This window comes from Prinia subflava, chromosome Z (assembly GCF_021018805.1).
Source record: "Prinia subflava isolate CZ2003 ecotype Zambia chromosome Z, Cam_Psub_1.2, whole genome shotgun sequence".
Taxonomy (NCBI): domain Eukaryota; kingdom Metazoa; phylum Chordata; class Aves; order Passeriformes; family Cisticolidae; genus Prinia; species Prinia subflava.
In genome coordinates, this window is record NC_086283.1 from 64948716 (window position 1) to 65009663 (window position 60948).

The 60948-nt window shown below is 41.0% G+C and overlaps 1 protein-coding gene across 1 annotated transcript; it reads right to left on the bottom strand.

The window, feature by feature from the left end:
* Positions 1-17233: 17233 nt before the first annotated feature.
* On the bottom strand, positions 17234-52672 carry UGCG (UDP-glucose ceramide glucosyltransferase). The gene is made up of 9 exons (XM_063423011.1): positions 52356-52672; positions 28757-28898; positions 25124-25226; positions 24085-24186; positions 23579-23691; positions 21577-21755; positions 21037-21123; positions 20427-20616; positions 17234-19684 (listed from the first exon to the last, which is right to left on the bottom strand). The coding sequence occupies exons 1-9, from the start codon at positions 52451-52453 to the stop codon at positions 19514-19516; spliced, it is 1185 nt and encodes a 394-aa protein (XP_063279081.1). The 5' UTR covers positions 52454-52672; the 3' UTR covers positions 17234-19513.
* Positions 52673-60948: the final 8276 nt, after the last annotated feature.

A 60948-nucleotide genomic window follows, 5' to 3' on the forward strand; every position in this document is an offset into this window, starting at 1 on the left:
AGGAGTAAATTTAGTGTGCACTTCAGTAAAGGAGTTGCTGTAATGATAGGCAGCCTTGCTGCTCTGGGCAGCCTTGTTCTGCAAGACAGGTGACACTTAAAAAGGGAATAAGTGGTTTCAATAAGGTGACTTGAAACTCATCCCTTGAAGTATAAAATTGGTTACAGCTGCTGAGGTGTGTCCCGTGTCAGGTGTGCTATGATAGCCCTCACAAGAGGCTTACACCTGCAGCCAGGCTGTTAGCTGTGTCAATGCAGCTGCAACAGCTAATTGCAAAAAAAGTATCCCATTTCACCTGCACATTCCACAGGTGCTCCGCTAAAGTGAGAGCCTGCATGAGCAGGGTGTGCAGGATGGGGAAAAGACCTGGGTTTGCCTCAGGCACTGTCTTGCTCTGGGTTTGCTCTGTGCCAGCCACTTGGAAGGCCTGATCCATGAATAGGGTTCCTCACTGTGAGTGAGATAATACAACAAACCAAAAATCAAATTACTCCTTTCACATATTAAGCTACACCCTCCAGCCAAAAAAATTCTGTATTTCAGGCGTGTTTCAGTACATCAGACAGCCAAAGAAACATGCACCTAAATATTTTCTTCAGTCTTATTCCCATTGCTAGTGAAGAATGACCAAGGTATGGATCCTGTCCCAGCTGTGGAAAGCTGCCCTCCATAGTTTTCTGCTCAGGATGAGGACAAGCAAAGGGATATTTTGTTTTGCATTTTGATGATCAGTGCTGGTGCTTGGATCTGGCAGCATTCATTTCTTTGGAATTAAAGGAGAGACATTACAGTAGTGGTTTTGCTTTCATTTCCAGAGCTTCCAGGTTTTCTGATAGAGGCAGAGACCTATGTCTGGCAAGTGAAGCCCTTGAGCAATAGGTTTCTTCCACTGATTTATTTTCTGCTGGCCTGGTAGGTAGAAAACCACCAGTGCAGTGCAGAATGACACAGAAACCACAATCTGACATTTACTGGCAAACAGAATTGTAAAAGTGCACTGAAAATGAAATGTAACATTTAAGTGAGTTCAACAGAGAGGCAGATTGAAACGAAAATTAGAAACTCACGCAGCTGCATCCCCCTCACTGAATTGAAGGGAGAAAAACCACAGAATCACTAGGTTGGAAGAGACCTTTAAGATCAGCCCTAACACTTCAACTAAACCATGGCAGCGAGTGTCACATCCAATCCCAGCTGTGCTTTCACCTTTGGTTCATGCTTGTGATGGTTTCCCATGCAGGTTTCCTTACCTTTTCTTCCTGGGCTTCCTGTATAAGAGACACTGATGTACTGGAGTAAGTCCAGAAAGAAGACAAAGGGCCTGAAGCATTTAATCTGTAAGGTAAGGCTGAGAGAGCAGAGACTGCATTATGGAGAAGAGCAGGCTCAGGAGGGATCTTAGCAATGTGTACAAATACCTACAGAGGGGTGCAAAGAGGAAGGAGCCTGGTTTATTCCATCAGTGTCCAATGACAGGACTGGAGCCAATGAGCACAGAGTGAAACACAGGAGATTCAGCCTGAACATCAAAAAAGACTTTTCACTGTGAGAGTGATTGAATGCCAGTGCAGGTTGCTCAGATAGGTGGTGGAGTCTCCATCCTTGGAGATATCCAAAAGCCATCTGGATATGGTCCTTGGTATCAAGTCCAAATCCTGGCCCTGCACTGGACTATCCTCAAGAATTACACTGTGTGCCTGAAAGCATCGTACAAATGCTTCTTGGGCAATGAAAAATAAAAATCCCACAAAATATACAAAAAACCAAAGTCTCCTGTCTCTTCTGGTGTCATGCAGTGCTTTATGAGGAATAAACCACCTCTGAACTGTTCCCATACCTGTGGTAGAGGAATGACATCTGTGGAGATCAAGGAAAATAGAAAGAGGAGGAAGAGAGGGAAGGTAAAAGAGGGGAAATCAGTGTTCAGTGATGTATTCAAAGAAAGGTCCAGGAACTGTGCAAGCTACCCTAAGGAAACAAGAGTCAGCTTTCAATTTGTCTCCTCTCTTCTGCTGTTTTTTACAGGCAGCACTACAGCCTGAGCTGCAGTAGGACAGCTGAGATTTTCCTGCAGAGCCCCAGTAGAGAACTGGAGAATTATCTCCTCTTAAGTAGGTGCCAGAATAACTGTTAAGCAGTGTCCTGCACGCTGCCTTTGAGCAGTCTCCCAGGGCGGCTTATAATGGTGGGATAATGGGGACTGGTGTGGCAGGGGGACTGCACAACTGCCCCCAGGGCACCAATACCCCAACTACCCCTGCTCCTCAGATCACTGCAAGAAGAGGAACCCATCAAGGCTTTCCACTTTCCTCTGCTGAGTGTGTGGGAGCACCAGTGAACAGCACCACTAGTACTTTGTATGAGGGAGATGTGGGGAGGGAGGGTACCCCAGCACACCTGGCTCAGAATCCTGTACCAGGTATTTCCATCTGCAGTCGTCCAGGTCCTGCACGCACACGCACTTTGGCATGAACAAATACACACCTTCCCACTGTCCACTGTCATAAATACCACTCACAGCTACTAAATATCTGCTTGAGCTTTATGCCAACATTTTGGCAGGAAAAAGTTTACTACAGACTAATGATAGAGACCTCTTTGTCACATAATTTGGATTACTAAGAAGAGATTAAGCTCTTTTTAAAGACCTATTTTGCATGAATGGTGCTTCATCTGTGCTTAAAATACCCCAAATTTAATACATATATACAGATATACATAAGTATTTGGCTGTATATAGAGTTGAAAATGTATATTGCCTCCAGAATCCTAAGATGTTAAACAGTTAGAAGATCTGAAATAGTCTTAGAATTCAGAACAAGCATTATAACACAGACAGAAGAAACAGAAAGACAATCTAAAAGACAGAGAATAGTGTTAAATACAGCACAATGATAGGCAGGTCCTGGCAGAAACAAGAACTTGTCTCTCAGACTGTTGCACCAGGGTTGAGTTTTCAGTAACAGATGGCTGTAGTGAGTGTTCTGAAGTCCTGCTGCACTTCCAAGAATTTCAGTCACCTCTCTGCAGGAGAATCAGTAACTTGGAGAGCATGCTGGACATATGCAAGGACCACCCTCTGAAGGCCAAGCCCAGGGACAACTAGCTTATGCCATTTGCAGTTACCAAACACCATATAATCTGTACTTTGTCCAAGCTCTGGTATTTTTATTCAGTTAGAACTGTGAAACCAGATAAACTCCCAGTAGATCCAAAATATTAAGGAGTTCAGGACGATAAATATTCTAGTTACCTTCCTCTAGCACATGCCACAAGATGACATGTGACAATATGTAGTGTCACACACTCTGGACCTCTGTATGAGACTGGCAATGAGCCAAAGCTGCCAAAGCTGCCAGTCCTTACTCTCTCTCTATGTAGGAAGTCAGTACCGTCTGTGCATGGTGCCCCTAATGCCTTGAGACATAGTCTGGACCCTTGCCCCACTGGGCAGTGACTTCCAGCCATCCTGGCAACCCAGCCCCACAGCACAGAGGCCTCTGAACAGCCTCAGAAAACCTCATAGAGAAAAAAAAAATCTTGTTTTTCAGCGCTCACCAGAAGAGCAGTGACTCCTAGGCAGAAGCTGATAGTCAAAATGATCAATGGTGTTTGCAACCTGGGTTTAAGGGCTGTAGCCACTTCTTCCTCTTCTTGGGAAAGCATGGTGCCAGATGCTCTGTGGGAAGTGCTTCCCACGCCAGTGCTTTCTCCCACTACCCATTCTGCAAAGTCCACCCTCTGCATATTACTCCTACTCCTCACATCAGTCAGCCTTTGCTGCTGGCCAGCAGATGTCCAAGGTATTTTCAGAACTGCAACTTTCTGCACTTTAAGTCAAAATTCTATCTAGTCCTTTCCAGATACACTTTTATAACTCCTCAGGGCCAGAAAGTGTTCCTTTGGTGCTTTGTTTTTACTTGGACTTTCAGGGGGAGGTGAAGAAAATAGGATATTTCAGGACTTCTAGAAAATTGCAGCTTTACCAACTCCTCTCCACAGTAGACAGGCCTTTGTTTCTCTTTTAAAGTGAAAACATGTGTTAAATTACTTACTGCAATGATTTTTATGCATGCTCATTACTTCACAGGAAGAAATCTTCGGAAGAAAAACTGCAAGAAGGCTTAAGTATTTCCTCTCTTACAAACCGGCAAAAACACAACTGTGATTTGACAGACAGATAAAAATACTAATATTCCATTTCTACACTCAGGCCTCTCAGGTCACCAGTGTTATGATGGTTGCACCATTAGAAAACTGGACCACCTACAATTTTTTCTGTAGTCTTTCCCCTCAGTGATGTGAACATACGAGACCAGCTTGCAAAGGTGTGCTGCCTGCCTGTCCCCATACAAGCTCGTTCGGTGCCACAGAGGCCTTTCTGCAAACAAAAACTAGGCTGTTTGATGGAGCCTAGAAGTGGTCTGGTCCAGGGTGGGGCATCAAGAGAAAACAACCCCACCCTCACCATTTGCAGCACACAATAAAGGGCCAGTTTTCGCAGGGTGACAGCTAAAACTGTCAACAATGTGACTATTTACAGTGTGGAAGAGATAGGACCACGAATTCTCAAGATCTGTTTGCAATGTGCCCAGGTTTTTTGGATAGCAAAAGCTGAACAAAATCCACAGTACAGCCACAGCCAGAGGTATTTTGGCTTTGCTTACGATGTATCTCAGGAAGTTTTTTAATGGAAAGCTCGTCTACCACGCAGAGTTGTTAAGCCTTGTTCCACAGGCCTGTCCCAGGTCATTGCTATGCACCAGTATGTAAGAGTTTCCTTCTGGGCTGCAATCCAAAGTTTTTTGACTGATTTCGTGCAGATGTGATTTCATGCAGATCTGATTTAATGCAGAAATTCCAAGGATTTAGAAGCTTTTTTTTTTTTTCCCTTTCGTTTCTGCCTTTTTTTTTTTTTCAGTGCATTAGTAGAAACATTTACTTGAAACAATTTCCTTATAAAATTATCTCAGCTTGAGCAATCATGCTGCAGGTAGCTTCCATGCCTGCATATTATACACTACTTTTATTCCTTGCACAATGTTTTAATTTATGACTCACCACACTGCAAAGCTGTGGTAGAAAGAGGACAAGGAGAGTTTTAAGACAAATAGCACTAAAGATATGCCTGTGCAGGCTGCTTCCTCTCTCAGAAGGACTACGTTGGTGCTTTTCTCTGTTCTTTTCCATTCTGCTCTATTCAGCAAGGTGAAATCATTCAGTGCTGCTGGTGAAATAAAAATCCAACAGGCAACAGTGATGGCCAACCACAGACTTGCACCAATTTAGATCAGTCAGGCTCACTGCTTAGAGAGTTATTTTACTTTATACTGGAGCCTCAGATCTGACCTCCCACTACTTTATCAGGCCCTTACAATGGAGGGGACCTAAGCTTAGCCATTTTGCCTTGCTGTGCAGCTAAAACAGTCTATTGTAGCAGTAAAAAGCTCCAGTATTGAGCCTGTTTGTACTGGCTGACTTTTGTGGGGGTGTGAAACTTACTGCTAGAACCTTTGACAAGTGCTCAGAAGGTAAATCAGGGATGGGCCAGCAACACATTTGCCCACTGACAGAAAGTCTATCTCACACCATTGTTATCTGTAAGTGCAGATGGTTCATGTGCATGTGAGTTTACTGGTCTTTAACCCTCTTCTGATAATCAGCAGTTTCCTGGGATGTGAGGTGCCAGTCCCATTGATATATTGGGAAAACATAGATGGGAAATATTTGCTTCACAAAGCTACACCTGACATCCAGTCTGTGGTTAAACACTGTCTCTCCTGGTGCTGATAATTTGGTATTTCTTCTGGCATTTGCAGTTTTCATGCTCCAAAACACAAGTCTAAAATGTCTGAGAAAACCTGTAAGCTGATCAGCGGCTCCAGAGAGTCATTAACCTTCTCTCCAGCATCAGGGATTACAAGTTCTTATCACTTCTCTGGAGACAAACTGAGCTTTAGAGGAGCTGGACTTGCACAAAACAGATGTGTTATCTGGGAGTGGGTTGGATTAAGCTGTTAAGTGTTGCTATTTCCTCTCCAGACAGCAAAGGGATGAGTAATGTGTACACAACAAGAGCAGCTGGGCAGAGGATGTTGTTCATGTGCTTCTCCTAAGTGGCAGCACTGACAAATCTTGCATTACTGCTAGAAGCAGTAATTCTCTTCAGTATGTTTCAGAAAGCTCCACATTCTGGAAACTGCATTACTTTCGTCCTTTGTGGAAATTAAAAAAAAAAAAAAAAAGGACAGGAAACTGTGGTGTTCACAATGTGCCTACTGAATAACCAACACTGCTGCAAAATGCCACAGCAGCGTTTGCTGTGAGGAGAGGATACTGGTTTTCCCTATCTGACTCACAGCAGAGACTTCCAAGAGCATGAAAAAGTGAAGAGAACTTTTGTGAGTGTCATTAACAGGTTTACTCGGTAGGAGAGGCCCATTCATAGAGGTCTCTGGAGAGTGAGTACCTGTTTTTGGGAGCATGATATGCCACAAATGGGGCCCTGGGCAGCACAGTACCACAGGTAGCTATGAAGGTAGCAGATGTCCCTGTTTCATGGCCCCAGACGATCAGAGCTAGCCATAGGGTAGCTGTGCACACAGAATAAAGAACAGGGTATTCTCCGATGAAAGGATATTAGTTGCTCTCAACCTTCACCCCCAGGGTCCTGCCCTCTGTGTGGATACAAGACAGTTGGCTCTGTCTGAACTCCAGATTCAGCAAAATTTTTAGGCAACAGCTCATCTCACACCTCCTGCAGGCTGCCCCAAATATCCTGAAGGTGATGCCTGGACCCTGCTGGGACAGCAGGACCCAGAGGGCTGATGCTGTGCAGGCTGTGCGGATCTGGTACTTAATTGGCTCCCCTTGGGTAGCAAAGAGACTTCAGCAGTGTCAGCTCCTTGGAGAAATGGAAATCTAACTATACAACCTTGACACTGGTTCCCAAGGTCCCAACAGGGCTGGCAGCACCTCCTGCACCAGCAGCACCACCTGCACATGGTGATTGTGCCAACTCTGCCACTTCTGCCTCTTCATACACCCTCCTCCAGCATGAGATTGCAGCAGCAAAATCCACTCCCTGGACCACAGCAGAGGTTTGACCTGTGCAATGCCACAAGGGAAAATGGATTATGCTGACTATTTGTTTTCAGTGGCATCGCTGATGGAGAGGGATGCTGCAGTGAGTTTCTCTGTGCAGTGATAACTCCAGCTGGTTAAATGAGGACTCATAAGAATATCCTTCCAAATTACCTCCTCCCAGCCTCAGGAAGGGGAAGAGTAACACAAGTTTCAGGAGTTAGAAAAAGGCCTTCACATCTCCATCCACCCTCCTTTTCTTTCTCTGAATTTGTCTTAAAACTTGTTCCCTCAGCTTCTGCCCACAGAAGCCTCCTGGCTGCCACAGTAGGAGCTAACTGTGTGTATAATGTTCCATCCATCCTGGCTCAGTAAGAAGTGGTCCAGATAGCTGCACTCCCTCTAAGTGAAAGTTGTTTACCCAGCAGTGGCCCGATCCTGGTGTCAAGTCAAGTCTGTCTCTTGGCAGCAGTAGGAGCCACACTCTGGGATAGCCATCTCCTAGGAAGGAAGTTGGGAAGCATGAATAGCTTATAACCAGCAGCAGGCATCCTCAGACCTGCCTCTGGCTCAGTATAATTTGCAATGATTACAGGTTTGCACAACCTGTAGCCATGATTTCTCATTTTTAGATTGCTCAGGATTTACATGTAGTTAGTTAGTGTGGAAACAGGACACCTGAGGAATGGCTATTTGCCCTAGGCTGCCCAAAATACGCAGTCACCCACTCAGCAACTCCCATGTCCCCAGAATCAAAAGAGACCACAGGACCACATGCCCCACAGACTCCACTTCCCAAAAGTAGAGCAAAAGCACACATGCAGCACCAGGGCTGTGTGACCAGCTGAACAGGGAAAGAGCTGCTAATGAGAAAAACAACAGCATATAGTGATACTAGAGCAGGCTTTCCAAAAATCTTACATCATAGAGCTGTTCAGCCACCAGAGAAACAATGCAAGAAATGCACAAGAGAGCAGTGCTATCTAAAAAGTACATCTAAGTTCAAAAGCTAATTCAAAATCCTTTTGTGGGGATCATGAGTAAATATTCAGAATAAAAATAATACTAAATACAGTCTAGAAGAAAAACAGCTTAGTATACAGCATGGGTTAAAAGCCCTCACCTCCAGCCTGCATTGGCTCAGACTATGATTCTGAGACTGGAGATTAGCAGGAAATTACATCTCATGGGTTGTGATGATGCACAGCAGGGACTCTGGGTCTTCACAGCATTTACTTACACATCCATGAAGCCTCAAGGTCCTGAGCCTGATCCCTGCTCTTGAAGGGTGCAGCCACCTCCATGGGCACATAGCAAATACCCCAGCAAGGTTTTCTCACAGCCCCTTGTCCCAGGCATGAATGCAGTGACATAGTAGGTGTGTAGGATTTTGCCACATGTGTTTCCAAGAAAAAAATGTTCATCTCCTCCTGTGGCAATGTCCAGAGGCTTTGTCTGATGTTGGCATATGTTACTTTCTATGCATTACTTTGCTAGTACAGACACAAAACTTTGTGTTTTTTCCTGAGCTGGGAACATAGCCTGAGATAGCAAGTCTAAGGTACACACACAGAGCGATGTAAATCTAGAGGAGACATTGGCAAAAAAAGAGACCCTAGAAAGGTTAGTTTCTGTAAGATATCTGCTGGAAAATGCAGTAATAGCCAAAAAGCCCTAATTCCAAATAACACTGCTGCAAGCAGCACTACAGCCATTCAAACAAGACATTTGCATTCACAAAGAGGACATTCACATGCCTTATACACCACTATGTTAGTCAAACCAGAATTAAGAGGGTGGAAGGTACTAGATTTCAAAATTGCAGCATTTTGTACTCTTTCCCTCTCTTTCACACTGGAACAAATGGGGAACAATGAGGAATCCAACCCTATAGCTAGATAAATAATAAAGCTTCTCAGGAATAGGGTGTACCACCTGGTAGAAAATTTCTAAGCTAAAAACTGGTGTGTTTATATTTCTGTAATATCTGGTAACCTGCTGAAAAAACACCGTGTTTGAACAAAAGGTCCTTTTAGCAAGTAGGAACACAAATGCACCCAGACAGCACACAGGTAAGCATGGAAATCTACAATTTTTTCTCATTTACTAAAATATAAATGCCATTTCTTTAATATAAAATAAAAGAGTGGAAATTAGGACCACGTTTTCTTTTTTTTTCTATTTACTAGCAAAAACTAAGATGAAGCAATCACATCTGATGTTTATTTAAATTTATTTAAAATATATCCTGCTAAAGCATACAAATTAATTATTAATGTGAAAGTGAATATATTTCATTTGAAAGCGTATATATTGCATATAGACAAAATATGCACAGAGTAAGGTTGCTTAACTAGCTTAAAGCTAAAACTAATCCAATATGCAACTCAAATTCCCACAGCTTAATACATTTTGTGAGTAAGCTGCTGATTTAAGGGCCAGTCATAAAATCTAAATCACATAACCCAACATGCAAAACCCAGCATGCGCACTGAAATCTGTGCTAAGCCATTAAAGGCATTGCTGTCTGAGGGTGTGAACCTACTGCAGCTTATAATGGTGTTGGTCACTGCAGTTGCTTCCCTGTGCCAGCCACCCAGACCCTTCATTGAGATCTTCCAACTTTAAAGCAACAAATACACAGACAAAAAAATCAACCTCAGAACTACCCCAGACCCAAACCTGACTCCTTGCCTTTCTTTGTGACTGGATTTAGTTTGCTGAAACAGACTTGCAAAGGGTTTATCAATCCCTGCAGCCAGCACTATGGAGGGGCATTCAGTATCTGTCAGACTTCCACAGCCTGTGCCCAAATGCACCCATGCCTGGACAGTGGCAGATGCTCAGATTTCTGCTGTGAAGGATGTACTTCAAGGCTTACAATGTGCAGTGCCTTGTCTAGCTCAGGAGCCCATGGCTGCTGGAGGATCAGCACTCTTGTTTGTCTAAGCCAAGAGAGATGCACTTCTCAGGGACATAGGTACTAGACACACTGCATCTCCTTGCACCATCTTTCTGGGTGCCAGGATAGCCAGAGAATACACAACACAGAGGACAATAATTTGTTTTATCCTCCAGCTTGGCTTCATCAATGCTTCAAAGCATCTCTGGAGCATCTAGGACCCCACTCCAGCAGTCCCTGACCATACATAGTAGGTTTTAAGCAATGGCCTCAATAGGTACAGAGGCTGGAGGCACACTAAGCTCAGCTGAAAGCCATGCTACACCCACCACATGTGCTGCACGTTCCCAGCATTTACCATCCCCCCTGGCATGGAAGCAGTGAGACAGACTGATGGTCAGCAGGATGGTGACCATCAAGGCACCATGACTGCCTCTGCATTTGTCCTGCAGGGAGGAACAGGTTCATTCCACATGCAAGTCCTCCAGGAGGGTGCATCCCAACAGCACACCCATGGTTGGCTTCTCTGTGAACTGGTACCTCCTAGAAATGGAGGAGAGTGAAGGTGGAGAGAGCCATGTCAGTCCCTGTACCAGGCACAGAGATGAGGAAATGAATCACTCCCATGGATGTGTGGTTGGGCAGGGAGCAGCAGCCTGTATCTGTACTTGGCTGGGAGGGAAGAGATGGGAAGGAAGAGCAGAGAGAGCACCTCCAGGTGAGAAAATAACAATAGGAAATCTAGAGGTAAGATACTGGCCCCGGAAAGATTGGGCAGGTGAAGGGGAAACCTAGCAGAGAGACTGGAGGCACGGGGCAAAGAGGAATGATTATTGTGAAGGACAAGTTGATTCCCTCACCTAGACAAGATGACTCATATCCAATACGCAATGAAGGTACTCAGAGTCTGTGCCAGATATATCAAGGATTAATAAAACTCATTTATTCTATTTTTTAACCCAGTTATTTCAGGAATTAGTAATGCAGCCAGTAGTCACAGCCAATTATTACCATCAGTAATCCATTTGCATTGTTTCCATTTCAGACCAAGAAGGATATATTTGGCAATTGGTTTAGACTAATAGAATTTTATTCATATGTATACTGAAGTAAAAGAACTTCAGATTCATGCTCCCTTTTTACACCATACTGATGTACACATGACAGTCACGAGGTCATGCTGTCATCCAGAGGGACCTGGTCGGGCTGGAGAAATGGCCCAACAGGAACATCATGAAGTTCACAAGGAGGAGTTTAAAATCCTGAACCCAGAAGGGAACAGCTGGAGCCTGGGGGCTGACAATCTGGAAAAGTGCTGGAAAGGCTGCTCCCTGACACCATCCACCAACCCAGGATGATAGCTGTCCTGAGGACAAGCTTCTTCCCACTAAAGACTGAGGCAAGGAAGGCATTAAGCACTTCCGCCTTCTCCTCAAACTCAAATGGGTAATGATGCACCTTGCTGCAAAACTATAGGTTTCAGCTAAGTACAGAGAAGAGCCCAGAAACTGGAAACATTGTTTAGGAAATGTATAGCAATGACTGTTTTTTAACAGGAATACTACAGCAAGACTTTTCAAACAATATCTTTTTCTCTAAATAAAAGCTAAGCAAATACCTTTCCCCCCCACTTTAATTATCACCTTGCAGGAATCAGTCCCCAGAAAGTGACTGCCAAGCATTAGTGTATCAGACTTACACCATCTGCACACTGTGGTACATGGAGATAAGGTTCTCCAGCCTGGAACTGAGTATATGCCCTTTATTGCTCTTTGATTTTCACACGTTGCTAACAGCAGGGAGGAGATGGTAAATTTCCCTTGACAAGAGGAAACACATTTATCCACTGATTGCAGTTTTGCAATGGGAGCAAATTGCTCTCACAGGTGCAGCAGACATCAGAAGTGGTGGCAGTGCAAACCAGGTGAAGGCAGCAGAGCACTGAAATGGTAGAGCTTCAGTCCCTTCAAACACTTGCCATCTCCCACCTAAAAAATGGAAGAAAACTGCGTCCAGCTTACTTATGACAACATCCGCTTCCTGGGGACTGAGAAGCTCAAAACATTTCACAGGTTACAAGGGGAAAAATACACCACGATGTTGGGAGTTATAAATCAGACAAAGCCCATGATGCTTTTTAGGAAGTAAATCTACTGGATTTTGGAGGAGGAAACAAACTTTAGTTAAAAGGACTCATTTATTCTCCAAGATACTTTCCTTTAGGATACAATCTGTGTTTAGGCATGAAACAACAGTAGGAAATACTATCTACTCATGCAATGCAAAATAGCATAATTTGTGGCCAGAAAACTGGCTTCTGTGATTCTGCAAAACAGCTATCACCACCCATGCCAGACATCTGAAGGACTTGAAGGGCAATTTCCTCTGGATATCTGTGGCATTTTGACATTGAAAACCCAATGGGTACATAGGCTCTTGGTATAAGTCTATTGCTGGCCATAGGCTACTTAGCTGCGACGCCACAAAAACCAGCCTTAAAACAGACTGTATGGACAAATGCCGTCCTTTCTGCCATATAGACTTGGTTTATGACTTTGTATGTTCATAAAGAATGAGTACACTGTTCAACAGCAACAGACTGCTTGAGGCAAAAATGCACCCGCTTCTCTGTTAATCACTGGACAGAGAGCTGGAAATGCCAAATTTTACTTCTGATGTTCATTTCAGCTATGTTTTTAAACTGAATGAAATAATCTCTTTAGTCATCACCTGTTGCATACAAAAACAATCTGTTTGACAGGCAAAGCAGAAAAATATTATGCAGTTATATTCTGGATGCAGAAAGATTGTTTTTATGTACACACATAAAGATATGAATGTCAAATATGACTGTTGACTCCTAGCAGAGGTAGTGCATTGCTGACGCACTGTGATGAGATCATTGTTTGTGTCAGTCTGCATACAGACAAAATATGCTTCACATTCATGTGCACTTATCACTGCAGGAGGATGCCTGAAACACACCAACCTCATTTTAAGCCTGAGATTTTAAGCTCCTGTAAGAGGGTTCCTAGTTCATAGCACCAGTGCAGTACTCACAGAGCAACACTCCTTCTAACATCTGCCTTCTCCCTGCCAGGCACGCTGTCTGCTTTTAGACACCCTCACCTACAGCAGAACCCCTTCATGGTACAGTTGTCACCATACCATACCATCTAAGAGTTAACATTCTCACCTCAAATAAAGCCCATGGCTGCAGACACTCCCAAACGGGGAAATTCCAAATCTGCCTGCTCCAGCTGGAGCTCCCTCCCCTCTCAGCCAATGGCCCAAAAGTGACAAGTTGTCCCTATCCTACAAATCATCTGCAGGAGGGCAAGCTGAATGTCTCAAGATGTGGGAAGCCAAAATAAGGCAGCCTTTGAGAGGTCTGTAATCCAGAGTCAACAGGTGGAAGTTGCCATGTCTTCTAGAGTCGGCTGCAATCCCTGCTGAAATGCCTTCCCCCTTTTCCAGCCATACAATATAACCCTGAAACAGAGCGTGCTTAAAGCCCCATAAAATTCATGGTAACAAGCTTATTCTAGATATCTAGACTTCAGGAATATCTCAGAGGTCTCCAGCCTCTCTCTGACCAAGGACTCTTTAAAGAATCTCTCTCAAGTTTCACCTTTTTTATTCTTCCTTATTCTTCAATCCAATCTGTTGCAAAAGTGGCCACTAGTCACAAGCAAATTTAACACTGCATACACTAGTTCTACCTCTCATTGCTGTTATTTCTCTTTCCCATGTTTCTCTCCTTGGGAAGACTCTATGAAGACCCTCAGGAACAAAATACTTACTCCAAAAGGGAGGAGCAGAAGCCAATGAAACTGAACAGAAAAGAGGCAAGTGACAAAAGTATGCGCCTTCTTTGCTCAGATTTGGGGGGCTGACAGCTAAGAAAGCAGAGTGTCTGAATTCTTAGTGGAAGATACAAAAGCCTAGATGGATAAAACATTGTTCAAGCTAGTAAGTAAAAAGTCCAGGAAGAAAATGACAGGTTTTGAGTTTCCTCTGTCTGTTTACTGAGACGTGAAATGGAACTGGATACTAGACCCAGTGACTAATGATTTGTTTAACTTTGTGTTGCTGGCCTTTTATACTAGCAAATCATGAATTTTTGCATGGTCCACTTACAGAAGGGTTTGTCAAATTCAAGGCTTCTTACAAGGTTTTTTTGGCCTTAGTACATATATGTCTATACACAGAAGTTCATACATAAAAATATATGCACATATACCTTTATCTATGTAGTGTGTGTACATGCAATAGAAAACCAAAAATTATATGTACAGATTCCCCTAAAGGCTTCACAGTTTCTTTTTATTTTCTCATTTCTGTAAGGTTAGGGAATCACTTTTGAATGTTACCACATTTACGTGTGTACTCTACAGGCCTGCTGTTGTCTTAGCAACGCTCCCAGCGTTTTGGTATTGGAGAAAAGGCAAAGTTATAGCTACCAAAAATGTTACTGTTCAACATGTAAAAACACACTCTTCTAGGCACCAGTCAAGCCTTAGAAGAAGAAAAGCTATTCATCATACAGTAAAGGCATGGGGAAGGGCTAGCAGAGCTTTAAATTGGCTTGAGCTCACTTCCACCCTGTGAGTAGATCTAAGTTTAACACAGGCCCAGAGCATGGAAAGACAAAGTCAAGAATAGTAATTCACTTCATGTCAAAGCCAAGTGAAAAGATTTCTTTTGACAGCTCCTGCTTTGTGCTCCCAGTGAATTTACTGGCTTCCTGCACAGCCTGACCTCTCCCATTCACCCACAAATTGGCTACATATAAAATGGCCGTTAATTCCAGCTGGCACGTGGGTTTTTAGCTGAGGCCCTTCCTTCCTGTCTGAAACTGGGAAAAAACTGTTGGGGGAACGTGTGGAAGTATGAGACAGAAAAAAGCAGCAATCCATAACCTTCCAGTGCAGGGCTCCCTGGTCTGCATTCCTTAATTGAGCATCTGCAGTAACATCAACAATTAGGCAAAAATCATTTTATCTCATTCAGATCAAGAAGAACAGAAGAAGCATATTCTCCCCAGAAGCACAAATCACAGTTTGAGCAGCAGTCTAATCTTGATCTGATGAGAATTCAAGAAATAAAGCATTCCAAAAGCTGTGTTGGAAAGCATTGGAAATACCTTATTTTTTACAGTCTCTTAGGTTACAGGATTGAGCTGGCTAGTTATGTTAACCTCAGCTAAATGTGAAGATGGGCAGTCCAAACACCTTCCACTTTAAAGGACTGACAGACACTTGTCCCATCAGATACACTCTGCAGGCCTTCAGCATAGTTAGAACATTTGCAGGACACTAACCTAGAACTTGCCTTTGAAAAGGAGACCCACTGGTCACAACCTTGCAAGAGCACAGCTAAACATCAGCAAAGCCTTAGGATCCATAAGACTGGCTGGTACGTTTACAGTTAATGTTGGATTTGTAGGGAGAACCGGACACTGATTCCAGGTAGGACTTAAAATTGAAAACACAGCCACCTGTCCTTAGAAACTGATACAATGAAGCATTTAGGGGCCTGCTAAATAAAAAAAACCCACCCCCTGGTGAATTTAAGCCTAAGAATTATCACTTATTCTCAATTGTGGGATAGCTGGCAACTGAAATTGGTTTGTTCAGTGCAGAACATGTAAAAATATTTCAATCAGTCCAACTCTAAAGGCTCAGAATCAAAAGGATGCACAAAGTCAGCAGGGTTTGGCTCTGTGGTTGCTGGTTTCTTTGGTTGTGGTGGTTTTTTGTATAGTTTTGTTTGGTGGGGTTTCTTACTCATTTGTTGTGTTTTGGGTTGGTTTGTTTTTATGGTTTTTTTTTGTTGTTGTTAAAAGCACATCCAGGAGCCTCATTTCAATTACAGTGCAGTTTTACAACACTAACATAACAATCTTGCATATGCTCCAAAGCCAACATAAAAGCAGAGATGACTTTGTGGAGGAAAATTCTCATCTGCCCAGATAACTGCATTATAACAGATTTTAGTTTAGGAGGCAAGAAAAAACCTTATGTAAACCTGTGCATTCACTCTGAATATTCAAGTAATAAACCATTCAGTATAATCTGGTCATTAGTTCAAAACTAACACATTCTCAAACTCAAAAAATGGATTAAATTTGAAATTACTGCCATCCTACACAGTGCCATTCTTTCTTCTAAGTGTTACTTATACAAGCATAAACACTATAGAGGCTGGAATCTTTTTGTATAACTATTAAAACACTATTAAAAGTGTGTCTACTGCCATATTAAATTTTAGTCTTCCTTAGCCTCAATAGTCATCATCAGTATCAGAGCTGTTGTGGAAGCAGTTCAATCCAAGAACAGCTGGAGCTCAAACCCACCCTAAAATTAGATGATCAGAAATAAGGTGTGAGGCTTAAAAACTTAAAAGATGAACGGAACAGCTTCCAGAAGTCATTTGTGAAAACAGGTGGTTAGAGACGGGCTTTTTCAGCCGTCAAAACAGACTTGAGAGGAAATGCAGGTAGCCAGCACTCAGCAGGGAACAGGAGAGCAGCAAAAGGAATTCAAGGAAGAAAGACTTCAACTTGAAAGTACAGAATAAAGTGAAATTATTTAACAGTAGGTAGGAAGTAATAAAGGGACCAAAGAAAGAGGATTTAAGTATTGTGCTGTGTGGCTGCAAATCTACTGAACACAAAAATACACCCAGGAATATTTAAGTTTCTATAAATAGTTTTCAAGTGATTCCAGTGGTGTTTGTTTATGCCACACATGCAGGATGACAAGTCTTTCATAAACGCAGCCTCTTACTAAGTTTCACATGATCTTCATAAATGATAGGGAAGAGACAAAAAAAGCCAAGTTAGATGGTAGAATAAGTTCAGAGCGCTTTTGAGTTAGTGTACCTGAAAGCAAAAGATCAACATTACTTTTCAATGCCAACTTGTTTTTTGGAAAAGTATCATCTCTCAAATCTGAATCTAGGCTAGTTACAATATATACGGAACTACGCTGTTCTCCTGTAGAATTTTTGTACACTGATGTTATTCTAAAAAATTAAGGATAACTCAAAATTAGTTTAGTATGTCAGTTAATTTCAGTCAAATATAAAATCCAAAAGAGATGGTGTTGTAAAAAAACTTGAAAGGCACATCCCTTTACTGGTGTGAAGAGTAATTAGAAATACAATATAGCAAAACTGCCATAAACACTTAAAGCTGTCACGTTACAGCATCATTGAAGAAAGGAAAAAAGTACTCCAAGCAGATTGTATTCAAAATTTATTTTTAAATAAAGGAAAATAACAAGACAATTATTTTAAATAAACATGGTATATTATTCTACACAGCTGTAGATGAACATTACATAAGCTGTTCATAACTTTTAAAAGTTCTGTTGCAGCATTGTCTACAACATTTGACACTGTTGGTTTCCGTTTTATCATCAACCAAACAATACCCAAATGAAACCATTTGCTTAAGTGAAGCTTTACTTTTCATAGCCAAAGATGGCTCTACTAATACCAAAGCACCTGTTAAACAATTATCCCCACCTATTTTAAACAGAAGTCTGTTCAGCTCTTTTTTCTTTTTTTTTTTTTTTTCCTTTTGGTTCTGTTCCATTGCCTGCATAGAAATCAGCATACAGCTAAGTAGCAAGCTAAGCTTCACTTTAGCAGTGCAATGACTGGCATCAAACTTCATGAAACAAATGAAGATACAAACATTGTCAGTAAAATTGAACTATGTCAAATACAATAACAATAAAAGAATGTTTTTGTGGGTCACAACTAGACTGTGTTTCAGTGTAAAACTCTCCTCAGGAGAAGTACTTTTTCCTGATTCACATGAAAAGAATGACGCATGCATCACAAGCCTCTGTTCAAACAGGAATGCCCATTTAAAAAGTTCCATGTTACCATAAGGCAAAAGAGATATTAAGGTGGATGAAGCAACTTGGCCCAGAGTATGTTTTACAACGAATACCTACACATTACACTTGTGTAGCATATGATGGGTAAGGGACTGGCTCAGTAAGGTAAAAAGTCCATTTTTATAAATACATGTTATTATTGCTAATATGCTACACATCATCATCCAACCTTTAAAGCTGCTTTATTGACATAACCGTGTAACTAGCAGTTCACCTTTATGGTGACAATATGTTATTCCATAAAGTAAAGCAGCATAAATGCAATTATGAAAACAAAAGGCTTATGAAACAGTCTTCTCTAGCTTTGCTTTTTTTTTTTTCTTTTTTTTTTTTAATTAAAATGTGTTCAAAGAAAACAAGTCCAGTTCACCACAAACCAGGAAATTTCACAATGAGGTTGAAAACCAAGTTACAGGGAACAGAGAGAGGAAAACCATGGCATGCATTATAATCTAGTCCTTTTAGTCATACCACTGGAATACAGAAGTCCAATGTAAAGGCTAGACTAACAGGCGAACAGCCAAGAGTAAACTTAGTTTGATATCTAAATTAAGACTACAGTTTTAATCAGTAACAGCAAACTCATCCAGTCATTTAATATATTTACAATACCTACTGCAATTGAACACTTAATTATGACTAGTATAGGTATGTATGTTCACTTTACAAAGATATTAAACGCCTGCATCATGAAATTACATTCTTAAGACATTGTGTAAGAAAATAGCTCATGTGTGAAATGTTTCTGAAATGTGTTTCTGCTCCCTTCTACTGCCTACAATGTTCCACACACACCCCCAACACCCCCCACCCCCCACCATGAAAGCATTCACTCACAGGGAAAAACAAACACCCCTTAAAAAAGGATGGAAGTACTGAGGGGATCACCTTGGCTAGTTACAGCACAGTGCTTAACAAGGTTCAAGACAGAACCAGATCAGACTTGGCCAAAAGATGCCCATAATACATGCCTGACCAGTAAATCCTTCCAACTCGTTCTTATCAAACTCAGTCCACTTTTGGTTACTGCAATGATTAAAATATTCCCTATATACATATAAACACAAGACTACAGGTTTACTTTAGTTTGCTTTTGCAAAGCAGTTTAGTCTTTCTATTCATATTGTTCTGCAGCAACTACAAGAGGTAGGCATGAAACATTTCAGAGCTTCTTTCCCAAGGTCCCATTACTAGCTCAGTTTAGTGGGATAAAACAAAAATCAGCTGTACCTCTGTGATTTTACTAGGTACAGCCTTGTGCAATCCAGCTGGAAAATAGCTATGTGAACCCTGGCACACCAAGGAGTAAGAAGCTGTTCATATCCTGGAGGATATTAAAAAAAAAAAGTCTACTGCAGAGCATTTAAATAGAAAGCAGATGTCAGGACCAATTCTCCCTATTTTTATTTGTACATAGAAGGAAGGTACCATTTGGCCAAGACTACAGATGTATTTTCACAGATGCAAGTGCCATGCAAAAATAAAGTGAAGAACAGATACCAAACATACAAGTAATAAAACTACTGAAGGTAGATTTTCTTGGAAGTATATAAACAACTTAGAATACTCTTCTTTCCCCCTTCTCTTTTTGACATTCACAGTTACAAATGTGTGGCTATACGTCAATAATTTCTTCTGCAGTGCCTCCACAACGTAATCTGTAGCGCCCTGTTCTCCAGCTAATTGTGGGGTCCCACAAAGCAGATAGGAAAATGTAAATTGTCATGGATTCTCTGATGAACCAAGCTACTGCATAATCAAGTTTTGAAAAACACAGAGCACCACCCTAGAAATAATAAAAAACAAGGTATTTAATCATACTGATAATTCAAGAGAAATTTTAAAGTAATTTAAAATCTTTAAAAAATGTTTTATAAAGCTTACTATGCCAATATACATATCAATACCATCCTTCATTAAAACTCAAGAATATTTTCTTGTTCAAGATACAATTACCCATATTAAATATTTTCTACAGCATTAAAGAAAAAATGCTGTTCTAATTTGTGGTACCTTTCCATATTAAAAGTTTTATGAGGCCTTGGAAGTAGGTGACAGCTGTTCTTGCTCATTGTTAACAAAATGAAGTGAGAAATGTATGCATGAGTACACATACATCTCAACAAATATTAGACAAAGTGACAACTAAAATAAAATAGAATTAAACCCCCTCCCATAAAACCCCACCAAGCTTCTGTTCTTGTACTGTCAAAAGAGCCTAAAATTTCTGAATATGCTCATGTAGAGCAGATTTGAAACATGAATATTAATTAAGGGGACAGATAAACTTCCAGAGCCCAATCAGAGACAAGTGCAGAATTTTGTAGAATACAAAATTACAACCAAAACCACTTCCTTCTTTTTGTGATATTATGACTGAAGCTGGAAGACTGAGAAGTAACAGGATTGAACTTATTATTTCCTGCATGTCAAGAGAATTATTTTATGGTTGTAATAAAGCTTAGCTTTTTGTTGTAGTTGATGGCAATAGTAATTTTAGTAATCTCCTGGAAAATAAAATTCCATACCTGAACACCTTTTAGTTGAATGTAGTCAAATATAAACCATGCCAAGCAGTGACACATGAAAAATACCATTATATCCCATCTAAACACATGATGAGCTGCCCATCCAATAACTAGACTGGCAACAAAGCACTCTGAGATTGGCTCACAAATTATGGTGGCAGGCAACATATTAATTCGTAGTTTGGCCCACCTAGAAAAGACAAACAAATCAGTTTCAACTTTGCATTATTCATTACCTCCTCCTCCCCCACCTCACCAAATGAGCCATCATGGTATTTTCTAAAATGCTAATCTCATTTTATTAACACCTCCAAATAAAATACTGCAAAAAATCTCCCATTCAAAGATGCTATAGATAGCATTTAAAAGGTACTAAGGGCAGGGGCATTTAAATTTTTTTTTTGATACTTGTAACAGTCATTCTTCAGTGGGAAGTCAGTGCCTCTCTCCCAGCACTAATAAAGAAGCATGCATCATGTATGCTGAACTTTAGCACACTGGGCATTAGATCAAAGTAGCTGGGAAAATTTGCTCCCTCTCATTATCAGGTTGCCCCCATTAGGAAGGTGACAGGGATGCATTAGAGTGGAAGTAAAGATCAAAATCTTACCTTATCATCCTGGACTGAAACTGAGAAATAGAATATGAACCAGAGTTTTGCATTGCAACTTGTGTGGCCATTGCAAATTTCCAGCCCCTGAACAAGGAATTTGTTATTAAAAAAATGTGCAAATAAGAGATGCAAAAACCAACTAGATAACAAACACACAAGAATTTTATTGGGCTTCCAAGTTTCTTTGGTACATGTGCCCTATTATTACAATGGGTAATGGTATTCAAAAAAACTATTTTATCCAGACTCTTCTTTGGAAAAAACCAAACACTTAAACGAAGTTCTGAAACTTATCTCTAAAGGAATAAAACCCAATGAGAGGGTTTAATTATTTCTACAAGACATACTGATAGGACAAAGCACATGTCATTAATATGTTTGCTATCTATATTTGAAGCAGACATGAACACCTATACTTAAAGTATGGAACACCTACACTTACAGTATATGCCATGTGTTTAAAAAAACCCAAAAATTAACAAAAATAAAGATTTAAACCGCACCTAAATCAAGAAGCTTACTTCAGAGTCATCTTACCGGTCAGCTATAGCTTTGGCCATGAAGTAATCTTCAGCAATATACTGTGCAAAAGCTATCAGTCCTCCAGCTTGGTCCAAGACATCCTTCCTCATCAAGCATGACATTCCTGTTACACACTTAAAGCCAGTTAAGTTGGCTGAAATATATGACCTTGGATGTGAAGTTCCAAAATAGACCTATCAAAAGAACAACAGGCATTTAAAACTCTGGATGTAAGTACTACACTGACAACTTTTTCCTCTGAAAAAATATGGAGGGTAAAAAACACTAGATGTGGCCATTTATGATGGTGTATTTGGAAAAACATTTAGTACCATTCTAAACAACCTATTGCACTACTGCACTTCATTTTGTATTTCATTTCTAATTTACTGAAGTTTTTCTCAGGGAATGTATGTATTAAAAATCCATTAAGTAACAGATTCACTGCTAAGATTAATACATTATGTGGTGATAGCTGACAGACATATTTTCTCTTTCCTCTTGTGAAAACTAACCACATTCCTGCACACTCTTAGAAACTTACTGTATGATTCTATGGAAGCATGGGAAATTTGTTTACTTAACACACTTGCAAACAAAAATAGTGAAGAAAAAAAAATTGTGAGCGAATCTTTTTACAAGATTCAGTAACTTAAGACTAGGAATGACCTACAAAACGGTGGAGGGAATGAGTGCTAGTGTCTCTCACTATTACTTTGTGTAGACTGCCTTCACACTGGTACAATAACTCATTCAAGAAAAGGCATGCTCATCTTGCAGTACACTGGATCAGCAGGCAAAAAGCTCTCCCAGGAATACAGAAGCAGGAGTTGCAATTCTTGCTTTAACAAATAGGAGTACTAGGAAATTTGTGCTACAGGTCTCTGCTTTTCTCTCGTAAGAGAAAATTCAGGCTCTGTATCATTAAAAAAAAAGGGAAAAAAAAGAAGAAAAAAAAATCAGCACAAAAGCATCACTCCTTTAGAGCAATGAGTACTGAATTTCACCGCACTTTCATCTTTCACATTTCTGTCTTTCATCCCTATCAGTTAGCCTTGGGGCCAAAATGCCTTATACGTGCCAGCTCTAAATAAAAATTGATTAAATTAATGCCTTGAGACACAAGGAACAAAAAACCAAACTCAACTTCTTCCTTCTACCACAGAGAATGTAAGGAAAAAGAGAAAAGGGGAGAATAGGACAGAATAAGTAATATGAAGATGGTGAAAAGGAATCAACTTTTCACTTTCTCTTTCACTACAATTATTATGAGACATGAAACAGCACTACAGAACAGGAGTCAGAGTAAACCAGATATAGATCCTGTGACAAATAGATCTATGCAACTTCCTGGTAAAGAAAATTATAGGTGTAAAAAAATTACATGGACTCAAAAAAAGAATGGAAAAGTTCATTTAAGAAATCTGTTCTTACTAGAATACTAGAATATACATTAAGGATAAGTAAATATACAAGTCTGCTTCTTGCTCAGGTAGTCTCTCAGCTGAAAATTACAGAACACTGAGGCAGAACTGCAGGAAAAATTAAAAAAAGACCTTGTTTTTCTTCTACTTTCCTCAAAGGCTCTGCTTGTAAATCCTGCTGGAAATAAGATACTGCATGAGCTGGACTTAGACTTGTCATGGCCATTTTTATATGCCTTTTCAAATATTATAATAGAACTAGTTAGTCCTTTCTGACTAAGCATGAGAAAGCAATCATCAGTTCAATTCTTCAGTTTTTTAATAATTTTAAACATAAAATCAAAAATGTGTATCCTGTAATCTTTATTGTTCATATTGTAAACTTAAACATTGAATCAACAGACAGAGCACCAGGGAGGAATTTTGGAGCATTTAGAAGTTGTTCTAGTTACCCTGAGTTTGAATCGTGACTGCAGCTGAAAATAAACATTTCCTCACTCACAAAGTACAAGAGGCACAATACAGCTTGCACTCAGCAAGGTTTTGCAAGCAAAAAAGAAAAAAAGTAAAATCCCTCACAACAGTGCGCTCACCTGTTCAAGCGTAGCGGCAAAACCCTGTCTGTCTGCAACATAGGGAAGCCCATGGACCAAGCCCACTTTTTCCGTCATTTGATTGGCCATATCTGTCAGTGTGTCTGGTGTTACTAAGGGACAAATGAAAAAATGACACTTGATGGAGCAATTCTATCATTAGCAGACTACTGCAGCAAGACACTAGTTCTCATTTATTACCAGTATCAAGAGTGCATAAGCTTTGATGCATACTATCTTATATGAACAGTTTCAGAAAAATAATATCAGTGATTAACAATTATTATGATTAACTACAAATAAAATGGAAACAGTCTGAATAGTATTTTTAAAGGTATTTTCTCCTTTAATTAGAGGTTAATCTTTTATTCCACAAAAACATTTTTTCAGACTTTTAACTTTAATTTAATTAAAGTTTTGCTTATATTCTCAGTTAAAATAGTCTCAAAAAATCTGCTTGCTTACAGGAATAAGAACAGTTTAACAGTTATCACATATACCCCTACCTCTGATTCCACTATCACAGATCCATATGAGATCATATTTGGCAACTTCATAGCCAGGCATTAAGTTATTAATCTTGGGGTTAATGCCAACCTTCTTGCCACCTGAAAAATACAAATATCATAGAAAATTAATGTATGGGGAGGTTTTGGAATTCAGATTCAATACCCAAAATATTTCAACATATGAACTGAAGAAGAGTAAGAATATCCACCAATTCTTAAGGTCCACTTTTATACAAAATATTTACATTTTAAGTACACCTTCAATTCTATATTTTAGAATTGGAAAAATAGAAGGAAATATATTCAAATAAAGTCCTTAAAATAACAGGGTAGCAAGATTAATGTAATTAAATGAGCAGTAGAACTATAAATGTTATTACCACATTCTTGTAAGGTAAATATTATTCATCTCTTATTTTTTAAGACTACGATTATGAAGATTGTATTCCACAGGAATTTCACCTTTTTATTTTTTCAGGAAAAATAAAAAAGGAGCAGAACAAAGCAAGACACACTCCTTTACAACCAGCTGACAGATATGGTCAAGTTTGTTTTATATCAGAGGAAAAAATCTGAACTACATTTTATTACCTTGTTCCAATACCAGTTTCCTCCACTAATTCAAATATAAAGTCAAGAAAGAGCCATACAGCCTAAGCAGATGAAAAAGGACTGTAGCAGGACCTCAAGTTCAAATACAGCCACAACTCTGAGTCACTTGCTGCACATTTGGTTCAGTGTAAAGACAAGTTTTTAAACTGTTGTTTTAAAATTAGAAAGAAAAATTGCAGGAGGTTACCAAAATCATTATTCCTAAAGTTTTCTTGGACTGATGTCACAGATTGACTAAAAACTTACTTTTTACCACAAACTGGTGATTAGGCTTCAGAAGCAACATGGGCTGAACAAGACAATTATTTATTTCTTTAAGTCCATATACGTATGCAGTCTTCAACTCCATACAGAGTACTCTATATGGAGCTGAAAACCTACCATTTTACAAGTCAGAGTCCCACCTTCAAGTTGTACTGCTTACCTATAAACAGTCTAGCATCAACATTTGGGTATTTGCCAAGGAGCTTTTTGCACACATCAATAGCTGGATCATCATGATCTTGTACACAGAGTAGTACTTCATACTAGTAAAAACAAAAATGTATACACTCACATATATATTTACATACATAGAGCTAATATCCATATGGTCTATGAAATAAAGCTTAATAGCATAGCAAGCTAGAAAAATAAAGAGTGCTGTTACTGAGAACTAAAACCAAAGGGGTTGCTTTACCACTAAATGAGTCTAGTTTTTAATGCACAGCCAACTACTTGTGAAAAAAACCCCTAAGGCTGTATGTCAATGAACTCTTTTACTGATGAACATTACTTCTACTGTTATTGAAGAGTTCCTACTAGTCATGAAATAAGATGTTCTGGTATACAAGCTAAAATTTTTGTTTCCACTTCCATTTTTGTTCACATACAAATCTTAAATCAAGTATTATATTCAATTAAATGAAAGAACCTGAAAAATTAAAGAATGAGGTTATGACACACTATGACTGCATACGTCTGAACTATACTTTCCATTCCTTCACTTTCTAGATACATATGCAGAACAGAGTCAGAAGGCAACACACAGAGACCAGTATATGTATGTACACTTAAGTGTACAACAAAGCTCAGGAATATGTATATGTAACATATCTGTATTTTCGAAATACAGTAATGGCTGAAAAAACAAGTGGTAAGGAGAAAAAACTGCAGCTGCTACATGCTTACACAAGCTAGGGATAGTGGGGAAAGAAATAAGAATCACTCAACATTGAGGAGGCTTTGATAAAGGTATTTCTGCTTTTGCAATAACAGCAAATTTGTTAAACACTTCTTACTTGATATAACTTTTTTACCCTGTTAAAATTAGAGCTATTAAAGCTCCAATACAAAGACTAATATACAGAAAATGCAAATTTCTGATCAAGAGACCCAGAAGCAGCCATTTTTACAGTCCAAGACTGAAAAATTCAATCACAACAAGAACCAATTTTCTCGGTCCAAACTGACAGTAGCTGCTGTAAATAACAATCCCATCTAGCAATCAAAACAGTTCTTATTCTATCTTATACTATTTTATCGCCTCACCTAACTTAGCTTTTGCTCAAGTAGTTTAGTGAAAATAATCTGAATTTTGAAAGAACCCTATCGGCTCCATGACAAAAATTTCTGATGCTCTTGTTCAGTAAGGGGTATTACATACAACAGAAGATATTAAGTGAAATATATAAATAGATATATATATATAAAAGTATATATATACACACTTTCAATTAAAAAGGTGGTATTGTCATACAAAAGTCTGAATTACCCTAACTCTATTCAGAATATTGAGGAAAGTTAAAATCATTTAAATGGGAGCTAAGAATTGTTCTAGCACAACAAACTATCAGGCTAATATTTCTATATCTCAGAATGCAAACTCAAAGTCAATTTGGCTAAGGAGCATGCAGTGTTTGATTTCTACCATCTTACAGCACGGAAAATAACTGTCTCATTAAGTAGACAGGTCCTCATCACAACAGAATCTTGACAGCATGAATGTCACTGAAATAAATGACTTCAGAAATTAGTTTTTTACTGCACAATTAACTAAATTTGTAAAGTAAAACTGGTTTTCTGAGTCATTATATAATTATCTTCAATCCACAGCAGCCATGATGCTTATATATCCATACTCTCCATGAAATTCAACCAAAAGTAAACCAGATATTCCAGACTCAAATATTTGAAAAGAGAAAAAAATCAAAACAAATGGCCTTTGTATAGAGTAGCAAAGTACAAAACTAGAAAATGTATGATAAGAGCAGAACAAATGCAAAGATGCTTATCTATACAAACATTACCATCAGGTTCATTTGAATTTAACATGAATAGAAAAACTTTTGCAAAATTACAATATGCATAGTAGGTGAGAACTCTTCACCGATAAAAATATTATGTGTAAGTCCTGCAGTTTTGAGATGGCATAACTGGATTCCACTCAAGAGAAGAGTATTTCACACATGGAGTATCAGAGAAGAGAATCATTATCACTGCACATTGAATTCAGCTTCACTTGAAAAAGTTTCAAATTAATCTTACATAATAATTTTTCACTGCTGAGCTGAACTTTGAGTACCAGGCAATACTATTGTTCTAATTTTTGCAGTCAACCTCTTAAAGTAGTTCCATACAGTAAGTATAAAAAGTTTTTTTCAGACAGTTTGGGGACTTTGCTCATACTGTCTAATCTGTGCTGCAGTAAACTGAAGCATTCACACATGCATTTTCACTTTCTTCGGAAAAAATATGATTATCTACTATTATCTGAAATTCAGATTTGCATGGAGTAGCAACATTTTAAGATTATTATCCATGTATTTTCAGAACTAAGGACCAAGAGTACCTCTTGTAAAGCAAGATCCAACACAACTGTTTTTTTAAATTATTAAACAAGTTTTATTTGTAGTCAAATGTTCCACCTGCATAATGTTTTGATGTTCACTATAGGTCATACAACAGCTTATGATATTGCTGAAGATTCTTTGCACTGTTTGCAATATTGGCATATGCACCATACCTCAAGTATACTTCAAAATGTGTTGGCCATACTTTATTGCACTCTGTGGAGTTGAAAGGATTGATATGTTCATGTCTGAAGCTTTTCAGAAGGCCCAAAGCTTCATTACAGAAAAAAAAATCCCTGTTTATGATTAGTTCCAAGTGCTAGAGATTTTTATTTGTTTTACTCTGCCCACTTAGGTGTCAGTTTAAGGCTCTCAGTTAGAATACACAAACAAAACCTGCTGTACAGCTTACACAAACCTTTGACCTTTCACAATTGGAGCAGCAGTGTCAGACACAGTTTTGAGAATCAAGAAAAGAGGAATTTTCATATTAAAGCTAAATTTCAGATTTCAGAATTCAAAAATGTAAAATGTAGTAAAAAATGTATTTTTTTTCTCATCCACAGGCGCATACTTCAAATACGGAATGATACACCAAACATTTGCAGACTTCTTTTACGGTCTTTCAAGCAAAGAACATCTGACACAGTTATCAATTATACTGCTTATCATTTGTATTACAAATTCAAACAGGGCTTAACAACAAATGTGAGCTTTTATGAACTATTTGCTTCCCAACACCACCACATGGCTTAGAGATTACCCTACCTACCAACAGCTGATGAGGTACACTACCTCAGCACTGAGCAACTCCTCATTAGATGAGCCATCAGTAAGAACCATCAAGAAGTTTCAGGCTATCGGTTAAGTGTTCTCTATTGGAGGAAGTCTCACAGAGAAGTAGTTAACTGAGGAGAATTTCTTGCCTCTCACGTGATCTCTTACAGCAGTATGAAACACTTAAATCCATAAACACCACAATACAGGAATAATGATGAAAGTCTTAGTGGAGCGTAGAGTATGTTTCACGCCCTGCCTTTGACATGTTCCTCAATAGACAGCTCTATAAAAAGTTTTGTTTGAAATAAACGAAATATGTAATCATATATTTTCTGCAGAAGGAAGACCAATCCAAGACAATCAAACAGCATAGCTCCCATCCAAGCTTTTCATATGACTTTTTGAGGCATAGGAGGGAAAAAAAAGATATTAAATAATATACATACTTTTGGGTAATCCAGCTCAAAGAAGGTTTCTAGGTTATTGATCAGGTTAGGATCCACGCCTTTTAATGGCTTTAGAAGTGAAACACCAGGAAGCTTGCTATATGGCTGTTTGTCCGTGGCTTTCTTATTGAGGTGGAGGCGTCTGTAGTGAGAAATCACATATAACACCACTTCAGAAAATATGCTAGAGAAAGCCATTCAAAATACAGTCAGAAGTAAGAAAGCTTAGGAGTTAAAACTGCTGAAAAAAAAACTGAATCTAGTTGTTGAATAAACAGCTATTTTTCTATCCAATAGTTGATGTGAAAGCTGATGTCAAAGGCAATGCCTAAAAAAAAACACCTTAGTATGACATGTAGTTTACATTCAGCTTTAACTTACTTGATATTTCAGATTAATGCATTTTACACTATGTGTTTTGAGCAATAGGAATATGACCTTTTTTCAAACTGCAGTAGAGACAAGATTTTTCTGTCTTCCTCCACAGCATTAAAATTCACAGTGTTATAACAAAATAATCATAAAAACCCAATTACTATAAAGAAGGCAAAACCCAAAAGGCGCGGGTGCTCTTTCCTGCATCTAGTTAAGCAAAATTTAGAGCAAATTGAAAGCACAGGGGAAACAGTTGATCCTACTGATCAATTTGTTAACAACTCCAAGAAAATAATAAGGATCATTTAACTGTAGTATAAAAATTCTGACAGCAGGCTCGGTCAGAACCACAGATAAATTTTTACACAGAATTTCAAACAGTTACTGGTATTTCAGCAATGAATTAGAATTGTTTGGGTTTTGAAAAAGACATTTAAGGTCATCAAGTCACACTGTTAACCCAGCACTACCAAGTCCACAACTAAACCATGTCCCTAACTGCCACACCGAATATATGAAGTGTGTTGGCAATAACGTCACAACTCACTAAAATAGAAAGTTCAATCCTACACTCCTGTGTAAATGAACACAAAATTGAATTCTAAAAGACTGATGGATGTTGGAGACTGAATGTTGTAATTTATGGCTTAAACATCTTTATTAAAAGACTATTACAGTAAAACTATTACAAAAGCTGCAGAGAAGACCACCACACCCTGAACAGACCTTCTGAGGCCCTGAAGTGCTCGCTGATAAGATACAGTCAACTCAGGTCTGAAGACAAGAATACATTCACACAAGAATCAAGCTCAACACCTTTGGAGTAGAGACCACAGCCCCAGGGCTATCAAGCTGGCACAGACCCTCTCCCCAAAGGGCGGGGCAGGAAGGTTTTGGGTGTGTTGGAAAAGCCTCTGCCCGGAGGCCCGGTGACCGCCGTGCCCCCCGCGCAGAGCAGAGCGGCTGAGGGCCCTCTCACCGCGGGAAGAGCTCACCCACAGCGGAGGGGCCATGGCCCACCCAAGGCCACCCAAAGGTGCCCAGACCCTGCCCCAGAGCGCTGCGGACGATGCAGCAGCTCCTGGGTGCTGCAAGGGCACAGTCAAACCTGGGCCTGCCCACCTGCCCGAAGCTGTGTTAACCCTCTGAACTCTGCCCTCCGGCGAGTGCCGGCGGGGGACCCTCACCACCGAGAAAGCCATGGAGGGGAGCAAGGAGGCAGCGCTGGGACCCCGGATGGGTGACAGGCCTCCACCCAACCCCACCACTGTCCCCCTGTCCCTCCACACCCCACACACACCTCTTTTTCTATTTCCTTCTTTCTTTCCTTCTTTTCTCTTTCTTTCTCTTTGCCTCTTTTACTATTAAACAAAATATATCATCTTTTTAGCACCAACATCTAACCTTGTTTGATTTTAATCATGTTTTTAGATATATTTTGAACCTTTCTGGGTCCAATCTCTTTTATTCACAGAGGCTTAGTTTCCTTTGGTCTTCCGTGTTAAACCACTGGGTAACAATGGGCCAGTACATAATCAAATTTGCATCAAGAAAATAAATATACACAAATAACTGAAGGACAAATATCTGCAGAAACATAAAATTTGCAAATTAACATATACACTGCATACTGCAGTTCTCTACCATGAAGAGTAGTCAGATTGAAAGGCTATTTTCTTCCAATATGTGCCTAATGATATGAATTCTCATCTTAAGCTTTCACCAAGTAAAATTATTGAAGTATGAAGAAGCTCCAGTGAGAGAAGAGATTCCAGCAGATCTCTAGAATTTTTTTTCCCTGAAGTGAGACAGTGGCATTTGATACCTAATCAGGTCCAGCCAGCACGTTTGCCTTTTAGGCAGGTCAGTGGCTTGACATCATGAATGTAATGTTAGAGAATAAACAATGGGTTTACCAAAAAGACAGAAGAACAAAGCAGATTATGTCCTAGTGCTGTTTTTGAGTCCTGGCCTGGGCTCTGCAGAGCCAAATTGAAATAGACTTGCTGAGCATTTAATGGCCAAGGGATGGTCAGACCAAAGGAAAAAAAAGAAGCAGTAATTCAGATAGCTACTCCAGGCAGAAATTTTCCTAGCTATGTTCACAAACATAACAGTAAATAAGGTCTTTAATGCCAATAAAAAGGGAGAGTCTCAAGAATGCAACTTTGACTGGGAGGGTCAAAAAGTAGATAATGCAAGGGAGGGAAAAAAATAGTGTAGCAAGGCATAGAGCTTTGTACAGTAACAAAAGCCATGACAAACAGGAAATATGAGAAGGAACTATCACAGTAATAAGTTGCTCTGAGGCAGGACTGTGGTAAATAAGCATAAAGTGAAAAAACTGCAGACTCTTGCAAGGGAACATATTACAAACCATGCTAGCACAGTATTATGCAGGTGGTTGAATTACAGTAAGAGAAGCCTACAGACTGTGCAAGAGAGAGAAACCTTGCAAAACACACAAATAAGTTAATGCAACATTACTGCAATCCATTCAGCTCTGAAGCACCGAACACTTTTGACAGCAAGTGGCAAGACTGTCCCTAACATTCTATCTTAAGTAAGACTTCAGTTCATAACACTGCACAAAAGTGGCAGCATGCCCTTCTGAAAGCACTGAAGTACTGTGACATTAAAGTAACTACAGTGCTCTGTTTGAGTCCATGTACCAAACAGCAAATTAACAGTAAACCAGATCATTTTACACTGAGGACTATTTGTGAAGTGGCATATTCTGAAAAAGAATTAAAATTACAATTGAAAACCTACCAGAGAAACAGGCCAACCATTAAAAAAGTTACAGTACTGAAATTCAGGCTAATGTTTAATGGGGACGTCAAAAATAATAGACTAAATTTAAGCGACATTTACTCTGTTGATGCAAGTACATTTTATGTGAATCGGCTATAGTATATGTAGAGAGGTCTCCAAAGAGAGATAAGATGAAGCCAGTGTTGTTGAGGACTAACCTGTGCTTATGATGGTTCAGTTCTCTCAGACATGCATTGTGATCACAAAGGTCTTAATTTCTACATTACACTGCGTGTATAACGCATACAGTTCAAAATTACGAAGCTAAGCAAGCAATCCTTTCTCAATGGTTCTTATTATATATAGGGTAATATATGTTATTTTTCATTGATATTAGTCCACAGCAGTCAAAACCACCAATGTCCTTTGAACTGTGAAACACATGCTAGCAGAGCAGTGTTTGTAAGTACTTTCAGATAAAGTGTGTGAACATAAACTTTTGCACCTACATTTACTAGATTAATCAGCCTGCAGTCCATGGGTAGTGAAACCGATTTTTTTTTAATACAGTGTAGTACTGGCATACAGAGATGGGGAAAGAAAAAATAAAATATGGCAGACATATGATAATGGTATCAAGAGCCAGCACTATCCAGCATCATGAAAAAAGGACCTGCAAAACCTTCTCTAATTTTGTTGCTTATTACATTAATAATTAACCTACAGAAGCACCAGACCTCCCTGTAATGTGTAAATCTGTACCCCAGATTTCCTCTCAGCAGAGGAAAAAAAAATCTCCAAAGACAAAATACCGACAAGTTATCACTGTTCAGAATGAATTCTTGCTAATCTGTACCAAATTATGCAACCAAAAAAAAAGGCCAAGACAACACTTCCTCTCCCCAGCTCATTAAGGGCACAAGAGTATTATCACAGAATTATTTTTAAGTTGGAAGGGACTTTAGAGGTCATCTAGTTCCAATGCTCTGTCATGGGGTAGGGACACCTTCCACTAGATCAGGTGGCCCACAGCCCTGTTCATCCCTTGAACATTTCCAGGGATGGAGCATCCACAGATTATCTGGGCAACCTGTTCCAGTGCCTCACCTCCCTCACAGTAAATAATTTCTTCCCAATATCTAATCTAACCTACTCCATCAATTTGAAGCCACTCCCCCTTCTCTTATCGCTACGTGACCTTGTAAAAAGTCCCTCTCTATTTCTCTTCTAGCAAAATCAAAAACCTGCAGTACACAAGCTGCTGGGTCTCAGACATATACCTTTTAAACCCAGCTGAAAAAACCTCAACAGTCCTTATTCACTCATGTCAATCTTCCCTCAGCAGCTACTTTAATTAAAGAACTATCCTGTTAGAGGGAAGTAAGTAAATCTTGACGAGAAATTTGTAACAGTTAAATAGTTAAATATTGCCAGACATAAAACAAGATGCAGAAAGCACTGATGACATTCCTAGAAGACTGTGGTTTCACAGGCCATCAAGATAAAGTAGCAGACCATTACTTCTGAAAGGGACTTGTTTTCCTGCTTCTTACTTTTGAGTTTTTAAGTGATCTGAAACGTCTCACACAGGTCTTTTTGGAGTATGCTATGTATACTCCAAAAATGCTATGGAATAGAGGGTATAAGGTCTCATCCTGAATAGGATGAGAATAGGAATAGAAAAATGTGAGATTATTCTCCTTTTGGTAACAGAAAGGTAAAAAGCTTGAGCTCCTCATATCTTCTTTACTTTACATATTATATATATAATGAAATATATCTGTTCATATAATGATATATTTAACTATGTATATGTAGTTAAAACACTCCCAAAAGTTGGTACCTTTATCCACAGAAGGAAAAAAAAAATGAAATTTGCTACTGGCATACCACATTGGTCAGTGGATTAAATACAACTGAAAAAGACTGGAGGATCTCAAAAGTATTACGAACAACCCCTAAATTCATTGAAGTGTTAACAGCATCACTGCTTCACCAAGACTAATATTTGCAGCCTTAATGTAATAGTACAAAGACAGTTCCACATAAGAAGTCATAGACAGCTAACAAAAAAGTTTCAGTATCTCACAGCAGTAACTTTTTATACGGTCATCTGAACATTTCAAAATTAAGTAACCAATACTTTTTATACAGAAACAGAACTTCTGTATGTAAAATAATGTATGCACGATAATGTCTTTGTGACAATTGGTTACAAGGATCAGAACACAAATAGTTTCTCCTGTACTCTATCCTTCCAGATGCAAAGAAGGATGAGAGAAGAAACATCACAGGAAGATAAAGCAGAATATAATACCTGGCAGCATACTGGTGTCACCAGCAGAATTCTGAGTTTCTTGATCCATGGTTGGTTTACATGACACCATTGCCTGCTGGCAACAGATGAGGTATACTTGTCTCAAAGAGGGTGTGCTGGTTTGAACACAAAACCAGTGACTTCAAGTCAGAAATACAATTTAATAGGAGAGAGAGAAAAAAAAAGTAAAATGAAATAAAAGAAAAGTAATAGCACAAAAACCCACTGACAGAGTCAGAATACAATCTGACACCCTGTTAGTTACGGTGGTGGTGGCAGTCCAGATGAAGCAGTCTTGTTGAAGCAGTGATCCTGTAGAAAGGTCTGGTAGTTCTTGTCCTCTGGGAATCCAGTGGGTAAGGCCTGCTGTGCTGTCCCAAATCCCAGATTATATCCAGGTAGGAATGCTTGGCTCCTCCCCCTGGGCAGAGCCTCTCACAGTGGGCTGATATCATTCTATGAGTCCTTGATTGCCCATTAAACAGAGATAGCTCCCGAAGGGAGTTACCTGTGAGTCATGGGGCAAGGCATTGATGGTCATTAACAAAAGATAGTCCAGAGGGAGGGGCAAGGGAAACACTGCCCCACCTAGTTCTAACAGCTCCTGAAGGTGGTGATAGAATACATACTTTGGGCACATCTTACATTGTAACCTAGGACAGAGGGGAAAAGGGTTTTGGCATAGGTGTTAGCAGGGTTCACTATAAGAGCTTTAAACTGATTTAAAGGGGGAATGGATAAAAATCAGGCATGCTTGAAATAAGCTTGGGGACAGCCTGTCAGTATTGAAAGGACAGTGTCCTAGCGAGATCCTTTCAGTATGCCATCTCAGTGGAGGCAGGGGATTGAGATCCATGTTGCAGCAAAGACACAAGGGTTACAGATGTCCTAGAACCCACAGAAGTGTTTGAAAACTGTCACATATGAAAACCTCACTCCAAAAAAAGGTGGCAGGATTAATTGTCGAGATGAAGTGCCTCTACACCAATGCATGCAGCATAGGCCACAAACAGGAGGAGCTGTAAGCCATTGTGCAGCTGGAAAACTACGACATAGCTGTCACCATGGAAGCACAGGGGGATGACTGGCACAACTCAAGCACTACAATGGCTATAAACTCTTCACAAGGCATAAGCATGGAAAAAGAGATGGTGGGGTAGCCAGTATGTTAGGGACTGTTTCGGTTATTTAGAGTTTAATGATGGTAATGTCAGAGTTAAGTGTTTATGGGCTGGAATCAAGGCAATAGGCCAACACGTCAGAAACCCTGGTGGGAGCTAGTTATAGACCACCCAAGAAGAAGAGACAGATGAAATATTCTGCAAGCAGCTGGGAGAAGTCTCATAATCATTAGCCCTTTTTCTCATGGGGACTTCAAGTTAACAGATGTCTGCTGGGAATACAACACAGCAAAGAAGAAACAGTCTAGGAGGTTCCTGGAGTGTGTAGAAGATACTGACTATCAGGAAGGTGCATGACCCCATTGTAATCTGAGGACTGATGGATGTTGGGATGGTTGAAGGCTGTCTGGGGCTCAGCCATCACAAAATGATGGAGTTTCCAATTCTTGGAAAAGTAGGAAGTGTCAGCAGAACTGTCACCTAGGACTTCCAGACTTTGGTCTGTTTAGGAGATTGTTCAACAGAGTGCCTTGGGAGGCTAACCTGACATTTTTCAAGAAGGAAATCCTAAAGGCAGAGCCAGCAGACCATTGTCATGTGCCAAAAGACAGGGCAGAGAAGACAAGTGACCTGGCTAAAGAGCGAGCTTTGGCTGGAACTCAAGATGAAAAGGAGAGTTTATGAACCTTAAAAGATGATGCAGGCAGCCCTGGTGTCATTAAGTCACAGACAGAGAAAACTAAATAGGCCAAAACACAACTAGAACTTGATCCTGCTTCTGCCATAGAGGATAACAAAAATGTATATATAAACACATTAGCAACAAGTGGAGAGCTATGGAAAACCTCTGTCCTTTACTGGATGCAGAGGGAAACGTAATGAGAAATTACATGCAAAGGCTGAGATACTGTCTTCTTTTCAGTTTCAGTTTCTAATAGCAAGAGGAGTTGTTCTCCAGGTAACAAGGCCCTTGAGTGGAAAGAAGGGAACAGGGAGCAGAATGAAGGCCCCATAATCTGGGACAAATGTGACCTGTTACACCACTTAGACATACAAGTGTCTGGGGCCAGACTTGATCCGTTCAGGGCTAATGAGGGAGCTTATGGAAGTGCACACCAAGCCTCTTTCAGTCACCTACCAGAAGTCCTGGCTAATGAGGGAAGTCCCAGTTTACTGGAAACTACCCAACGTGACAGCCATCTGCAAGAAGGGTTGGAAGGAGGATGTGAGGAACTAACAACAGGCCTGTCAGCTTGACCTCAGTGCTGGGGAAGGTTCTGATGCAGACCATCTAGAGTGTCATCATATGGCTATACAGGACAACCTGGGGATCAGCATAGGTTTAGGAAAGGCAGGTTCTGTTCGACCAGCCTGACCATCAGTGACAAAGTGGCCCACTTGGTAGAAGAGGGAAGGTCTGTGGGTGTTGTCTACCTTGACTTGCTAAAGCCATTGACACCTTTTTCCGAGTATTCTCCTGGATGAAACTGGCTCCCCACGTCTTGGACAGATGCACTCTCTGCTGGATTAAGAACTGGTTGGATGGCCAAGCCAGAGAATGGTGGAGAATGGAGTTAAGTCCAATTAGTGTCCGGCCAGCAGCAGTGTTCCCCAGGGGTCAGTACTGGTCCAGTCCTGTTTAATATCTGTATCAATGAGGGCATGGAGTGCACTGTCAGTTTGCAGATGACACCAGGCTGATCTGTTGGAGGGCAGGAAGGCTCTGCGAAGGGATCTGAACAGCCTGGATCCATAGGCCAAGGCTAATTGTATGAGGTTAAACAAGGCCAGATGCCAGATCCTGCACTTGGATCACAGCAACGCTGTGGAGAGCTACAGGTTGGGGAAGTAGGGGCTGGAAATCACCCTAGAGAAGAACCTGGGGGTGCTGCTTGACAGTGAGTGAACACGAGCCAGCCATGTGTCCACAGTGGCCAAGAAGGCCAAGTGGCATCTTGGCCTGTACCAGCAATAGTGTGGCCAGCAGGAGCAGGGCAGTGATTGTCCCCCCGTACTGGGCACTGCTGAGGCTGTGCTTTGCGTGCTTGTTCAGTTTTGGGCCCCTCACTGCAAGAACACTGAGGTGCTGGGAGCATGTCCAGAGAACAGCAAAGGAGCTGGGGAAGGGTTTGGAACACAAGTCTGATGAGAAGAGACTGAGGGGAGCTAAGGGTGTTCATCCCGGAGAAAAGGAGGCTTAGAGGTGACCTTAGCATTCTCTACTGCTCCCTGAAAGGAGACTGTAGTGACATGGGGGTCAGTCTCTTGTCGCAATAACAAGTGACAACACAAGAGGAAGGGCCTCCAGTTGCAGCACTAGGGAAAGTTTAGGAATACTGGGAAAACTTTCTTCACCAAAAAGCTTAGCAAGCATTGGAATGAGCTCTCCAAAGAAGCGGTAGAGTTACCAAACCTGGAGATAGTTAAAAAGTGTGTAGATATGGCACTTACGGACATGGTTTAGTGGTGGACATGGCAGTGTCTGGTTAACAGTTGGACTTGATCTTAGAGAGCTTTTCCAAACTAAACTATTCCATGATTCTATATTTTTCTGTCTCCCATAGGAATAAGATTTTTTTCTATATATAATATTATATAATAAATATACATGAATATAATTACATTTTGTATAATAATTATATGTATGTGCAGGCTTTTGTCTGCAAGTGAAGGTGGGAGGGCTGGGGTATATGTAAGCAACCACTGTCACAGCTCTAGTACATCTCATCAGGAAGCAAGACATAGAGGCAGAGAAACACAAGAGGACTCTGCAGTGATACAAGTAAGGCTGAATAACATACTGTTATCAAGTATTTATTTCTTACACTTATCTGTCCAGATTTAAGCCCACAGAAATACTACTATTGCATTACTGTGGAGGCCTACTACACTATTACTCTTCTTTAGGGACCTTGTAGAAGTCAGAGAGATTTGAAAACTGGAAGACAGATCAAACAGAAAACCCAGAATCACCTGTGGCCACTGGTCTCCTAGTAAACTGAAAGCATTATTCTTAAAGTAAGAATTAAACACCTTGGTCTTGTTTTAAACCTTTCTTCTCCTTGAGAGGAGCTTTATAATGTAGCCGAACCAGTTTCACTACGGGCTACTGCTCAGAGGCACTCCCTCCTTGCTCCTCTTTTTCTGGGATGTCCTGTGCTGACATTTGTTTGATCCCACAGTGAACTAGCTGAGATTCATAACCCACCACATAACTATTACTCAACATGTAATATTAGAATTGCATCAGTTCAACCTAGCAAGCTTGAAAGGATGCAGCAAGCTAATAATGAACATACAATCCTGATTCAAATCACTCATCCAAACTGAAAGTTTAATCTGGCTTTTGTTTGCTTCCACTTAAGATTGTCTTCTGCCAAATTAGAGTTCAGGCATCTTATGGAAGGCTGCACAAAGTTCCAGAGCATGTTCAAGAAGGCTTTAAATGTGCTGTCAAGATCACAGGAGAAGTGCAGGAATAGGGTCTCCTCCTACCTCATGCTTCCAGCGGTATTCCAGAAGAGCTGAGCTGACCATAGAGTTGGGTCAGGCCCCTAAAAACTGTTCCACAACCAACTCTACATCACAGTTTTCCTTCACAGCATTCACTCCCTTATAGGCTGGTCCTTATCTGCCAGAAAAAGCTAACTTGAGTTAATTAGTAACAGAAAACACTGCCAGTGCTCAAAAGTAACTCCTGAAGTAATATTTAAGGCATACCCCTCTTCTACCTTTCTTGACTGAAAGGAAGACATCAGCCTATAGAAATACGCTAGTGCCAGGCACCCTTGCTTAGCTGCTGGCCTGGATCAAACTATTGCACTAGTCAGTCATTGCTCTCAGGCATTCTTTCCCATCCTCCTACTTTTTTCACCTGCTGACATCCAGTTCAACAGCCATATGGACATACAGCAAATCAATGCACCGAGTCACAAGCCTAATAGTTACACAACCATCAGATCCAACAATAGGGAGGAGCAGAAACAGACAGGTGTGGACAACAGGAAAGTACTTAAGAGGAAAGCCTAACGTAATTAAAAACATTTTACAAGTCACTTGGCCTTGATAAAATGTTCAGAGATAGGAAGAAGTAGATGAGTCTGAAAGAAGAACATGATAGGTATGACTCAGGTGTGCACTTTATAGCAGAGACTTTGTATGGCTGTCTGCCAGCAAAAAAACAGTCAAAGGTTTGTGCAAGGCCAGAAAACCACTGAAAACAAAAAATGCAATCCTCCCTTTCGCATACTAGGGGTTCATGTTGAAAAGCATGGTACAACTGTGCTTCATCACATACCAGCTGAGTGTACAAGGCAAATAAAACATGTCGTCCACTTTCAATACATATTTTCTCCTGGACTACACATAACCTCCCCCAGACAAAATGAAAAGGATCTTACAATGTAATGCACTGAAATCACAATGGGTACTGGAAAGGAAGAGAAATGATTTTTTTTAAAAAAAAGTTAAGCTAAAAGAAGCTCAGGAGTCAGAACTTAAAAAAAGGGTCAAATTAAAGGTCTTGAACTGGAATTGATCAAGAAAGAACCGAGACTGTGATCATTGTTAGTTTTTTAGAAGGTGAGTTTTCTCAAAAACCAAACATCAATTTGCTTTTTCAGTTTTGGAAAGGAGTTCTGCAATCAGTGGCTAAGAATAAGGACAAAAATGATATCATGTAGAAGAGTTGAAGTCCTATCTAGAGCTATTTGCGATTTCAAATTCAAAAACTCCATGCACTACTGAAAACCTTTAACCAGCATTTTCCAAGTATTACCATGAAGTCACATTCAGTACATGCCATCCATAACTTCAATTAGGTCTTTTCTAAAACAGGGGGCAGTGGGGCAGTGAATTGAAAATGCTTTCAAATCTGTTTTACAGTTTTAAATAGAAAAAACTCCAACCTTATCTTTCAGGAATAAGAAAGAGCAAACACTTGAGACCTCAGCTTAAAGCCGGCAAACACTTCCTCCTCTCCTACTCCCCTCCCACTCCCTCACGATAAAAGGAGAAACAAACAGTCATACAATAGGCTGTGGCTGAACCTGAAGCAATAGGAACCCTTTTGCTGACCAAATCTTTGACAGTTCAAAATTCAGCAAACTGAAATGGAGTTAACAAAGACACAGCAAGTTGCCTGCAACACATCCATTACTGCATCACGCTAAACATTAAAATAAACACACCGTTTTCCCTTGCAGTATATCTGCAGTTTGCCATCAAAATAGCAATTTATTCCCTGTTTCTGCTTTCCCCCACCCTCAGCCCACTTGTGGCTATAAAACAGTCAGCACCACAAGACAAATCAGATCAGCCTGCTGATCAATCAGGGAACTACCCCGCAGAAAAAAAACTCGCTTGCTGATCTGAGTCACCACATAGCCACATGCTCACTAAAGGCAGATTAAAATGGCAGAAATGTTTAGAAAGGTATAGCAGAAGGAGGAGATTTGGATTATCCCCTTGGCCTACACAGCTGTCTGTGAGAGGGTCACTGCCCTCGTACTGCAAATGCCTTGGAAAGCTTGAATAAGTCTCCTGAATGAAACATTGCAAACTGAAGGAAGAAAATATACAAAAACGCTTTGAAAGAAAATGTTAAGTTAAAAAAACCACTTCTACACTCAACATCATGTTTGACTGCATTTTGGAAGGGCGATTTTTTTTTTTCATTTCCAACAGATATGAACCAGAAAAATAAACTTGGCAAATTTTACCTGTCTTACACCTACAAAAACCCACAATCCTTGGTTTGTACTGCCAAAAAAATTTACTGACCTCACCGCTACACAATCTGCACAAAAGAATCTTTTTGGAAATGCAGGTATAAAACATATGTATCATCTCTCTTAAAATGCTTAAAAGGAAGTGTGAAGTAATAATTTTGAACTCAGTTTTGACTCAAAGTATTTCAGTATAAAGCACTTGGGACATCTGCTCCATAACAGTTAAGTACATTGACCAATACCTGGTTTTAATCAGCTTGAATATTTTAACAATGTGTGCATATGACTAGACAAGTGATACTTCCACTTCATAAAATAAGGTGTAGCCTACTACCCATTGTTAAACCAAAGCAGCAGTCATCTGGGAAATCACTACAACTTGGGCAAACTGAATCAAGATCAAGGCAAGTGCTTAATAAGAACAGGTTCACTGCAAACAACATAAAAGTGAATGGTTAACTTCATTTACAGATTCCTCCTCATGGACTATATTGTTAACAAATCCAAGATGAGCCCTATCAACAGAGGGGGAAAAAAACAAAACAATCTTTGGTTTACAAAGAGGTATTTCCAATAGTGGAGCTCAAGTGGTTGAAACCAGACCAAATCAGCTACCAGCACAACTGGGCAAAGATAGGTTGCTAGTTCTCTTGCTTTAATGAAATAACATGGATCCACTAGAAGCACCCAGCAGGTATTCAAAAAACTGCTATAAGAAATAAAACAATTCCAAAGCAAAGTGTTGCAAGTAGCACTGGCAAGAAAGTCCTCATTTTTCACTTAGTATAATGCATCCCTTCAGCTTTCTACTTTTTAAGTTGCCACTTGGAAGAATGTTTTTTTACCTTAGTTGTCCCAAGGACAGTGTAAGACTTTCTTTATACTTGCTAAAACCGAAATAATTTGATTCATGGTATGAATTCACCCAAGCCGTTTATGAGAAGTTATGGTCTTGCATAGGTCCTCATCACCTACTATTAAATGTATATAAGAAAATGCAAAACTAGTCACCTTGCAATTAGCAAAATGAAACTATTTTCTTAGTCTATAGGAAAACATCTCTCACAATAAAGTAAATAATAACTTCTTTTAAACAGTAGTTTTCAGTAAAATGTAAAAACAGTATTAAAAAATTGTCAAAACTGTCAAAACTACAGTATTTTATTTCAGTTAAAAAGCAAGTTAAAAATTCTAGTGAATTCCGATACCACTATTCAGCATTACACCATTCACAGGGAGTGATGGACACAAATACTGAAGGGTGCTCTAGTACATCTAGTATAGTAGAACTATTTATATGCTCAGCATGTCACGGAGCAGCTATGACAGAAATTTCATATTCCAATTTTTAGAGTCGTTTATCATCTACCATTCTACTCATCCACCTTAAAATTCATGCTTTTGTGGAAACAGTTCATGTAAAGCATTAACTTCTTTAAATATCTTTGAAATCGTTGTATCCTGACAAAAGCTGACAGAAAGATTATACTTTTCCCCATCCCACAATTCAGCTTCTTCCACTCCAGCTCACATACAAAGCTGTATGCTTTTTTGTCCTGTAAAGAGTTCCACTAATCCAACACATTTCATTTCCATATTACATACTCCAAATCTTACAGCCTTCTAGCTTCCCGTTCCCCACAAACCACTGTAAGAGATGTGACAAGCAGGCTTTTAAATCAAAGCACATCTATTGTACTATCTTCCCTCTTCTCAACTTAAGTACACCATCCAGATTGCCATGATTCCTGTCCTTTAAATGAGCATTAGACAGTCTTTAATCTAGGCTTAGGTTTCTTGCATTCTGGTAGATCATTCAGTGCCACGAAGACTTTAATGTTTACCCCAAAGTTTACAGTCTGTCTTATCCTCCTGACTCTCACTACTAAAAAATAGGCCTGCCCTAATTGTCTTCAACATTTCTGGTTTTCTCCCACACTGTTAAACACTCTCAGATTTCTGGTCCTGCACTCTTTTACTTTCCCCATTTATCAAGCTTGTAATACAGAAACTCGTTCAGCCACAATCCAAGTATATAAAAAATAACCTCCTGTTTTTTTTCAGATATGTCTTCCCCTAAGGATTATCTGAATTTAGGCCTTATGATTACACGGTGTCAGGTAAACTTCAACTTGCTTAAAACAAGCAACACGCAAAACTTACAGCCTCCACACAACCTCCTTCTTAGTCTATTGCTCCATAATAGTCCAGATAGCTGTCTCAGTATCATCTTTCATAAAAAAAAAAAATCACCACACAGCAGAGATTGGAAGGCATCTCCTAGGTCAGCTACTCCGAATGCCTGGCTCTAAGTGGGGTAACTAGATTAGGTTGCTAAGGATGCTACGGACCAGCCAGTTGTTCCTGTCTCCAAGAACAGAGCCTTCACAAACTCTCCAGAAAATGTGTTTTAATGTTCAGACATGAGTGTCTTCTTTGCTTTAAAATTACAGACCTTCACTTGAATTTGTCCTTGTTGCTTTTCATCTTGTCACAAGGCACCACTGAGATGGGTCTTGGACCTCACACCCTTCACTCCCCCAAACAATCAGGTACTCACACACATTAATGGGATCCCTTTGAGCCTTCTCCAGGCAGAGTTCAGCTCTCAGTACCTCCCTGAGTGTCAGATGCTGCAGTCCCACCGTCATCTCTGCAGCCCTAGGCCAGACTTGCTCCAGTCTGGCCCACACCCATGACTCACACTGGAGAGACCAAAACTGTGCTCTGAACTCCAGACACAGCCTTCCTGGTGATGTGTAGAACAGATGGATCACCTTCCTCAACCTGCTAACAATGCAGCGATGGCTTTCTCTGCCAAAAGCATTTTCATGATCAAACTGATGTTTTGGCTGATTTGCACCAGTCAGCACTCACAGGTCCCCCTCTGCCAAGCTGTTTTCAGGCCTGTTTCAAGCCTAGCCTGTGCTGATGCATGGAGTTATTTCTGCCAGGAGCAGGACATGGCATTTTCCTGGGTTGAGCTTCATAAGCTTCCTGTCAGACCATTTCTCCAGCCTGTCTGGCTCTCTCTAAACTCATCTGTTCTATTAGCCACTCTCTCCAGTTCTGTACCATCAGCAAACTTACTGACCATGTCACATACTCCATGTCATTAATGAAGATGTAAACGGCCCCAGCTATCATTGACACCTGATGATTTTGTGCATCTCAAACTGCATTCCTTCAATAGTTTCCATCTCCTATCACAAGCTATTATTATCATATCAATGCATTGTGCGTACAGCAAACTATGAAAATTTGTTTCAGCTTCAAGCAGCAGATGGAAGTTAACCTTCAACTGACATTTCCAGCCTAAAGCACTTCAATTTCCTTCACAGTGTTGAAAAAAATGGCTTTCACTTCTGACTCTAAGTTGTTAGACGAGATTGTGCCACTCTGCTCTACACTGGTGCAGCCTCTACTCAAGTCCTGTGTCCTGTTTGGGGCACAACAATATATTAAAAAAAAAAAAAAAAAAAAAGCTATTAGAGATCATTCAAAGGAGGGCAACAAAGACAATGAAATGTCTGGAGGGGAAGCCATGTGAGGAGTGGCTGAGGTCACTTGGCTGTTCTGCCTGGAGGAGACTGAGGGGAGACCTCACTGCAGTTACAATTTCCTCATGAGGGGAGGAGGAAGGGCAGGTACTAACCACTTCTCTGTGGTGACAGTGACAGGACCTCAGGGAACAGCCTGAAGGTTTAGGCTCGATACTAGGACAAGATTCCCTCCGCAAGGAAGCAGTCAAAGCATCAAGCCTGCCAGAGCTAAAGAAGTGTTCACACAACACTCTCAGGCACATGGTGTGACTCTTGGGGCTGTCCTGTGCAGGAACAGGAGCTGGACTTCTGTGATTTTTGTGGGTCCCTTCCAACTCAGGATATTCTGTTTATTCTGACTTCTGCGTTCCCACACCCTATCAATCTCCCGTGTTACACCTCCCCAGTAACTGCACTTGACTTCCAATCTTTGCACCCTCTCTTTCAGACTTGCTACACTGTATCTACTTGCTGAAAACCCATTCCTCCTGAAGTTTTATGGATGTAACACTTGGAGCAAACACCTTGGGATTTCTGCATAAAGTAGGGCCCATCATCGATGCACAGATTATGGTACATAAGGGTTACTCAGGGAAAAAGCAGCAAGATAAAATGTCACCTCAGATCAAACAAAAGCGTCAGATAACTTTCCATCTTTTCCTGTCTCTCCAGTGTCCCAGTTTATGGTCAAACACTTAAGTATCTCTTTTGCTTGCTTTTAACCCTCAAAGTACTTTTACAAAAAGACACTGCTAATCAGATCATGAATTTATTTTGTTCCACACATATAAGATCACAGACAACAATCTGTTTGTTGCTAGGGTCACCAATAATTAACATCATCCTTGTCATCAGCTACAACTCTGGAAAACTACTGACCTTGAAGAACACAACCTGCATAAAACATTTAAGTGTTAAGTTCTCCAAGTTGAATAAAGGTTCATTTAAGTCACATACCCAAAACCATATATGGCATTCTGCATGTGCTAGATGTCCTCCAGCCACTTCCTGCAGAAGCTCCAGTACAATCACACTTTGCAGTTCTCTGAGTTTGGTTATCAACAGGAGGCAAGGGTACCTCTCACCTCATAAAGAAGTAGCTGGATTATCTCCATCAATCTACCAAAGTGTTTGTTCATTTATGCCTGGTAACACTTGATAGTAACAGAAGGGTTCTCTAAATATTGCCTTTTAAATCAGATATACACTACAACCTACCTGGCTCCTATCTGCAACAAGATGTGTCTGCAGCAGTTCTACAAATCAAAGAACATGCAACTCAATCATGGCTAAACCGAGTAGCTACTGCTGCTCCTATTTTACCCAATCTATGGCCAGACACTGAAAAATATAAGGAAGTCCCAAAGAGGAGACAGTCCCACCAGTACACAAAACGGTGAAAATGAGATGACAATGAGAAGCAGAGAGATTAGAGCAGGATAAACCTGGACACAAATTACACATTGAGAGGCAAGAGGTGATTAAAGAGGAAAAAAATAGGGTTGACAAGACAAGATGGCCCTAGAGAAATAAATTGTCACAATTACTATGCAATAAGAGATTATTAACCAAAATATTAACTTCACATTTTTAAAAAAGCGGAAGTTAAATATCACCTATGTGGAGGCTTTTGCTTAGGTTTGGAAGCCATATTAAGAAGCTTTTCAATGGCTGCAGAAGTACTTCAGGAAACTTGAGTTTTATGAGTCTGTGCAAACTGAATTCCATCCTTGTGTCCATACACACAATAAGACTATTAATTACTTTAACTTTAGTTACATCTGGGTTTTTTATTACCTTTATGTGTTTCTGAAAAGTCTTGATTTTCACTCAGCAGACAAGGCTCAGTTACGCCCAAATGCCACATAAATGCAGAATTCATTATTTCTTCACTGACTCCTGTAACTAAAAGCTTTTTAAAATAATTTGCCTAAAGCCAGCAGTATGCTTATCAATTAAGTGACACGCACTACCCTTCCCACTTACACCTGGGAACCAAGAAAATGAGCAACTTCAAGATCAACTGACTGCCTTAAAGTGATTTCCGTAAGTGCTATAAAATTAGAATTGCCACTGACAACTGGGACAAGAACAATGAAGACTCAAAGCCAGAACATGACTTCACATGAGTTCAGGTTTTTTGACCGGATAAATAAAGACAGAAAGACAAATAAATAGCTTAAGAGTCACCAAACATTATCTAATGTCTTTACTGAGGACCCAGACAACGGGTAGTGCATAGTATGTTCACAATGACACTAAATTGACCAGGAGTGTTGATTTGCTGGAGAATAGGAAGACTCTGGAGAGGGATCTGGATTGATAGGCCAGGATGAATTGGTGAAGTGGTGTTCCACCAAGGTAGAAGGGGTGGGGGATGCTAGTGAGCTGCTTTGGGAGCTTCATTTCAATCTGGGCTTAAGCCATGACAGTGGTTCAACAACATGAACACTGCTGGGTCCTGCTCTGGAGTCAAACAACCCCATGAAGTGCTACATGCTGAGGGCAGAGTAGCTGGAAAGCTGCCCAGCAGAAAGGGACCTGGAGATCGTGATCCACACCTGCCTGCACATGAGCCTGCTGTGTGTCCAGGAGGCCAAGAAGGCCAATGGAATCTCAGCTTATATCAGAAATAGCACGGCCAGGACAGTGATTGTCTCTCCTTACTTGGCACTGGTGAGGCCACACCTTGAATCCTGTGTTCAGTTTTGGGCCTCTCACAACAAGGAAAACATTGAGGTGCTGGAGCTTGTCTAGAGAAGGGCAAGGAAGCTGAAGAAGGGTCTAGTGATTAAGTCCTGTGAAGAAGCAGCTGAGGGAGCTGGAACTGTTCAGACTGGAGAAAAAGAAGCTCAGGGGAGATCTTACTGCTCTCTACAACTCTCTGAAAGGAGGGTGTTGCCAGGTAGGGGTTGGTGTCTTCCAGGCAGCTACTGACAGGACAAATGGACATAGCTTCAAGTTCTGTCAGGGGAAGTTCAGGTTGGATATCAAGAAGAATTTCTTCACGGAAAGGGTTGTCAAGAATTGGAATGGATTGCCCAGCGAGATTGTAGATGCTCAAGAAATGGACATAGAACTTGGTGTTAAGGCTAAATTGACGAGATGGTGATCAGTCAAAGGTTGGAATCAATGATCTTGAAGGTATTTTCCTGATACCTAAATATTTCTGTGTCTCAAACCCATTCAAAGTAGAGGAAAGAGCTGGCAAGAACCAGATTTTGCAAATGCAGTATGGAAGAACATTTCCTCAGATTTCCAAACCATACAAGTTTGAATGCCATTACAACATAAACCAATGCAAAAGAAATATTGTCTTGATCTTAATCTCAACAACCGCTGAAAGCATTTCAAGACAAAAAAGCTTAGTCTCTTGAATAACTTCATTTACCTACTTAATTCACACATTCTAAGTGTTTTGCAAAATCAAACTTCTTAAATATCAGTGGGAAACCACAGAAGGATGACTGTCTAGTCCACAACAGCTTTACTGACATGTTACATTATCTTAGTACTTCACTGACACAGGTGGGACCACCCAACTCACCAATACAGCATGGCGAGACACAGTGCAGATCGAGTACAAGCAGTACCTCAATAACTTTAAAAAAATTAAACCAACAATACTGGCTGTAAGGAGAAAACAGGAAGACTAATAAGTCTCATCTTTATTGCCTGTAATAGGAACAATGTGCTATTCAGTACACGCCAAGTATCATCTAATTCTATTCTAATACTGCATCCTCTGACATAAAATGCAGTTTCTGCCCATAACTGAAGACCCTTTCCTACCTCAAGGGTCTCAGAAAGGGTGCAGTGTGCTGTGTCTCCATCCAAGATAAAACTAGTCTCTATGAGATGAAGGGCACTAGTAACAGTGTCTAGCCATCAGAGTTCTCAGGCCATAACACTAGCAATCATCTTTCATTTGGAGCCCCTTCCCCATAAACATGCTCCAGCACTCAAAGCAAATACAACTGATCACCTCCTTCACCTTCTCTTCACAGGACTATCTTACTTGCAGGATCAGGCCATTCCTCCATGTACAGTTCCATCAGACAACCTCCCAGCCCTCCTCTCTTGCACAGGCCAATGCTAACAAGTGCAACAAGCTTCAAATTCACCAGCATAGTGCCCTCTCTAGCTATTAGCTACTGTTTACCACCACCACCACAGTTGCTGCAAGGACAGCTGCCTTGGATGATGTCCATCACTTATTTATTTTCACTTCCAAGGGCAGTGGTGTGGTCACAATATGGGACCTGTGGTCCTTTTTCCTCAGATCTGCTGAATCACCATAACGAGGGCAGCTCCTCCACAACTGCCTGTGAACCCAGAACAGTTTGCAATTTGGTCACCTCAGTGCTACCAGCTGCTCTCCTCCAACCATGGGACACTGTTTTGCACTGAACAGTAAATACCCCTGTTGTCATCAGCTCTGTCAAAGACAGCTTCTGACTCTGGCCCTACTGAGATGGCAATTCCAGAGCCCTGCTGGAAGCAGACCAGGGACCTCAGAAGCTGAGACTGGATCATCCCAAATCTTATCCACCCTCTCCAAAACTGACAAGTTTTCCACCTGTTAACACACAATTTATACATGCACTTTGCATTTGTAACACAAATTCCCACTGACAAAAAATACAGCTCTTTCCAGATTTCAGACCACCGCAATACTCTAGATGCAGACCGTACCAGATCCAGCTGCTGCCTGCACTCCCCACCAATTACTGTCACAGACAGAACTGCCTCAACTCAGGCAACTCTATTGAAATTGCCAGCAATGAACAGGCAACTAATTATTAGTTTGGGTATTGAGGAAAAAAGGACAAACAACCTAACTTTCAGGGATGTACCTCTTGTCCCCCTTTCCCAGGGTCTGCTTCAGTAAGAAACATTTTCTCCCTCACCCCTCTAACTGAACTGCTCATTTACATGGTTCCTTAAACTCAGTCCCTCCCTAGCCCTTCAGCAAGATGACACAGGAGGCAAGGGTCAGCACGTAATGTTTTTTTTGCCACGCCTTACTTTTTACTCATGTTCTTCTACGGATGGTTGCATCTTAAACTGTTGCTCTACTCTAGCAGGACTAACTGCTCAGGAGTGCCTTATGTACAGGTTGCAATCTCTTTGGCAGAGTCTGTGCCCCAGTATGGGCCTGCCATGGGTGCAGTCTCCTCAGCAGAGGGTCAGCCACAGGGCTGCAACCCCAGCATGGGTTGCCCACAGGTTATGGTCCCTTCAGGAGTGCCTTACCTGCAGCCCAGAGTGCACTCAGGAATGCCCCAGCTCCACTGCTGCCCCGACAGGAGGCAGTCCCTTTGAGGGGGTAGCTCCTGGCATTGACTGTCCAAAAGTGTACTCTTCCCTCTAGCTCTTCCATGTTCTTCCTTCTCACCTCTCTTAGCATTTCTCATTCTTCTGCCTCCTGTTCATCCTCTTGCACATCTTCCCCATTTGTGTCTCTGCCCATTTCAGCTGTCACTTATTCATAAAAGAGTTATGAGCAGTAGCACCACACATGCCCACTTGACAGGATGAGATTTAAGCATGCAATGGACTGTTTTAATTAGCTTTAAAGCTGACCAAAATCAGCCATGCTCAAAGTAGTCTCTTCCCCCGCTATGCACCCTTTCTGCCACCCAGTACTGAAATCCTGCCACTTCTGTCCAAGGTAACCCATAAGGTAGTTCTCAAGAAGTTCATTGTCCAAGTGAAATAAGGTCTACATGATCTTACACTGACCTACAGTAGAAGAAAATAAAACTATTAGAGCTTATTAGTGATTTCACATTTTAAAAAGCAATTCCAAACAAAGGAAAAAAAAAAAAGAAAAGAAGCAGAAGCAAATCTTTGGTATCCATGATTTCAATTCAGAAAGTGTGGACTGCATGAGGAGTGACGCGGATTGAGAACTGGCTGAACAGCAGATCCCAGACTCATAATCAGTGGCACAGGCTCTTGTTGGAGGCCTGTCCATGGTGGTGCCTCCCAAGGTTCAGCAGCAAGGCCCAGTCTTGTTTAACTTACCCATCAATGACTTGGGTGAAGGGGCAGAGGCCTCCTCAGCAATTTCCCTGACAACACAAAGCTGGGAGGAGTGGCCGATACCCCAGAGGGCTGTGCAGCCCTTCAGAAGGGCCTCAACAGGCTGGGGAGATGGGCAGAGGGGAACCTTCTGAAATTCAGCACAGGCACATGCAGAGCACAGGCTGGGCTCTGATCTGCTGGGAAGCAGCTCCACAGAGAAGGAGCTGGGGTCTGGTGGACAGCAAGCTGTCCATGAGCCAGCAGTGCCCTGGTGGCCAAGAAGGCCGGTGACATCCTGGGCTGCATTATGAGGAGCAGTGCCAGCAGGCTGAGGGAGGTGATCCTGGCCCTCTACTCTGCCCTGGTGAGGCCTCCCCTGGAATGCTGTGTCCAGTTCTGGGCTCCTCAGTAAAAGAGAGACAAAAAAGGGTGTCCAGCAGAGAACTCTAAAGATGATTAAGGGACTAGAGCATCTCTCATATGAGGAAAGGCTGAGGGAGTTGTTCAGTGTTGAAAATAGATGACTGAGAGGGGACCCCACCAATGTCTATGAGTACCTGAAGGGAGGGTGTCAAGAGGATGGAGCCAGGCCCTTTTAGTGCCAAGCAATAGGACAAAAGGTGGAAACTGATGCACAGGAAGTTCCCTCTGAATGTGAGGAAGGACTTCTTTACTATGCAGGTGATTGAGTAGTGGAAGAGGTTGCGCAGAGAGGTTGTGGAGTGTCCCCAACCGGAGATATTCAAGAACTGTCTGGACACAGTCCTGTGCCATGGGCTTCAGGATTTAATGGCTGGACCATTAAATGGGGATGGTTGGACCAAATGATCCACTGTGGTCCTTTCCAACCTGACCCATTCCTGCAAGCTTTGCTGAAAGTAAGGGCTGAGGTTTATCACAGGTACCTATCAGATGCAGTGGAGCAGCAAGAAAGGAAAACAGATAAGCACAAGGAAAGCAAACAGAAATTCAGGTATTTTCTAATCCTAGCAGTGATGCAAGAGTGGCCTTTTACTTAAGAGAGCAAACAAACAGATGCATTCTTAATCCTTTCCCCACATACCCATAGAAAATTCCTCTGCCAGGTTCTGTCTGCTTTGTCAGTCACTAAAATGCAAACACTGCTCACAAACTCTAAAGGCATTTTTACTTGGACTTATCCAAGAAGGATCTGACTCACTACATATACTTCTTTAACTAGCACTGTCATTATTTCTCAGTACCAAAGTGTGCCTATGGTCGGCACAGAGTACTGTGCTTTTTCAGTTGTTCTGCCGTACAGCCGTTGCAGTCAAAGATCATACATTTTTGAATTCCTGTGCCCCTTGGTCTCCCACTATCACCGGTAAAGCCACACTTTACAGGTGTACACCAGCACACAACAAACACCAAGCCTTCCCCAGCAGCACTACGGACAACGGAGCAAAGATCACCGCACAGAGCAGGAGGCAGAAACCCAGAGGACGGATTTTACCCGAAGATCCACGGCAGGGACGCAGCTGTGCCCTGAGCACGGCCAGCCCGAGCCTCCCGTCTCTCGGCGGGGTCTGCGGGAGCCACACCGCCGGGAGGCAGGCGGGTCCCCGGGCTGACACCCGGGGGCCGGGCAGCCGCCGGCCCGGGGCGGAGGCGGCGCGGCGGACGGGGCCCGCTGCCCGGGCGCTCCCGGGCGCGATGGCGGGTGGGTGACGGAACAACGCCGGCGCCATCCCCCCGCACCCCAGCGCTTACGTGTAAATGATGGACATGAAGTGCATGAGCCAGAGCACGACGAAGAGGATGAGCCCGAAGATGGCGAGTCCCTCCGAGGCCAGGGCCAGCACCGCCATCCCCGGGGGGCGCGGCGGCCCGGGCAGGAGCCGGCGGCGGAGCGGGACGAGACGGGGGCGGCCCGGGCGGCGGTTGCTGCGGGCGGGCTCCGGGGCGGCTCCGGCGGCGCCGCTGCTGCTCCGCACCGGCCTGCGCGCGGCGGCCGCTGGCGCTCCGAGAGCTGCCGCCGTCTCTTCTGGCGGCGCAGGATGCGGTGGGCGGGCACATCCGTTACCGGCCCGGCCCCCCGCCCGCCACCGCCTGACCTTGGGGCCGTCCCCCTCGGGCAGCCGAAGGAGGTGTACCCGGTCCGGCCGCCGGGGCGGGGTGCGGGCGCGACAGAGGCGCCGGCTGCGCGTCGTCTACCTTTGGTGTTGGCCGCTGAGGACACCGCAGCCCCATATCCACAGAGGCAGGGAGCGGGGGCAGCCGGATACTGCCGGTGTTGCCGAGCATCTCTGAGAAGGGACTGTGAGAGATGGACCGGTTCAGTCTGGAAAATAGAAGATTGAGAGGGGATCTCATTAATGCATATAAATACCTCAAAAGCGAGTGCCAAGACCAAAGTGCCAGAGTCTTTTGGCGAGGCCCGGCGACAGGACAGAACAGTGGCCATAAGCTAAATCAGAATTTTCACCAAGAAGTTGCTCTCAACGTGAGAAACAACTTTTCAGTGCTCTACACAGGTGGAGCACTGGAACAGGCTATCCAAGGAGGTCATGAAGTCTCCTTGTCCCGAGGCATTCCAAACCCACCTGCACTTGTTCCTGGTTCACCTGTTCTAGGTCACCCTGCCTCGGCAGTGGGGTTGGACGGGATGATCTCCAGAGGCGTCTTCCAACACTAACTGCTCTGTGATTCTGAGATCTAGTACAGGGGGGCTGATTCAGAGCTGCATGGCCTTTGTTATTTTTCTTATTGGTTTTGAGTCCAGACACTTTCTTGGTGATGTTGAATGCTGCAGGACAGGATTGTTATTTCTAGCCTAGGTGTGCAGCTGGGAGTTGCTGGCGGTTCTGAACTCTGTGAGTCAGAGCGGCTGCTCCAAGCACTGGGGCAATTCCAGCAGTCATAATGCCATCTGTGGAGCCCAAGCCGTGCTAAAGCAACCTGGTGACTACCAGCCTGTGCTGCGTTTGAGTTAGTGCCCAGTTAATGAGAGAGTCAGTTGCTCATTACTAATCCTCTGAGCCAGCTATTCTTGCCTTTATTTCATTACAGTGTTTATGGCAATCTCTACTACTGTGATGTGGCTCCATTTTTAAGGGGGTTCATATGCAGAAGCCTCCCAACACTTCTGCTCTCTTTTACAGCTCAGCATTTTTGATCTGGGGTCAGAAATATCAAATTTTTTTAAATTTATTACTCTTTTTTTCTTATTGCATAATAGGCAAACATGCATTGCATTAACTGTTGTAAATTTGACTCCATTAATCTGGTATATGCTGTGGGAAGATAAAATTACTTGACTGGCTGTGCCTGCATACTGAGCTTGCCAGAATAAGCATAGCCTCACATAAAAGTCTGTGTTTACCTGTACATGAGAAAGTATACTTTTTCTCAGGAGTCTTGACCAATAACACAAGCTGAACATTGCACAGTATGCATGTTCTCTAATAGTTTTTGGTTTTTTTCCTCCACAGCCCTCTCTTATTAATGTAGATAAAGGAGCGTTCATAAATTCTGCTAAGAAATCAATTGTGGTTCTTAAAAATATCTAGTCATCACAATAACTGTAGAAAGAATCAGGTTTCAAGTTAGCTCTAGTTTTATGTGAGAAGTTAGGATACAGCAATTTAAAGGCAACTTACTGTCAGAAAAAATAGGATCTGACCTGGTGTGGAATTGACCAAATTAAAAGTATAAGTATATTTAAAACTAAAAGTAAAAAGCCACTAATAACTGGTAGGAACAGCTGAGGTATCAGTCCATTCTAGTGCGAACACATGCCTGTAGTAGTCTGTTATTTCCTGGTTAATGTTAGTTTCCACATAAATAAATCATGGGGCCAGCAACATGCCTTTTCACTGGCTTCAGTGATTTCTTATTATAACTTCCTTAAAAATAACTTTTCAAGTGAAACAAATTACCGTAATTTTCAAATTCCCCTATTGTGTTTGTATGTCATTTGTAACTGAAAGTGGCAGGTTTTTTCTCTATTTGTTCCTGCATTTAGAGTCTAATGATCACATTTATATTGATTTAAGGTTGCCTCAATGAGCTTTATAGGCATTTTTTAGCCATGATTTGAACTGCCATGCTCAACGTTGGCACAGTCACAAGACTAGTTGAGTCAGAGAATTCAAAGCTGATACGTAGGAATTGTTAAAATATAGCTCATATAATCCTTACCTGGGTGGCTTGCATCTCTCTTCTAAGGCAGAAATAGCCTATGCAAAAGACAGTATAGGGAATTGAAGAAGATTGAGGGCCTGTCTCCAGTAATCAGTAAAGCAAATAATTGACTTTATTTAACTGAAGCAGTAAAGCTTATTTTTTGTCCTAGAAGGTGTTTGCCTGGGAGATTAGATTGAGAGGCTGCTTACTGTGCAACAGGTAGGGTTAATTGCTCCATGCAAACAAACTTTGCTGAGGCTTCTTCATCAAAAAAATGAATAAAAATACTGACTGCTATACTTCAGCCAGCCATACTGCTGATGAATGAACAGTCCTCAAGCAGTGTTCCACAGGAAAACACCAAGCTAGTATAAATAACTTTGTCTAGAAAAGGATCCTCCTTTCTGCCATCCTCTCTGAGATGTCATTCTGCCCTCTGGCTGTGTGGGGAGAAAGAACTCGCTCATGAAATGTTTAAGGTAAAAAGCTGCAGCACTCAATGCTCAAGTTAATGTATGGTTTAAAACCAGAATCTTCAATATACTTTCAGGATTGTAATGGAGGAAAATTAGGTATGGTAAAGCCTTCAACCTGAGCAACTTCTCCAGTCAAATTTGCTGCCAGATGGATTCTTTCAGCAGGTATATTAAGATCCTTGGGGGAGCAAAGAGTAAAGGTCGCCTGATGCATGGGGCTGCCTGGAGTTGTGACAGTTCAGTAGCAGGGGATGTACACTTGGTCTCCTCTGTAAGTGTGGAATGCAACAATTCACAGAGAGCAGTGTTCTTCAAGTAGGGCACATCTACCTGCCCAAAGGTGCCTCATTATGCCTTGGGGCATGATACACCCTGGTGTTTTAATCAGGTGCTTGGGACTTTGTGCAAATGTGTACTACGTTTAAATTAAAAACAAAATTAGCCCTCCCATGTGCTACAAAACTGCTGGTTTGGGTTCAGTCAATCAATATTTTGCCAAGTTATTGATTGATTCTAACAGTGTTTGAGTGTTGCAGACTGAAAAAGCTTAATTTAATAGAAATCTCCATCATAAAGGTCCTTGGTGGCCTAGTTATGAGACTTCTTCCAACAACAAAAATGATGCAATAGAAACATGTAATTTTGAGCAGATAAAAAGGGATAGATATAATTAGTTAACAAAGGAACAATGGTGGGTTAACCTGTTGTGATACTGGTATTAATGCTGAGGAGGCCGTGGAAACCAAAACCACTAAAGTTTCTCTTAGTGGTATATCTCTGAAAGGTTTTAACCCTATACAGACCTCCCAGTTTTCTTTTCAACCATCGGTTTCTGTTGAAAACCATTGCTTACATAAACTTGGAGAGGGAAAATTGATCTAAGTCTCCATCCTCAGATGGCAAGACAGTTTGTCACCTGGATTACAGTTAAAATTGCATTTAAAATTTGCTGAAATGCTATTTCAGAATTTATATTAGTGTTTCCAAGTATATATTTTCCAGTTCACTTTACTGTTTCTGTTTAGAATGCTATCACTGAGGTTCTGGTCGAATAGAAGGCAAGGATAAATTTCCTTTCTCTTTCTTACGTGTTATTTTCCTTATGAAAATATAAAAATAAGGGGACAGACAGTGGAAGTTTTCTCTTTGCTTAATGATTAGATCCATTAATGCATCTGCACTCTGAAACTGCTTTGTAAAATACCTTATTATAAAGGGAATATGCACTGCTAAGGACTATGTGTCTTTGAAAATTGGTTTTAGTTTTAGCTCTGAGACATCTGTCTTCTTTTATTAAAAATCCACTTTTGTTCCTTTTCTTTTAATTAAATCAAAGAAATGTGTGTTTTACAGCTATGCATGTTTGTTATTAAATAAATGCTCTGCCTTGCATCTTCCTCTTGTTTAAATATTTAGATTATAAAAAAAGCATGCAGTTATTTGCTGGATTTGATGTAGAAATCTGTGCAATTGCTCCCTGCTTGTTAGCCTCCATGCCTAAGTAAGTTCAGAACTTTATTTAAGTCCTTGAGCACTTGTAGATATAAAAGCCTGTCTAGTTGGGGCAAGAGAGAGAGACCAAAAAGAGACAGTTCTGCCGGTATCCTCTTTATTTGGCAGTAACAAGCTAACTGATCTGCATACGTGAAGTGCTTGTGAGGTTTAACAAATGTAGTTCTAGGTTAGCCATAACACAGTCTTTGTCTTGTCTGGTACCGTGTCTCATAAAATTGAACACCAGAAAAATTAAAGAACAGAGCTCTTATGCCCAAGGGTTGAAAAAGTTAAAGTTACAGGTTGCAGTGAAGCCTCAAAGAACAAATCTGAAAAGAATAAAGCCTCAGCACTTTTGATCTTCAGAACTAATTTTGTAATAGAACAAGAAAGCTGTTTTTTTAAAAACTCAAACAATAATGTTTCAGGTATATGTATTTTTCTTGACAAATTGATCCAGGCTGATTAACCTATAAACCTCCCAAGTACTGCTGTTGGAAATAACTATGCTTATGCACTCAGCAATAAATTGTGGAATACTTGGAGAATAGTTACATTTAGAAAACCATAAATAATTTTGCAGAATCACAGAATAGCTGAGTTTGAAATAGACCTCTGGAGATAATTTATTCCAGCTTACTGCTTGAGCAGGGTCATTGAGAGTGATTTGCTGAGGTTGGAGTCAGTCTCCATCTTCATTACTCCACCCAACCAGGTATTTGTGCACACTGGTAACATTCCCCGGGGCCTTCTGTGGGTTGAACAATCCTGTCTCTTTTGTCATTCCTCATATGTCAGATGCTTCAGTATCTGTCATCTTTGTGACCCTCAGCTGGTCTATTTCCATGCTACTACATGTAGTGACAATGTAGTAACAATGAAAGCCATGATGTTGGCCTTCTTTTTGTAAAGGGTGCATTGCTGCGTATGGTTAGCTTTTTGTTCACCAGCACCTCCAGGTCCTTCTCTGCAAAGCTGCCCTCCAGACAGTTTGCCCTCAGTGTGTATTGCCTCCTTGGGTTGTTCCTCCCCAGATGCAGGACTTGGAATGTTCTTTCTTGAATTCCATGTAGTTCTTGTCAGCCCAGCCCTCCAGATTGTTAAAATCCCTCTGAAGTCCAGTCCACCTCTGTATGTTACCGGCCACACCTCCCAGTTTTGTATCATTTGCAAACTTTCTGAGGGTTGAAACAGCACTGGCCCCACTATTGACACTTGATGCGTTGCAGTAGTGACTTGCTTCCAGCTGGAGTTCGTGCCACTGATCACAATGCTTGGAGCCTGGCTGCCCAAGCCAGCTTTCAGTTTACTTCACCGTACCCTTATCTGGTTTATTCCTTGTCATTTTGTGTATGAAGATATTGTGGGAGACAGTGGTAAAAGCCTTCCTGAAGTTCAGATTCACAGCTTCCAGTTACCCCCCCTTATTCACCAAACCAGTCATCTGATCATAGAAGGCTACATAGAAGGTTTGTTCCCATTGCATAAGTCCATGCCAACTACTCCCAATCACTTTATTGTTCTTCATTTAGAAATGGTTTTCAGGATAGTTATCCATCACCTTCTCAGGGACTGAGGTGAGGCTAAGCAGCCTCTCGTTTTATGGCTGTAACTTGTGGCTCTGCTGGAAAACAGGGGGGATATTTTCTTTCTCCTAGTCCTCAGGAACTTCCCATATTCTGCTGCTGTGTCAAAGACAATCAGAAGAGGCCCACTGCTTCAGCACTCATGTGCATCTATCTGGTGGAATGGTCTCCTGTGTGTCCAGTACCATTCAATGTTCCCTAACCTGATCCTTCTCCACTGAAGGTAGGCACTGAGTAATTCAGTCTTATCTATGTCCTTTGTCACCAGGTATCTGCCCTGCTTAAGGCGTGGTCCTACATTGTCTATGATACTTCTTTTGCTGCGGGGTATTTCACTGTCCTTCACATTCTTCATCAGATTCAACTCCAGATGGACTGTGGCTTTTCCTCTGTGCTCAGAAAGTGTGTCTGTATTCCTTCTCAGCTGCCTGTCCCGCCTCTTGTAATATTCCATTTTATACTTGATTTTGATAAGGAGACCTTGCTTATTGATACAGGCCTTTTCAACCTTTTTGCTTTATATGTGCTGAGTATTTTCCATTTCTTTACTGCTCTTTCCTGACTCTCCTTCAAAGTTCTTGTTCTTTGCTTCAGTAGCCATATTTTGTAAGGGTTTGTTCTCCAAAGCCTGCCTCCAAATGTTTGCTCTGTCCTCTGTTACATTCTCCTTTAATTTACAATTATCAATGAGCAAGAACAATGAGACTTTATTATAAGTAAGTGTTAACAGGTAATTTTTTTCAATTTTCATCTGCTCCCTTTTTGTTCCTTTAACTCCTCTTGTCTCCATTTTTATTTTGAAATTTTCAGAACAAGGATTATCCCTCTGAGATGAAAAGACATTATTTTTCAATATACAGACTATCACAAAATCGTTGTATCTACACACCGGTGTATTTTTATTTTTAAAAAAATGTCTTACAAACAAATTATGTGCTCCTTCTGGGGCTGCCCTTACCTCCTGGAAAACAAAACCATCTGGCCACAGTATTTTGATTATTGTGGACTCAAAGGCTAAGGAGGAGGGTCAGGAATCTCTCCCTGTGTGTTGGTATGAGAAAAAGAGGGTGGTAATCAGGGTGAGAGCATCTAATTGAAAAAGTGCCATAGTTATGCTATTTTCCATATTTGAAGTACAAAAGGAAACAATAAATCTATCTATATCTATATCTCGGTGTATTTCACAGAGTCACAGAATCAGCTAGGTTGGAAAAGACTTTTGAGATGATCAAGTCCAGCCTCTGGCCTAACATCACGTTGAAAACTCAACCATGGTGCTGAGTGCCACATCCAGTGTTTTCTTAGACATCTCCAGGGATAATGATTCCCCCAGCTCTCTGGGCAGCCCATTCCAATGCCTAACCACTCCTTCTGTGAAGAACTTGTTCCTAATGTCCTAAACCTTCCCTGGCACATCTTAAGAGACCCTGTCCTCTCATCCTGTCACTGGTTTCCTGGGGGAAGAGGCTGACCTCCACCTGGCTACACCCTCTTTTCAGGGAGTTGTAGGGAGTGAAAGGTTTCTCCTTTTATCCAGGCTAAACATCCCTCAGGATTTGTGTTCCACACCCTTCATTAGCTTTGTTTCCCTTCTAAAGATATATAGATATAGATTAGATAAAGATAAAAATTATAAGCTCAAAGTTGTTTGGGGTTTTGTAAAAGCTCTTAAGTCTTCCCACTTTTGGGGCTAGCTTTGCTTCAAAAATTATCTCTCTGTTCTGGTGTTTTAAAAGTCATATCTCTAAGGAATATTAAGCAAAGAGGTTCCTTTTAAGAACAAAATCCGTTGCAGGTATCATTACCAAAAAAAAAATCAGTAAAATAAATCTCCTTAATACCAATGTAGCATTAAGAAGCAGGCATTCTTTATTATGGCACTGGATGCACATGGGATCTCTCCACCAGTTGAGCTGAATATAGAAAAGCTCTTGTTTTATACTGAATTTTACATGACATTAATTTATTTTCCTGGAATAAACACACATGTGAGAATTATTTCCCTGAAATTATTATTATTAAATGTTTACTCCCATGTGTACTTAAGTCCCAGGGTTTCCTCTGGTGGTCATGAACCCCAAAGTTACAGCTGACTGCTGGATAAACTGGTGTTACTTCCCAAACATGGAAGTAACTTCATTATTTTGCACCTCTTCTTGGTTAACGTTTAACATGATCCTGCAGAATAAGAATTGTGTGGTTTCATTGGCTACTGGTTTTGAAGCATAAGCATTGTATTTTCCCACCAGCTGAGGAAATAATTCTTCATCTGACAACAGTATGTACATGGAATTTCACATGCTGAACAGAATAGATATCAAAATATAATTGTGTTTTTAACCAAAAAACATGTTAGAGAAATGTTAAGTACAAGCACAGAGAGGAAAGAAGAAGGTAATTTACCTTTTATATTTTGATAGTGTTTTAAATTTATGTTTTTAATTAATAGTTTTGAGAATAAAGTTGGATTTTTTCATGAGTATCTAAAAAAATACTTACTGTTAATTGTCCAGTTGGATACTCACTATGCATGGATTTTTCACGTGGACTATAATTTATTGTTTTATTCATGGAACTCAATTGGCCATTGACATCACCTCATAATGGCCAACATCTTCTATG

What these genes read in the sequence shown, in the direction of transcription:
- UGCG (XM_063423011.1), bottom strand. Translation starts at nt 52,453, where the DNA reads ATGGCGGTGCTGGCCCTGGCCTCGGAGGGACTCGCCATCTTCGGGCTC. An exon ending in TTGAGCTGGATTACCCAAAA is followed by an intron (nt 25,227 to 28,756) that starts GTATGTATATTA and finishes TGTTTTTACTAG; the next exon opens with TATGAAGTACTACTCTGTGT. An exon ending in GCCAAAGCTATAGCTGACCG is followed by an intron (nt 21,124 to 21,576) that starts GTAAGATGACTC and finishes TTCCTTGTTCAG; the next exon opens with GGGCTGGAAATTTGCAATGG.